Source organism: Lycorma delicatula, chromosome 3 (assembly GCF_047948215.1).
Source record: "Lycorma delicatula isolate Av1 chromosome 3, ASM4794821v1, whole genome shotgun sequence".
In the NCBI taxonomy this organism is placed as follows: domain Eukaryota; kingdom Metazoa; phylum Arthropoda; class Insecta; order Hemiptera; family Fulgoridae; genus Lycorma; species Lycorma delicatula.
Window position 1 is genome coordinate 61,421,838 of NC_134457.1, and position 65,987 is coordinate 61,487,824.

A 65,987-nucleotide genomic window follows, 5' to 3' on the forward strand; every position below is an offset into this window, starting at 1 on the left:
ATATAAAACAAGACAAAAAACATAATAATTTGAACAATTACAATTCAGAATGTACTAATTACTAAGAATCTTAATCTAATACCTAAGCTTATTACGCTTAAGGGCGGTTGCAGCACCAACCCTGGTAGAATTGGTATTCCTATTCCATAACTCCTTTGTCCTTTCCAACGTATTTCCCCAACTCTACGCCTCAGAGTGCTTCTTCCCTGCCTTTAGTCTGCAGTATCTGTGAGGCCAGTGACGCAACTTCAGCACATTGCCTCCAACCCTGGATCATGTATCCCACCAAAGTGTCTAGCGTCAACCAGCTAAGTCCCTTCAGCCCTTTGACCCCTTCCCATGTTCTACATTGAAATAATATATGCTCCACTGAATCCTCTTCCTCGCAATAGATACAAGTCCGAGTGTCCCTCTTGCTAAATCTTTGGGTCCCAAACCCTCCATGCCCGAGAGGAGCTGGGTCAGGGAGTAGTCCACTTCCCCAAATCCCCTTCGGAGCCGTGGTTCGAGGCGCGGTATGAGCTTCTTCGTCCAGGCACCGTTCGTTGACGCCTCCTAATCAGACTGCCATTCAGCTGTGCGTTATCGTCTGGCCTCCGCCTTTGATGTTCCATCAAACACTCTTTTCATCTCGGGGATAAATTGGTGGCATTCCTGCTATAACCTCCACCGCTACTCCCGATATGGTTCTATATATCGAGATAATCCTTATATTGGCCCGGCGTTGGATTGAGGAAAGCCTTCCGACGTTCCTCCTAACCTCCAACGCCTCATACCATACCGGGACCGCGTAGAACAATATCGAGGTTGCTACAGACAGCAACATCCTGCGCTTGCTGGTCCGTGGGCCTCCTTTGATCGACAGGATATTTCCCAAATCTACCAGAACTCGTTCCGCTCTCTTTCTATCACCTTTTGGATATGGACAGTGAAGCGGATCCATCTAGCTATACTCTTAGGTACCTAGCGTTTCTAATCTCCTGTACCGTATGGCCGTCGATCCGGATCATCATTTGTGTAACTGCCTGCGTTCAGTTAGAGTACCATCGTTGTCTTGTTCGGTGCCAACTTCAATCCCTGCTCAAGTAGCCAAGCGCTTACTCTTCCTACCCACTCGTTGGCAGTTAATTGCATCACCTGTATCGTAATAACTTTACTAATTTTGTATCATACTGGTCATCAGTTCATTTCTTACATCTAAGAAATTCTTCATTATATCAGTGAATAAACAATTATATTAAATATACACATATGTTTGGTTAGGGGACATAAACACAAACATTGATAATATATATGAAAAAACACGAATGAACAAGAATAATGTAGGACAAAAATACAAATCCGAATTGTAGGTCAAAAGTACAAATTACTCACCACGGAGAGAAGATGACAATGTCACATATAAAAAAAAAGTAATATTTATCTTGTAGTGGTTTTACAGCCGACGCTTGAAATATATCTAGGCTATAATTGGTACATTTACACAAATAAAAATCCTTCTGTTTGTGAAATCGTACCAATTTTGCTTCAGTTTCGTCAGTTTCCGTTTTTCTTTTGGAGCAAGTGATTTCATTTCACAATTAATTTTTATACGTTTCACTTTTTAACTCTTTCAAATGTTCAAGGAATATACAAACATACGAGTTTTTTAGTGTTATAATGATTTCAAACTCCGATGAAAAGTCTCAGCCCCGTTTTTTATTATCGGCAATGTCTCATCAGTTGGCTCAGTGGCCCATACATGAGGAGGAAAATTAATTGGAGGTATCAAATATGTGTATACAATGAAATCCAAGAAATTAGTAATACATTTGTAATTTTATGGAGCTATGCTATTTAGTTCTGTATAAATATACGGTACTTCTACAGGTGGCAGGAAAGGTAATTCAAGAATAATTTCAAGCAGATATTCGTTTCATTATAATGGCAGCAATTGAAATCGCGCAAACCTAGATTTTCTAATTTTCTATACCAAGATTGTCCGAAATGAAACCTATACTCACGAACTTGGGATATTGGGAAAACAGATTTAATTGCGCACTGAATTCAAAATCTAAAATCACAGTGTTAGGTTTTTATTGATTATAACAAAATTAATTAATAAGCGACTACATATTTTAGTAACTCTCGCGGGCTTCAGACGGTAAAAAAGGAAATATTATTTGAAAGTACCTTCCGCTTTTGTAAACGACATTACCATCGGCTAAAATTATTATTGATTGTTAAATTTTATTTTAGTATCACAATTAATATGCCAATATTTTATTTTATTCGTTGCAATGTTAAAGGATTTTAATCATCATTTTAAGATAAAATGAAATATTTTATTTACAGGGTTGCCAAATTTCTATCACTCTTTATCTTCCTTGTTCATCTCCATTTGAATATGCCCAAAAGCAAAAATCATTTGTGCATTTACCCTTTTACATATCTGAAAGAATTTTTATTTATGTCTGTCACAGACATTTATTTTCAAAAGTAAACTGGCTATTAGTTATACATTTAATCTTAAATACGAATAAATAAACCAATTCTCTACGATAAGAAATAATAATAATAATTTCTTTCTTTAAATCAATGTGATTATGATTTTCAGGAAATGATCAATGTGTGGGGAGTGGTTTCAGTGGTTATATTTTATCTTCTTATTTTGGGAGTCGGTATCTGGGCCGCACGTAAAAAACAAGCCGGAAATGACTCTGAAGAGGAAGTCATGTTGGCCGGCAGGTCGATCGGACTTTTCGTCGGGATATTTACTATGACAGGTAAATATGATGTACTGGTCTATAAAAAATCATTAGTTTGTGTGTTTTAATAAATTATTAAAAGTACATTCGATTATTTGAATGTGTTTAATTAGCATTTAGTGATCATTAACTGGTAAGAAAAAATGTATGAAAGAGATGAAGGAAATTAAGATCACGAAAAAGACAGTGCAAAAGAGATCAATAAGCATATAAAACAAATGCAATTACTAAAATGGTTAAAAGACTTGGATAGAATGAAATAGGTTGCCGAGAGATGTTGGAAAAAGCTTGATCTAGGTGTGCCAGTAACTAAAACCTGTGACTGACATCAGTCCATCCACTTCTTGTAGATGAATGATGCAGTAGGATTTAATTTATATATATTATTTTTATGGTAAAAAGAAGAATACTGTTTAGATTTAAATCTTTTCCTCGACTGGATTGTTTGGGGACACTCGAATCTCATTCATTCAACGTACGAACTAGCAGTGCATTTGAATGAAGAAATGAAAATTCTGCTCGACACATCATTGTTGTAATTTATAAAAAAACCAATATCAAGATGTTTGTTACATTTTGATTGACTGTTATAAGCAACTTGTATCACAGAGCATATATTTTTTATTAGATGGTTTAAAAACAGCGAAACAATTGTTATACTTTTATTTCAATCGATGAACTTAATGGCTTATGTGTTCTCTTACTGATGGCGATTATGACTCTTGAGTTGCTGTCGACTTATATTCTCTCATGTTCAAGCATGTTTATATGAGTTTGTTCGTGATTTATCTCTTATTGAGAATAAGGATTTATCATCAAGCCCTCTTTTCTGTTCGCCCTTCTTTAATACGTTGTAGTAAAAGCATTATGTATACACTACTATTTCTCACTGTAATTTCGTAAGAAAAACAAAGAAAATACTATGTTGAATTATATTATACTGTTATTTTTTAAAAAATGCAATAATAATTAAGCAATAATGCATAAACGATTACATAAGAGGTGGACTAAGCTTACTTTAGAGGCTTTTACCGTCTAAATATTAATTTAGCATGAACTTCACCTAAGAGAAAAAATCATATAATATGTTTGAATGCAACTGATTGAATTCAGCAGACAGACTCATACCTATCTAAACTAAAATCCAGGTTGTAGTGATTGTATCTGTAATCTTTAGTCAAATATTAATATACGCATTTATTAGATTTATAACGGTAAATACTAATTTATTAATTGCCTTGTTTTTATTTTATCAGCGCAATTCTATTTATTTTTTTTACAGCGACATGGGTCGGTGGTGGTTACATAAACGGATCAGCTGAGGCCATTTACACAACCGGCCTTGTTTGGTGTCAAGCGCCTTTTGGTTATGCACTCAGTCTCGTGTTCGGTAAGTTTATATGACAGACAATTTTTTACAGGGTTAAAATAATACCGAATCAGTGTTGAGGTTACCAACATTGAGATTAAATTCTGAGAATGTATAAACTTTGGTGAGACTTGTATTTGCTTCAACTGGATATGATTACAGAAAAATAAGATTAAAGTTGATGTCAATAAACAAATGGCAAAGCCAGGACAAAACCTTCGAGGAGTATGCTTATAAAGGAATCCTAGGGTTGAGAGTTTTTCTTTACGATTATTACTATAAGTTAAATACTAACGAATACAGTCTCCACTTAAAAAATAAGTAAATCTTTTTTTCTTAATTTGCAATTGTATGATACATAAATATATACATTTTATAACATATATAAAATGTATTGTCATTAAAATTTATATATATATATATATATATGAATCTAAATAAAAAAATATAATTATAGCTAATAAATTTTCATTAAATTTGTCCGCTATATCCCTAGTCCAAGTCTCAAAGAGGTAGCTCATATTCACAAAGCAATGAAGCTCCTGTAATTTGTAATTAACTCTTTCAGTCTCCGATAAATTTAGATAAAACTGTTAGCCACAAAATTACCAGTAATAATATCTACCACTTTACCACTTCGAGAAACATCGATCAATTTAGGTCTATATTTTCATAAAACAGCTCTATCATCTTTGAATCTATCTAGCTTCACTTAGCGAGATAAATAAATAAATTTTCTTCAAATCTACGATCGAAACTTTATGAAATCAAATTTTCTTCAAAACCTATAAAGACGACGAACAATAAAAAAATAACGCAATAGCAATTTCAGTTATTCTCTTATGTGATATCTGATATTTTCCTAACAATCTTAATCACTCTCAGTCAATTTGCATTGAGCATATGGATAGGAAAAACTGTTCGATTCATTTGACAAAGGAGTAGCAAAAGATGTATGTAATTTTCGATTAGTGTTCTGTCACAAAAATTAAGTAATGTGAATCATGAAAACATATATTTTCTCCCTTTTTATTATATATCCTTATCATTAACAGCAGATTAAAAAGTACTGAAATTGTTTTTACATGAATTGTATAGAGAACGAAGTAATGAAATATTCTTAATTTAAACGTTCAGTAAGCGGTTTTTTATATTAATTGTATTTGTAAATTTACAGGTGGTATATTTTTTGCCAATGAAATGCGTCGCCAAGGATATATCACGATGTTAGATCCATTACAAGACACGTTTGGTGGCAGAATGGGAGGGCTTTTATTTCTTCCGGCCTTGTGCGGAGAGGTGTTTTGGGCGGCTGGGATTTTTGCTGCTCTTGGTGAGTTGTATTTTTTGTGTTGATTACATTTGTAACAAAAATTAATTATTTATTAGTTGTTGCTTGTTTGTATCAGCGCAATTCCATCCCTTTGTTTTAGAGAGACATGGATTGGTTATGGTTAATTTTTAATTTTACAGTAATTTAAATTTACAGTATATTTGCAACTTTAAGCTGAGCGAAATTACAGTTTCTGTAATGTCTGATACATTTTAGTTTGTACACTTTGAAGCAACGGTATTAAGGTGAAATATTAAGCTTAAAATTAAAACGAGACTGCATTATGTAAAGCAATCGGCTTTAAAATTTTTGAATACTCAGTGTGCGCGTGCGCGCACGTGTCTTGTACCCACATCTTATTTTGGAAGCTAAATACTAAACAAAAAAATGTCTGGAAACTAACCTGTTCATGTTTGGTCTAGAAATTTAAATATCAGCGTATGTCATTAATTTCTACTCTTGGTGTACTAATGCTCATCATCTATTAACATATGTTTTGAAACATAATGTCGGTTTGTTCGGGCTGGCGTTGCTAGGAATTGCGCAAGTAACATCTTTTTGGATCGAAATTTTGGACTAGGTGAAAGAGTAAATTTATTGAAAGTTCCGACACCGTTACAGATTCAATATAGTGCACGCTTTAAGATTGTGAATTTTTTGCGTTGTGACATACACTTCTGTAAGTCCCGCATCGTTGTATTGGAGATTTCGTCCAATTCTGTCTCACGTTCCGGTCCTCCTTATTTGTTAGTAAAGTAAATGATGTGATTTTGATTTCCGTGGTCAAATTTGGCGATTTCTGCTTTTTGTTTGTAGATTCTTTTTGATGTTGTTCTCCAGTTTTTGTTTTGGTTTCTGTGGTGGATGATGAAGACCTATATTTTCCACTGTCTCTATCGTCTTTACTAGTTCCTGATTTTATTTCTGTTCCCCCGTCTGTTGTTATCTGTCCGTGTTCGTTTAATCTAGTGTGTGTGTTTCTGCGATTATTTGTTTTATGTTTGTGATTTGTTTTTCTGTTTTCGTTAATTGTAAGTAATTTTACTTTTTGTAAGTTCTGCTGAGTTACTTATTGTCTCGATGCAATATAAATTATTGTTCCGTTTCGGTTCGTTATTTTCGGATAATCCAGTTCTATTTTCTGATCCGGTCAGTACTACGGTTTTGGTAGTTCCACTAGATCTGTCATCGAAGAAATTTATATTCAACACAACAAAATAATATATAGAAATAATATCCTTGAAATTTAGTTTATTTAATTTAATTATTTTATTCTTTGATTTAGAGCTTAAATAAAATTTATTTATTCGTCTTCGAAATTTTTCTTACACAAAAATGTAAAAGCTTGATTTATATGTCATCTTGGTAGTCATCAGTAAACATAAAAATCACAGATCATTCATAATTTCTATGTATTTAGACGATACCAGAGCATTTCTAACCGAAGAAAATTATTTGCTATTTGACATAACTGAATTCTTAACCATTTATTCCTAAAATATATATATGTATATATATATATATATATATATATATATATATATATATATATATATATATATTATTCATGCAAAGCTGAAAATTTGTTCTGTTCTCGCGTTCCGGAATCGACTGCTTTAAAATTTGCGGGATACATTCGTGTTACCCCAGAGAAGGTTTTAAGCCATAGATTGAGACCCTAGCCCCCTTAGAAGTGAAATTATCTATTAAAGATATTCATAAAAAAAAAGGATAACCTTTTTACTTTATTGTTATATTTCTGTCATCATTACAAGAGAAATAAGTTGTGAAGTCTTCCTCGACAAAGGTTTGTGTACTTTGGTTACCGTAGTTACTGGATAATCTGTCAATTGTAATTTAGTTTATTTTCCAGGTTTCTATAAAGCCTGAATACTTTTATTATTATTTATTAGTTTTATTCTTACAACCATGAGGGTAACGAACACTGTACTAGTGTAGGGGCAGGCCTCTCTAGATAGACGGTCGGGTGAGCAAAGCGAGCCCCGCCGTATATGCATATATATATATATATACACATATATCTACTTTCACTATACAAAAGGAGTAAAATTTATGTGTTTTACAACACAAAGAAATATTTTTTGTTACGCATCATTAAGATCCAACTTACAAGAAAGAGCCTCATTTCTGTTTTTGTTTTCATTAAAGCATAAAAAATTTTATTACATTGAACGGTTTTAAAAAATATTACTAAGTTAAGCCTTCTTCATCTGTGTCCTTGCTTCATGTTTATTTAAATAATACACAAATATTTTTTCAATTAACACCCTTTATGACATTATTTTTTGTAATTTTCTCGTTTTCATTTAATAATTTCACGCATGTACTGTGATTTTTGCGATTTACATCTACGTATCTCGAGGTTTACGGTTAATCCTTCCAGACAAATATCGAAGCAATTTTATTTGTTGTAAATAAAGAACTTCATCACCCGTTCCTGACTCAATTTAAAATAATTATATATCAATCATACATCTGGGTGTGTATGTATATATATATATATATATATATATATATATATATATATATTATATACTGTATTTTTTCGTTCATTACTATAACTGTAGAAATATAACCAACCCCTGTCCACACTAAGTAAAGTAAAACTGAATTAACCAATTGAAAGGAAATAAAGAAGTGTTACAAGTGTTTCTTAAAATAAGTTAGAAAATAAGACAGAGAATTTTAGTTTAATCTAAACCGAGACGGCTGTTTTGATTGTTAAACAATTATAATAGGGAGACAATCCCGAAAAACTGCACATAAAAATATAAATGGTAAATCTAAACAAATAATAATTTAAAAAAATTAATTGATCACTTAACAGTAATTACGAAATTATAAAACAAAGAATTATTTTCAGTCGGGATTTTATGGAAAGAACAAGCTCTATCCGCCACGCTTCTCTGTGGCACATTGTGGTTGCATGGATGAGAAATTAGAAACAAAACAAAGCATACGTTTCATAGAAGTTTAATTTTGCAATACTTGTGGATGTACAATATTTTTTTTGTTTTTCCACTGTCTGCGTAGATATAAAGGCTATCTGGTTTGCCGACTCGGGAAAACGCAACATACAGTTGCCCATGTGAGAAGCAATCCGCATCTAAATCTAAACCACACAATTCTAAAGATTAACCTTGAGCTTTATTGATTGTGATTGCAAATGCCAATCGAATTGAGAATTGCAATCTTTTAAATTAAAATGGTGTATCGGTCGGGATTATGAGTATTCGAGGAATGAGGACATCTTCACCTTTGAAAGGCCCCGTTAAAATCGTTGCTTCCACTACGTTATTCATCAATTTCTTAACTGCAAGTCGCGTGCCGTTGCAGAGTTTTAGCCGATTAATATTCCGCAACAGGATAATTGTCATTTTTTGATCGAATCGTTGCTAGAATCAATCTAATGAGGAATCTTTTACCAGTTCCTCCTGGCGCATCCAAGAAGAAGGTCCCCCCAACTCCGTCATTTATCATTTGCATTATGCGATCATAAATGACTTTCTGTTCACGGGTTAATTTGGGAATGTTTGATTGGACAAATGACTGAAGATCACCAATGTTGTAACTCTGTTCACGGCGTAAATTCACATCAAATAAAGCAATCGCAGCTCGGGTGGGTGCTGGCATTCCCAATTGACTAAGAACTTTATTTGCAATAGCTAAGCACTTGCCTTCAATATTTATCAATGCTTCGTTGTAAATGCCTTCTGTAAATTCCATGGTCATATTGGTATTTTCTAGGCGTACTCTATGCAAAATATCCTCAGCCATATGCGATCGATATCTTTCCTATAACTCTGTGGGAGATGAAGGGAAGCAAGCGGTCAATATAATTGCGAATAATGCGCGAATTTGGTTTGGATGTGCAGTGCTGCACGCGTCATTAATACATATATCCCTCTGTTGGTCGTTTTCTAATAAATTCAGAGCTTGGTGAAAGGCGCAGCTCAATCACGACACGATCACACAAAAGTACCTCGATTAAAGTGAATATTTAATTCAGATTGTATAATAATCTGAATCAGATGCAAGTGGATACGTTTTTTTTTTTTTTGTTAATAAACAATGTAATTGAGAACAAGTATTGTTTCACATGTGACTGCGGTTGTCGTTAGCTAGTATGGCGAGTGTTCCCCTCGCTTCCGGCAGATGGCGCGGTCACTGGTACACAGCTGACTGTTAAAAAAAGCGTACACAAACGAACTTAACATTTTTATATATGAAGAAGATTTGTGGCCTGCGAAAAAAAGCCCTTAAGTCGTGCGAAAAAACACATCATTTTAAATGCTTACAAATTACAGAATAATCAAACGGCGTTGATTTCAGATGTTAATAAACTGCTAACGTAGTTGAAGTTGTGCTGCTTCAGTGTACAACGTGATTCTCGAGTATGAATCTACTAATGAATTACGGTCTCCAAAGAAAACAAAACCCCCAGGTCAATTGAGAAAAAGGTGAGATTTTGATAAAAACGCGATTCGTAAAAAAATTACACGAATTTGATTTATTTAGAAATAGTTTAGCGGTGTATTATGTCCTTTGGAAGAGAAATCGGTTATTGTCTTCGAAAACGCTTCTTATCATTAAACGAAAAGAATTCCAGCCGTGTTATAGAGAAACAATAATATCAAAATGTGGTTTAGTTCAAAAGGAATAATTTTTGAAGAGGTTTAAGTTAATGTTCAATCATTGCAAAGGGTTTCGCGTATTAAAAGTAATTATAGTCCGTATAAAATTGGTTTGACACACAACGCCATATTGGTAAGTTGTGTTTTTATTCCGCTCCTAACGAATATGTTTGCCGGCCTCCGTGGCGCGAGTGGTAACGTCTCGTACTTTAATCCGGTGGTTCCGAGTTGGAATCATGGTCAGGCATGGCATTTTCATACGCTAAAAATCATTCATATCATCATCTGAAGCAATGCATAACGGTGGTTTCGGAGGTTAGATAAAACAAAAAAAAAACGAATACTTAGTTGTGTGGTTTTGAGTGTTACTATTTGTGCATTTTGTTCTTTGTTTTTACATAGCAAAGAACGCTAAATGACCAAAAAACGATTGTTTGGTCATATATTATGACCAAACAATTATGTTATGGTCATTATGTAGGGATATTATTTTCTGGGTATTTGGTTATTTCGACTTTTTTTGTTTGCATAGTCTTAAGTCTATCTGGGCTATAAGAAAGTTGCGTGTTTTAATTTATTTACTGTAAGTCATCCTTCTTGTGGCTTTTGTTTTTGTTTTGGTGTTTTTTTTTTGTTTTTTTTTAATAAAATACAAATGTTTTAGCTGTTAAATATAATTCAAAGAAATTTGTCACTTAATCAGTTGTGATTTTGTTTACATTGGCAACGACCATACGGGCTCTTTGTGATTGGTCGTTGTTTGACAGCGGCCATCTTGCATTGTTCTGATTGGTTTTCCTTTGTTTACATTTCCAAATTAAAAATGTACAAATTAAAAATAGATAGATAGATTTATTAAAAATAGATGAAAACAATCTTTGATGCGGGTTATATATCGTGCTAAAATTTGAGCTCAATCGGCGCAGAACATTTTGAGTTTTTGAAGCTGTACCCAAACGAACATAACATTTTTATATATATAGATTAAGAATAAAAGATAAAATAAATTAATACTTTTAGGTGTTCCATTTTAGCCAATAAAAGCTTAAATTTAACTTTAGAAACTCTTGATTTTACATGTTTATTTTTAATTGTAAAATTCCAGAATTGAATACTACTTATTTTTATAGTGTTTGTCAATTAATAATATTTATTACTGCTTCTTTGTTCTATTTATTTGTTTTGCATATATTTCTTGCGCAGTGTCTTCTGTTGACGATTTTTTAGCAATCTAATTGCCTATCTACGTTTATATTTTAAACGAATTTTGGGGCGTAACTTGTTTTCTAATTTAACTGAAAAGGAAATAATTAAAAATACTCATTTCTGGGTGCGCGCGCGTGTGTGTACACACATAAGTAATTTATGTTTAAGGACAGGATTGTGAAACATAAAGAAAAACAGCATATACACTTCCTCCTCAATGTTTGGAGTTCGCGAAAGAGTTTCAAAATAGTGGAAAAATGAGTTCACATAATAATACACTATAAAGTCGCGTCAATTATTGTTATGTCTGGCCTTATTAGTCACTCGTAAAAGCTAAGGTACATTTTACAGGAATAGTCCCAGTCATCAACCAATATTTATTATCAGTTGACTATTAATATAAATAATGTGAGTGGATGACACGTTCTAAATATACCTTTACCTTAATTTGCAACATCATGATACGAATACATAAGTGGGTACCCGGCTTATAATTACGAACGATATTCTTTTTAAAATATTTACTTATTTTTTTAGTGTTTCCTAAAGTGTTTAAAAAGGAATAATTTGAAAAGTAATTTTAAAATTGGATTTAGCAACAAAAATAACAATAAATCTATTAACTACAAATCTAGTTCAAATCTACAAAATTTTAGTATCAGCAAATTACAGTTATAGAAAAAAAATTATATTAAAATTAAAAAAAAAAATCTGCTCGTGTATACTTTTGTACGCCTGTAAGGAGTTATACTTCTTTGGCGTGAATATAAAAGAGTTTTTTTTACTCATTCAAACAAATTTTAACCGAGTCAAACGATCGATAGACGATATTAAATACCATGAATAAAAGTTTGAAAAAATAATAAATTAAATTAAATAATATTTGTTTTTTACAGTTTAGAAAGTATGGAAGTATTCGTTGTATAAAACAAGGTTTATCGAATATATTTCGATTACTTTAGTTCCATTAATTCTTCGATGATGATTGAATAGGCATGATGGTTATCAGTGGCTTATGATATGAAAAATATAATGCAAATAGTTTTATTTTATAAGTGTATTTTATCAAAAATTTTGCTTTTGGTAAATTTAAAATTATTTATGCGAAATCAAGAATTTATCTGAAGTGTGTTATTTTTGTCTTTAAAAAATATAATTTTTCTCATAAAAAAATAATACTTAAATAAATATAACTTCAAATCTTGATACACAATTTTTACAATAAAAAAAAAAAATAAATATACGCTGCAATATAAATAAAGTTTTATGATTATGAACATTATTCAAGTTTTAAAATATCCGTCTTAGAAATCCGTGTATATAAATATATATTTATTAAGACTCAATATCTGTTATGTTTAAAACACGTGCTAATCAATTAATTGCATTGAACTGACTGAATTAGACACTACACTTATGTGCATGCAAACTGATCCACTTGGGCCTGCGCAAATCTTCATGGTGTGTTACAACGGCGCGCGCAACTTCCGTAACTTGCTGAAAATACACTCTGATCAGTTTCTCCTAACGCGCCAAAGGAAGTATAATTTCAAAAGTTAATCGCTTATAAAACATTACATTCATGTTATGTTTGTTGAACTGTTTTCCTATCATCTTCTTCAACTCCATTTTCTAAGTTGTGATGTGAGATCTAGAGAATTCTTTTACTTCGTTTGATGTTGAGAATTGAAAATTATTTTTGATTTGAAAATTCAGAATTTCATTGTTTAAAAAATACATTTTTTTTACTCTCCACTTTCAAGGTTTCTGCAGTTATTTTAAGAGTCGGTAAATTAAGATGCATTGTTTCCACAACCCTTTAAACCAGCAGTAAACTGAATTACAGGTTTTAATGATCCTCTTTTCTGATTTCGATTAATCTGTTATAATCCTCTTTTGGTTTCTTTATTGCGAGTAAAGGACAATTTTACTAAAGATTCAACTATCTTAAGCACCGCGAAGAAACCTTTCTAGCGTTGAGATTAAACTCACGAAAGCAAAACTGATTTTTAATAAGATAATCTTATAATTCATTTTGTGAAGTATGGATTTGCGTTGAGATATATTCTAAAAACTGTTAAATTAAGAATGATGTTATACGTGGTGTATATATATATATATATATATATATATATATATATATATATAAAATGTAAATATTAATCACACTTAGATTTAGCCATTCTAAAAAAAAATTTTAATTAAGCCTTAAAGTATTTAATTAATTACTTAAAAATTAACTTTAAGTATACGAAAAATTAAAAGTTACTGAACTTTTACTTTGACTTGAACCTAGATTTTGATTAATAAACCCCAAACGGTATAAAAATAAATACCTTATAAGTCATTTTTCTGTCTTTTTAGTAAGCCTAAGAAAATGCTATGATCTTCCATTTATTTAAAAGCTGCTACAACTATTTTCATTGCAGGAGCCACTCTCAGTGTAATTATTGACATGGATCAAAGAACCAGTGTGATATTAAGCTCCTGTATTGCTGTTTTCTACACACTATTTGGTGGTCTGTACAGCGTCGCCTACACAGATGTTATACAATTATTCAGCATATTCATCGGACTGGTAAGTAATGTGCCTTTATTTATACAATTACATGTAGATTTGTAATTGATAAAAAAATTAATTTGATCATTGTTAAATTAATGAAATAGTTTTCAATAAATACTACAAAGACATTAATTAGTAGTAATTAATCTACACTAATCTACTATATATTTTTTATGCAAGCTTAAACTATAAATAAATATTATTTTATTTTTATAAAAAAATTGTACGTAATCTATACATTAAAAGAATATTATCGAACAATTGTTTCGAATCTCTTAAAGGCAAGTTCGAATTTCTTTTACAGTGGATGTGCGTGCCATTTGCATGGATGAACGATAAAGTGCTTCCTCTTTCCAGTCAAGAGGTTGATTGGATAGGTCATGTTGATAGTAAAGATTACGGTGTTTATATAGACAACGGACTGCTTTTAATCTTTGGTGGAATACCGTGGCAGGTAATAAAAATATATTTATTTATATTTATGTTATTACTTTCTGTTACTCATTATTAGTAATTCCAAGAACGCGAAAGCGTTCGATAGGTACCGTAGTTTACATTTACTAGTATTTCATGACAGGATGGGAATTAAAGGGTTTAGCGTGCAGTTTTCAGAATAGTAAAAGGTTTATTAGTTTAACATGTAATTAAATTGAGAGATAACATAATTAACGTTCATTTAACTATCCATATATTAGCGAAAATAATATTAACAGATGAATTTAATTCCTTTTTTCGTCATTTATCTAGATGGATGTACGTCTCTATTCCTTTCTAATCTTTATTAATAATTTATTTTCAACACATCTATAAGTTAGAAATTGAGTTATATATTTTACATATTTTATTCTTCAATTTCAGTGAAGGTTCTCTGGAAACGTCAAATTAATTAACCTCATACACCCTAATATACGGTTCACCAATTTTATTTCTTTAATTAGTTATCGCGCACATTTAATTTTAGATCTTTTAGCTTCGTATTTTCCATTTGAACAAACTTAATTTCACATATCTCTTTCAATAGTAATTATTTTAACATCAACTTTGAAAATATTTGGAACAAATAAATATAAGCTGTAATAATAGAGGTTATTCAATTTGGTTTTAAGTTGTTACTTAATTATTTATTGCATTTAAAACTAAATTATCTCTACGTCGTATGAATAATAAAATTGAATTTGCTCCTGCTTAATCAGCACAGAATGATATTTTATAAAACTTATTAATTTATTACTTCCCAACAAACTTCTTATGAATACATTATTTCAAATTGTTAAAAAATATTATTGGGGATTGAGTGTAATTCTAACAACTGTTCTCTTGTATCGTTAGTAATAAAGATTATTTTTTCTAACGTATAGTAAAGGAATTTTCTGATTCAGGAGACACATCAAACTTTTCAATATTTCAACATATCAGTATAATAATTCTCCGTTATAAACGTTTGTTCTACTATACCACCTATTATTATTCCATAATATTTTACCTTTATTTTGAAACAGATTTGCTATTACCTTATAATTGACGTTTCCATTGTTTCCAAGGATTTGTAATTCTGTAAACGTTAATTCTGGTGAGCTTCAATCCATTCTTCGGTTGAATGACAAAACAAAATTTTTATAATTAAAAGAGATAATATTTAAATTATAATTCCCCATATAAGTGATTAACAATAAATATAATGTCGTAACGACTTTAAACGATTACTAAAAATTAAGTTTATTTAATAGTTTGAAAATTAAATTAAACTTTATTTAAATAAGTTCAAGCTAAGTCAACACAATCAGCTCTTGAGTTTCTTTACACACGATATACATTAATCAACCGTTGTTTCTTTGTTATTGTTATTGCGGTAACATATTCATTTGCAAGTTGTAACATATTTATGTATAGAACACGTTTCTGGTTTCAATTTAAATAGAATAAAATTTATTTCTGGAGTATGTCACATCTCTCTACCTCTATCCTTCTTTCATCATGGGTCGAATTACAGTTATACAGTAACGGTATTTAGTCTATTCAACACAGGTATAATAATAGATTCCTTATGTCAGAACCAGATCTGTTTATTCCCCGTACCTATTATATTATGATATGGATTATGTAATTACAGTACGGTTATATACCTCTATTTATGGAATTAGAGTAATGCATCTGGTGAAATGAAACAGGAGAAACAACGATTAATAGCTTATATTTAAATTATTTATAATTTTAATATAAATATTGAAGTAAAATAAAGTCTTAGAAAACTATTACGGTTTTATACTAAAAAACGTTTACTTATTAATTTCGAATAAAAAATAAATATTAATTTTTATAAAAATAATAAACAGCTAATACTGTGTAATACTAAACGTGAGAGGACAAGTTGTAATTTTAGAGGACTAGTGCCAATATTTTGCTGTTTTTTTTAGTGAATAATTTGGACTGGAAGGTCAAATAATGCTGAGGGTTTGAAGCTATCTTCAAGTGTTGTGATGCGAGTAGAATTTTTATTTATATTTTTCTATAATTATAATGAGATTTTATTGACTGACAAGGAGGGCAGACGGTTAACTTATTTTCTAGAGGTGTTACAGAACAGCTAGTTCTATTCGTGACGACGATCTTAAGGTGTTTTAAAACAACGTCTCTCAAAACGATAGGAATCCCGATTAGTACTTTGAACTAGTATCCACGGAAGGCTACACATCAGAGACGACTTTTTGTTGATGTTATCGACATCTCGGGCAGCCAAGGGAAATGCGAAATGAACTCCCAACCGCACAGCACACCATGGCAAACTGTGCCGACGACGCGTACGCCTAAGGTGTCACATGTTGTTTCTCAGTCTCCTGAACAGGTTTCTAACCAGTTTGATTATCTGCCCGTGGATAAGACCGCTGACCCATCTGATCAGAGAGAGAATGTGAAGTCACCTCCCACAGTTTTATAAGGTATCACGAATATAATGAAACTGTATGAGCTATTGGAGACAGTCATCACCAAGGGCCAACTTTGAAGTACATGTGATTAATGGTAAACAGCTCAGAATTAACCCGAAGGACACTGATTCCTATAAAAAAATAATTCAGCCAGTTAGAGGACAGAATCTCATGGGATATACCTTCACTAGAAAAGATTTGAGAGCATTTAGGGTGGTGTTACGAAATATGCACTACTCGATTGCTCTCGGTGTTATCAAAGAAGGGATTGAGAAATAAGACCGTGGAGTACGAGGCAATGTTAATGCTCGCCACCAAACAACTAAAGAGCCAATACCGTCTTTCATTATTAATTTGGAGCCAGCGGACAATAACAAGAAGATGTTCAACCTGAAATATTTAGGGTGGTCAGTGACGAAATTCAGAATTCGATTACATTGGATAAGCTTGATAAGTTTAAATGAACGTCGAGTTTTTAGTGAAACTAACTGGGAACCTCATTGGTCTGCTAACGAAGGTGATCACCAAAATATGCTGATGGCGAGGAGTCAGGGGGTTGCAACCGTGGGATAGAAATGGAATTTTAGACACAAAAATAAGAATAACTAGAGGCATTTGTCCTGATTGAGCAGCTCGATGTTATTTTTATTTATGAGACGCATTTCACCGACGGCCACTATTTCAGTATTCGCGGCTTTTCAATAAACTTGACCAACCACTCAAACGCCAGGGCGCAGGGAGGAACTGCGCTGCTAATTAGAAATGGGATCAAGAACATTCTACTCCCGGCATTTGGGACCAACCATATCCAAGCAACATGCGTGTGTTTTGAAGAGCTGTTCCTTCAAAGATTATGGCCAGTCTTAGAGAATGATAACGTTATCCCTGATCACCAGTTTGGTTTCAGAGGCGGCCATTCGTCCATCGAGCAGGCACACAGAATTGTTAGTGTGATCAGTGGATGCCTAGAAAGAAAGGAATACTGTTCGACTGCGTTCCATTGTGAATTTTTTCTTTTTATTTGAGTTGACAGATTGGTTTGGCTTACTACGATTTACTGCAACTGATCACAGGTGCGATCTGTGATCGCCACGTGATCAGAGATGAGATATTCTCCGAGTATTTACATTCATTGAGACTAATAACTACGCGTGGTAGAGTACTAAAAGACTGGGTTACAAAGTTACGGCTCAACACTTTCTCTGGCTTGGAACCGATCTTCTGGTTAAGGATGTAACCTAGTTTCTGGCCTTTTGGATTTCTTTTTTAGCTCGAGAGTTGGTTCTCTCTACTCTGACATTAGAAATATCGTTGACTCTTCTTCCGATAATTCTTCAGTGATGCTGACTCTGAGCATTACGGTCATGCGTAACAGGATGTTTCTCTCGGCCACAACGGTAGGAGTGACTGGGATTCTTATCGGAGATGGATTGAGGAGAGACTACCAGTTGGTGTCCTTTTGAAGTGTATAGATGAAGTCGACGACGCAATGTTACAACTAACATCAACCATGCGGGAGACAGCATGGCCCTCAATACAGGTGAAGATGGGTGATGGCAGAGAAGGAAGGATTATCCCAGGGAAGTGATGGAACTCGTTGCCGAAAAAAGGATAAATTGGAGGAAGTGAAATCCAAATTAAATTTTAATCAAAATAAAAAAATCCAGAAACAAAAATTAACGTAACGCATACAGTACTACAGGAATCCTGAGGGTAGAACTGCTCTTAACTGGGCTGCCCGCAAACTTAAGAGGTTATTGAGAACAGTCAGTAACCAAGCAGTAAGAGTCTATGTCGAAGAGTTATCCTCCTGGGTGAAGGTGAACATTCGTTGTGGAGGGCTACGAGGAGTCTCAAAAGGCCATTGGTGCCATCTCCACCTATGAGGTAGCCTAATCGATGAGTTTGCAGCGATAGCCAAACGACGAGAAGTTTGCGGCGCAGTTATGCAGTGTGTTCAAGCCACACGATTTGGAAGGTGTTGATGAAGATATCTTTGAGTCCAGTATAGGCCGATTTCTCTGTTGCGGAGAAATCCTCCGCAACATCCTCCTCAAAAATCTTTGACGTTGCGGCTGCGGAAGTATCGCGAGATATTGATAGACTTAAGTGCTCGAGGAATGCCTCAGTATCTGATTTGGTGACTGATAAAATGTGAGAACCACTATGGACAACATATCAAAGCTGGTCAAGTATGTGAATAATCTGACGTGAATTTAATTCAGAATGGTGAGAAAGTAAGGCGATTGAAAAGGCTAACTTACTGGACCTGGCTGATCTTTGAAAGCATGGATGATCATTGGAATGCGCGACCCGTAATTATACAGTATTTACTATGTTAAATATAGTTTACTTTTATCTATCTATCTGACCTTAATATTTGTAACTACTTGGATGACTAAAGTTTTGTCATTTTATTATTATTATCTCCTTTATCGGACTTCATTATTTGCTACCTGTTATCTTTATTATTTGTTATATTTGTTTTATTAAATAATTACTTCGTTTGTGTAATGAGAGGTGATGCATGTCATTAATATTTTATTTGAGGTGGACTATCTTCCGATGTCTCCTGACACGCTGCAATTTTATTTATGTTATAAAATATATACAAAATAATCTATATTATTTTACTTTATATTGATTAAAGTGTTGTAATTATTTCTATATTATAAAAAAAAATGTTGTTGTTTTGAAAACTTGATATCAATTTCGTAAAGATATATTTTTACAAAAATCTGATTTTACTGATAAAATATAGCATAGAAAAAAACATTTTTTACTTAGAATTTATTTATTTTTATTTTCACAGGTTTACTTCCAAAGAGTACTATCCAGTAAATCAGCAGCACGAGCGCAAATATTAAGCTATGTAGCAGCGTTCGGTTGCATAATAATGGCCATACCACCGGTATTAATCGGAGCTATAGCCAGATCCACAGGTTAATATCTCATTTAAAACAGTTACCAGTTTGTAAATTAAGCTAGACTTTATAGAGAGTATTGTGTACACATAATATACATACACTTGCATTCAGTCGCCTTATTATACTCTTGACACTTGTTGCTAATTTAATAACAGTCTTCAATTCATAAAAAAAGAGCACGTAATTATGCAAGTGAATTATTTTTATTAATCATAAAAAATCAATATATTATGTTAATTTATTAATTTAATTAGTGTACTAATTAAAAAATTTACTTAATTTTGCTAACTAGTATTAATTAATGAAAATTGTAGTTAAAATTAGAAATAAATTTTTATATGGTTGGGATTTCCAAAATAATTTTATTATAGAACTTATTAATAAAATATTATATATGAGAGCATTCTATAAAAAATAATTAATTTATTAGTGACAAAACCATAATATGAAGCAATCCTGCATAACAGAAATAACAAAGTAATATGAAGTAGACTACTATTGTAGTCTACTTCATATAGATAATTGGGATAACTTCCATGAATATTTAGAAAAAATGTTTGAAAGAATAAAGACGATATATAACAGCGATCATTTTATGTTTGATTATGATCTCTGTTTTCTTGAGTGATGGTGAATTTTTTCATCCATTTTTTTATGTTATAACACGTTTATTTAGTAGGTAAGGGATTATGTAAATAGTTAAAAATGCGATTATAAATGAATTTATGAAAAGAATTTCTTAATTTAAGATACACGGACATAGTTAGTTGTTAGATGATTTTTTTCTTTGTCCTGGAACAAGCAATTGTGAAAAAATCAGATAACAATTATTGTCAAGAGTGTGATATATATTAGCCATATTATATTCTTCATGATATAAAAGTAACCTATTTAATATATTTACAAGCAATGTAGGAATGTAGTAAATTATAGAAGAATTATATTTCAGAAACGAAATACAGAGAAGAGAAAGTAATAATCGTATATATTAAACTTAGTAAACATAAAGTCGACAATAAATATTTAAATATATTAATTGCATATTTGAATGCATTAATATTAACATACTAAACATTGCACTAAAGATTCATTCACCTTAGATAAAAAGAAACGATATAAGTTGAAAAAATTCAACTTAGGAATATCCCACAAAGCATTGGCCAAACTTAAAGGACCAATTCAGAATATCAAAATAAGCATAAAAGGTCTTATGGTCTTACGGTCCGCCGTTTTGTGTTTTTTTTTTCAATAAAAATTTGTAGTTCTTTAAGAACAGAGAGATATTTTAATTACAATTGTTCTACATTTACTTCTACAATATAAGTATAAAACAATATACGTTTCGCAATATAATCAATCCTTTTACAAAATAGACAAATTTTAGAATTTTACATATGAAAATTCTAAAATCCTAGTTATTTATTTATTTATTTTTTAATCATTAATAGTTAGTTTTATTAGATTTAATTTTTTAGCTTCATAAATATTAGTTTTATTGAACAGTTTTATAAGTTAAAATATGCTTTTTAACAGAATAACATATTTGTTCAAATTGGTGAAAAACCACTCGGATACAGATGAAATTGTTAAAATTTACCGCAAACCATATATAATCTGACAATTTTATCCCTGGTATTTCGTTACTAATTGATTTCTGTTTTTACAGTTGTTAATATACCAACCTACATCAAGATTTATAAATATATATGTTGACACAATTATCAGTTTTAAAAACAAACGTTAAAAATTTTGAACATTCATTTCTTTAAAATTTTTTTGGATTTTATTTTCTTTAACTTTTATCATTAATACAGTTTTTCCTTTCTCTTGCTAACGTACATTCTTTCTGAGTAATTACAAAAAAAAAAATCCACAAGACGGGATTCAGAACATTCACTAAAAATTGAAAAAACAACAACAAAAGTTATAAAAATTACATGGACTTTAATTTTGTCTTATTTTATTTTAAATGATATTGATTATGACTGTTTTTCTCAAAAGAGGATGGAACTGTGGTAACCAAGATTTCAGTTGATTGTAATTAATACGTTCTGCACACTTCATTCTTCATTAAAACAGCTCAAGTTGATGCGTGGATAGGCACAAATCAATAAATTGTGCTAATCTGTTTTCAAATTTATCTGAAAATCAAAATCATTAAACGTGATCAGTTGTTTCAAATAAGTTATGTATTAATTAACGACTAATGTGTGGCATACATTAGCACATTTCTTGTTTTTTATTATGTCATACGGTTTTCTTTAACTGAAACTGAAAATATTGTTCATTAAAGTCCCTATACCCTGGCTGATAATTGAACCTGGATCTTTTAGTTTTTATCTGGCAGAAGTATATTGGCTGAGATAATAAGTCAGTCTAGAGAATAATCGGATTTGCTTTGTAATAAAGATCTTTTTGAAAAGGAGGTATCACATCGTATTTAGCCTGATTTTCGTATTATATAGTCTCATGACTTATAAAAAAATATCTTATTTTCATTCATCGCTCATCAGAAATAACATTTTGGAACGAAAACATCTTAATACGTCGTTACGTAGGCGTAGAATTATATATACATTTTTTTAAAATAACCTTCCAAAGGTAGGTAGATTGGTAGGTACATATACTTTACGTAAACTTTTATCCCGGTGCCATAAATAAGGTTTGTTTGGTCAGTCGGTTAACATATTACTTGTTAGGTTAGTACATTGAATGGAACAAATATGATTAAACAGTTCTTTTATCCACAGAGGTGAAGGTGAAGGGATTGTGGGTGGAAGATGGCAAGGTTTACATTCGGTTTGACGTCATTAGTACGACGGGAGTATCGATCTCCTTACCACCCTGCCTCACCAGGTTACGACCCTGCTTGATACTCCCTTCACTGAAAGCTCTACTCGACACAAACGGCTTTACCTACCTGACTACCGTCCCGTCGAACAAACTGAATGCTTCTGAATTACGCATGACACCACAACTGCTGTCATTACACTGACCTACACTTCAGGCAATAAATACATTTTGATCATTATGTGTGCCCACACACACAAACTACCAGAATTTTTAATCCTATTCTCAGTTTTTCACTCATTTTGCTAAAAATTTCAGTAAATAAGACGTATATTACACACATTTTAAAATTTTTAATTTAACACACGCAATCTCGAATGTTGTAAAACACCATTTGAGAGAAGTTCCTTTAAATCTAACGGAACCACCACAAACCAACGATGACTTACATATAATCTTTATCAAATGGTACCCTAGTTGGACAATTTTATATCGAATACAAATCTAGACGAAAACAAAATATTCAAATCCAAATATTCCATTCAAATCCAGTTAGCCAGAATGTTTAGTGGTTAATAGTTGTTTTCGTTGGTAAATTCCTTAGTCGCTTTATTTGTTTTAAAGAATTTCAAGAAGACCACATGAAAATTTTCAGAATAATATCAGCTTCCTTCAAAAATTAAAATACAGTTTCATTAAAACAGTATTAATGTCAAATTAATTTAAATGTCAGGAAAAGATTTTTGAAAGTTTATGTTTGGAGTGTCGCTTTATATGGAAGTGAAACTTGGGCAATCGGAGTATCTGAGAAGAAAAGATTAGAAGCTTTTGAAATGTGGTGCTATAGGAGAATGTTAAAAATCAGATGGGTGGATAAAGTGACAAATGAAGAGGTATTGCGGCAAAAAATAATATAATTAGTTAGAAAAATATAGTTAAAAGAAGAGACAGACTTTTAGGCCACATACTAAGGCATCCTGGAATAGTCGCTTTAATATTGGAAGGACAGGTAGAAGGAAAAAATTGTGTAGGCAGGCCACGTTTGGAATATATAAAACAAATTGTATTTGTTTTATATTTTAAAAAAACAGTATTTTTAAAAATAAAGCTAATTACTATGAAAAAGAACCAGAGTCGTGTTGAGAGTTAAGAAGAATGCACATTTGGCTTGGATTTAAGTAAATCTTGCATAATGATCTTGTAACAAATAGCAGTAATTACAAGCACGATTCCTTATTGATAAGTAAATGCACAACTGTTTTTCTAATTAAACAAAGAATGGCTTTGAATCGATCAATTTTAATCTGTCTGGTGAAAATCAAACTGTCAGACACATCACAGAAGTTTGCCCTAGGACAGCTCATGAAGGGAATCCTGACGATTTCCTGATGGCGCTCCATAATCAGTAGCATATATTAGTTTGTTAAATCTTTGTTTGTAATTTTGACTGTAATTGGTGTTATGTTTTGGTGCCATACACTAAATAAATAAATAAATTCTGTCTGGTTAAAGTATCTAACTCATGGGTTCATATTTGTTTGCCAAGATAAAACTGGATAATAGAATACAGGGATTTGTAAGGAACAGAGAGTATCATCAGGCAGATAGGAAAATAGGAGGTGCAGTAAGGAAAGGAAAATATACTTATGCATTTTCTGTCCTTCTGCTCTTCTTCTAGATTATTACATGCTAGTAGAATCTACATGATTATCTTTGTATAAAAAAAGGCCTTAATTTTACCAAACGCACTGAAATCACCTCTTTTAAAATTTTTATAATTTTAATTAATAATCTATAATTTCAGTTTAACGTAATTCCATTCACATCTGACTTCGTGGTTATTATTTAAATTATTAAATAATACATTGCATGCATTTAAAGTACAAATAATTTACATAATGCATGAAGTACGTAAAAAGAAAGTACATAATTTTTCGATAACCTAACCGTTTCAAACATTTTTATTTGATACAAGTACGTAATAACTTTATTATTATATCTGAAGTCAGTATCTATAATTATTAAATTTAATATACAATTTATAAATATTTCTGAATATTTATTTTATACCAGCTCTATAATTTTTACTTTATTTTTTTTTCTTATGTTATTACAACTTTGTAATTATATTACCGGTAAAAAATTTTACAACTGTAAGATTTACTTATTGTTGAAAAAATAACGCAATAAATACTTTCTAGGACTGTATTTACCATTTTTTAAATCTAAATTTTTTAATAAATAAAATAATATTTTTAATATCTTCCTTTATTTTAACCTTTATTCCAGACAATTGTTACAAACTTTTGTTCCAGACAATTGGAATGAAAGATTTGTTATAAGTAGCTTTAAAAGTAATTTTTAATGTTCAGATTATATTAAAAATCAATGGTATTAGTTATTAACGTCTGTTTATTTCTCACTGACTGAAAATACTAAATTTAAAACGAATATTCTATTTCTCAGCGCATAACATTGGTACGTTGTAGCTTCCACTTAAGATAATGTTATTATATAAATCACACAAAAGAATCTTCGTTCTGGAATTTCTCATATTCTATTTTGCCAGATGTGACATGGTCTTTATGGCCATCAAAAATTATACCTAGAAAAAATTTTAACATTTGAATTTTGTAAAGTACTTTACATTGAGGAGAAGTGAAAAGAGCAAGGAAAGTCATATTTATTAGAAGTCCCAAGCTCCTAAGAAATACGAATGTGCAATCTATTGAAACAAATAGAACTAATTTCACGTGATGTTTTTCCTTCATGTCTTACTCATTCAGCTAATGATAACCTGGGATAGATTGAAAATAGAATGTTTGTCCTTATAAAGATATGTTTTCGTGATTATTTCCTCCTTAATATGAAAAACATCGTTACTAACATTAACAGTAATTTTTAAGCGATTTGTCACTTTATTGTTTTAGCATGGAATGAGACTGATTACAAAGGACCGTATCCATTAACAGCTGACGAGACCAGTATGATACTCCCTATGGTACTTCAGTACTTGACACCGGACTTCGTCTCATTTTTCGGACTTGGAGCAGTGTCAGCAGCAGTCATGTCTTCAGCCGATTCCAGTGTACTTTCTGCGAGTTCTATGTTTGCCAGAAATGTTTATAAACTCATCTTCCGTCAAAGGGTTCGTTTTCAATAAAAATATTTTTTTAAATAATTATCTTATCTAAAATAATAACAAAATTTAATAAAAATTAAAATAATTAGTTAAAAAATAAAATAAGCTGAAAATATTTTCTAGTAGGATATATGCAGATATTTAACATCACATTCAAGTTTTTTTTAATAAATTTGTTATTATTTGTATTTTTTATTTGTTATTCAATTTGTTTATTTATTTATTATTTTTTTCCCGATGAGTCTGAGGAACCCCATTTACGGGTGGAGTCTCGGACTCGTTGACAGGTTCTGCTAGTTGTTATTAAGAGAGTGCGTGTTACTGCGCCCTACCGACCAAACCTCATATTTCACCGATCCTCCCCTTCCGGGGTCGGATTCACAATTAACCATTGCCCGTCCCCGGGAGGTGCCTTTGGGCCAGAGGGATTCAGATTCTTTGTGTTTCATTACCGTCGCCCGCCCATGCAAGAACGGAAGAACGACGGCTCCGCAGAGAGCTGTCTTTCACACTCCGACCCTCCAGTCATGTTCTTCCTCCTCAGTCTGAGGACTTTGTATTGTATTTTGGTCCTTTCTAGAAGATCCACCTGGAAGCATCCATCAATTCCTCTCTTTGGACTTTGGTTTGCAGGACCCCTGCCACGAATCCTGTAACTGTTTCAAAGTGGTGCTGGCTTTCCAAAATGATGTTTATTATGTCATTTACCTTAATCTACTCCCTGCAACGCAGCGGTGACGTTCCTCCTCCCACCTTGAGCACTGAAAAATTACATTGTCAGGAGTGTCAAATTCTTGGCTGTATGGACACAGACGATCCTCCCCTCTTATCTTCTATACAGGTAGGAGCGGAAGGCTCTGTGTCCGGTAAGGAATTGGGTGAGCCAGAACCCAAGCTCACCAAAATCCCTCCCAGCCACGGCTCTATACATAGAATCAAGCGATGCGTCCACCTCCCCGTAGTCACACCTGGCCTCCCAGTCTCTGGCGATAGCCACTCTTATCTCTTCCTTAGGCTTCCCCTGATAATTCATCGTACTAACCTTTATTAAATGTTGCATTGGCGCCATGTCTGTAATCACTAGCACCGCCTCTGTAGACACCGAGGCGTACGCTGATGATACTATTAAGGCCATCCGACGCTGAACACTCTCCAAGCGCCTTTATTACGTTCCACCAATACTGCTCTTATTTATTTATATCTACTTAGTTGTAAGTTTCCAATTTTTTGAAAACTTTCTGGAAATTTAATAATTTTAATAGTTTCATACCTAATAATAATCATACACAAAATAGCGAAAAAGAAAAAGTATAAATTTCTAGCGTGTATGTGTATATATATACAAATGCACAAATGCCGAAGTCAGTGATGTCATATTTAGATATAAGCTTAAAAAAAAGTTTAATCTTTTAATAAGCTGTACGATGAATGATAATTCCATATTAAAGTAATTAGTGAAAAAAGAGTATGGAACTAAATACACACATAGCTTGTAGATATGTACTAAAACTGATATCTGTACATGTAATATAACATTAGGCTCTAAAACTATTAAAATTAGGAAAGTAAGTTTTCTGAAAATTATATATCTTTGAATTGTTTAATCAATCGTGTAAATATATGAAAATAAATAATCTTTTAATCAAGCAGTTATCCGGACTTCTAAATGTGAATATTCCTACGATGTGCATGTGAAAAAAATAATGAACACGAAAAAATATCTATCTATATCTTCCTACAAACTAAGATTACGAATAAATGAGATAAAAATTACACTTTATAAATGTATAAATAATTAAAATTAAAAAACCTGATGTGAATACCGCATGTCTTCCTTGTACGTCTATTAAATTAAATATACACATTTCTCGCTGCACTTCATTTAAACTTATTTCATTTGAAAGTGAGATACGATCCTCCAGTGCTTTAATAAAGTGGACAGTTACACAATTGCATTGCGGTGAACATCACATTGCATCAAATTTTTTTATGATGTCCGTATCAGCATTTTATATATGTTTATATATTATTTTTGTTTCACGTCGCTCATGTAGTTTTGTGGTGTAATGAGAACGGATCCTTAACCGTGTAAACATCGGTTTGAATCAGTCTTCATATACATTTTTTTAATTTTTTTTTTAAATTAAATAAATTGATTCATTAATAACTATTAATCTCTGTAAAATTTTTAGAATTAAAATGAAAAATACATAGTTTTTATTTCATTAATAAGTCTGATCTTTTAATATTTTTTTTATTGTTGTTATTGAATTATTATTTATTGTAACTTTTTTTTTACAATAAGAAGTATAATTATTAATAAATGAAGGTTTTTAAATTAAAAAAAAAAAAAAAGTTAAAAAATATATATGTATATGAAGTCGGATTCGAACCGATATGCCTTCCCATTGTAACATCCAAATATTTCATTAATTAAAATTTTATTTGTCTACAACTTTGGAATCAATGAAAATAAGCACCACTTATGGTATATGGTTGAAAAGCTTTCAATGAGGGCCTATTACTGCAGTTAAGAAAAAGCCAAAAATCTAATTTATTTTTGATTTTGGGTTTTTTTGGACATTTTTAATCAAGTCGATTGCAATCAAAAGAGTACGTGCACAACTAGATGTTACAACAGTCCTAATCCAAAATTTCAACATTCTATGGCTAATCTTTTTTGAGTTATGTGAGAAATATACGTACGTACGTATAGACGTCACGCCGAAATTAGACAAAATGGATTCAGGGATCTAAATGGATATATCCGTTGAAATCTGAAAACCGAAATTTTTCGCGATTACAGTACTTCCTTTACTTCGTACAAGGAACTGTGCTCTAGTAATGGTAATTTAATTTACTTTGTACAAGGAAGTAAAAAGCATTTTATTCATAAAGAAAAATGCACAGTAAAATAAATACATTCTGTTATAATAATTAATGGAAAAAACTTAATTAATTCGCATTTCAAACTTAATAAGTGACGTGGTAAAAATATCTTTTGAAAAAAAAGTTAACTATGTAAAAAATTCTTTGCAAATGAGAAAGTAAATAAACTACATCTTATTTTCAACTCAAAAGAACTTTTTTCTCATTGCTAAAAATGCTTACAAGAAAGACTATAGATATTTTGTGTAAGAAAGTGTATTTCTTAAAAGTTTATATCTTATAAACCACTTGACGAGAAAAAAGTTTAAGGTCGTAATAAAACTTATTTTAGCTGTTTTATTGTTATGACTTTAAATCTATTTCATGAAAGCTCCGTAACTTCCACGGAAGTTACATAAAAAGAATTAACCCGTTTTTCATCAAGTACAAAGTTTTTTCTAGATATGTACTATTATAATTAAAATAGATCATATTTCCAATTTTACGATTGACCTTTAATTGATAAATTTGCAATAATATCTGTAAACCCATATTTAAATAATTGCAAAAAAATTAAAGAAACGTTTAAAAAGATATTTATTTAGCATAAAGAATTCTTAATAAAGAATTTACTAAGATAAAAAAATTCATTGATATTTATCGAAATAAATGTAACTGTAGTTAACCGACTTAAAAATTGTTTTGTTTTTTTTTCAATTGCAGATAGACCATTGAATATAAAATGATGCAAATTTGAAAGAAAAATTAACTCTAAAGTTAAAAATGAAATTTCTAAATTTTGAGGTACTAATTTAGTTACAATATCTCGACTAAAACATTCTACAGAGAAACAAAAAAAAATAATAATATTTTCAAACACCAAGGATGTTTTAAACATTTGAAATTAAACAACATATTCCTTATGCTAAGAACATAATTATTTCACTTACATAATTATACATTAAAATAATTATATACATTATTCATACTACACGGCAGTATGCATAGGAAAAATAACAGTTGCCGTAGTTTTAGTGTAAAATATGTAACCAAAAATCAGAAGTTAAAAAATCAAAGAAATTATTTCACAATCTATTTGACGTACAAAAGAATATCTCATCTTAAAGCAATGGCGGTTATTTTTTCTCAGATTTTTCAAATTATATAGGAATTCAAATTATATTAGAATGATCCTTCAAAAAAATTTCCGAAATCATAATTTTCATTGAAAAATTCTTTCAAACATTTTCAAGATGGACTGAAATCTCAAATTTATTGTTGTTATAGATGCTTAATTAATTATAAAAAAATTGATAATCCCCGTGGCGCAATTGTAGTGTCTCGGTCTTTCATTCGGAGGTCCCATATTCGAATCTCGATCAGGCATGAAATTTTTCATACGCTATAAATTTTCATTCCCACGTACAAGCGAGCTTCGGTGGTGAATTAATACATCAAGCAAAAAAAATGTATGGATTAAGTACACTGGTTGTAATGTAGACTATCACCATTTTATCATTCTCAGTTGGCATATATATTTATCAAATGAACAACCAAATACCTACGCCAATTATTGTTTATCCATTTTTCATTAGGCTAAGCTTTGTCGATTTAGTGATAACTTGGCTGATTAAATTTGGTTTTCCATCCATTCATTAAAGTTTTGTTTAATTCTATTTATATAGTTCAAGTAATATATTTTCAACCTGAAATTTCGGTGTACTTTATCTTTTTACTAATTCTCTTACCGAATGCTAACGTGTAATTACGTTTAATCTACGAATTACACGTTAAATTTTGTTTTATTTTTAATTTTATGAATTATTAGTAAATCTTTCATTTTGAAACAAATTTGAAAACATTAATTATAGTAGATATGAAATTGAATAAATGCATAACAGAAAAATAAAATAATAAAAAAACTACAGGGTATGCGGTCCGACTGTTTTATACTCTGTCTTGCTAGTAGAAATAGGACCTTGTAATGTAATATTAGTAGCTTTTAATCGATATCTCGACGAAAAAAAGAAGAAATCGATAATAAGAAAATCAAACTTACCTGAAATAACATTATTTGCAATAGGCTGTTTCATATTAGATTGAAAAAAGACATTAACCACCAAGTTACTACGTCAACCGGATAATTTATTAATTCTATTTTTGGGTATCAATTCGATTTTTTACAATTTTTAAATATAGCCGGTAAACATTCTATTTTTACTTATAAACTTTCCTTTACAGGCATATAAAAAAATTAGCATGCCACAAAAATCTACAACGTAAACTATTAAAAATGATGTTATTTACTTATGTGAAAATTATACTGAATTTTCCATACAACATTTAATTAATTATTTAATGTTGAGTTTCATGTAGCCCTAAATTATTATTATTTATTTATTTATTTTTTTTTGTAAAATTACCTATATAAACAATTATTTATTTTCTTTAAGTTCTCTCTCCCCTGAAGCTATCATACACTTATGCCCACCCGCGTTTATACGCATTCACGCACGAACGCGTACACACACACACACACACACACACACACACACACACACACACACACACACTTTTATATATATATATATATATATATATATATGTGTGTGTGGGTGAATCGTTGAAATTAAAACATCTAAAAAAGAAAATTAGAATAGGTAAAGATAATTTTTAACAATACCACAATAATTATTTGATAATAAGGATTTATATAAATAGAAGAGATGTCCTATACATAAAAAAATTAATATAACGATTAAGTAAATACGAACACAGCTCGGCAAAATACTACTCATATAATAATAAAAGGGTAAAAGAAAAAAATTGTGTGAATGTAAATTCCAGATTTAAATCATTTATTTATTTTTCTTTTGCCGTACAAAACTAGGCTAAGCCATTATAAGCACAGAAATTGTCACTATGATACAAAAGATTGACATTACAATAGAGAATAAAAATAAAAAAATATAAACAATCAGTCAATAAAACACATATCATTTTCCTATGAATTGATTTGTACAAACACAAATACAATAGTTTATTATTATATTAAAAACTTTGACGTGTTTATCAAACCATTAAAACGTAATAATAAAAACCATATATATTGTACCTGTAAAGCAATTATAAATACAGATAGCGTTGCGAACTTAATGGTTGGTTAAATATACACTTTAATAATTTGTAAGTTTACACCCGATATTAAACAAAGAATTCTATAATGGAATGGTAAACCCTTTAATTTATTTTTAAATTTGACTGGATTAAGTGTCAAAAAAGAAATATTCACCCCATTATAAAAGTTTAATTAAATGGTAACGTGTCCTTATATCATGCAGAGTGTTAAATAATTGTAACTGGTAATACTCGGACATAAAAATACATTTTTGGACTTATTAATCGAAAAGCTTTATCCACAGTAAAAAAATTCAGTGTAAAGTTATGGTTCGCCAAAACCATGGACAAAATCATTAGTATTATGGAACAATATATAAAAGTGGACTATTCAATTTAATCTTATAATCAAATTAGTATAAAAATTCTAGTGGGATATGTTCATTTTTCTTCAGATTTTTTTCATGAGCATATTTCAGAAAAATTAACATTTGACTGTTTATTTAACCAAAATGAACAGAATAAATCTCGATCCATCTCGTAATTTATATCAATAACGTTTTATTTTTTTGTTTTTTGTTTGTTTTTTTTTTTTTTTTAGAATTGCACTAAGTGAGCTGAAGATTTGCCCCTGTCTTTGGCAACCAAACTGTTGGCTGACAGACGGGATGGGCGAGTGGGATTGCTATACTATCTAACTAGATGACATCATCCGATTACTAATAACATGACGCATTTGTGTATGTAAAATGTAAATACAACAGACTAGTGTAATACAATGACTAGTACACTCGACGCAGCAGTTAGCGAAGTGGCAAATTTTCAGCTCACGTACTGTATTTGCAGTTAAATAATTTCTAAAACGTTAAACAAACAAATTAACTTGAAATACGAAAGTTTAATTTTCGTGAATTTAATTAAAACATTCAATGCGATTTATAATCTGTAGCCTACATCTACCATAAACAAAAAAATGTCATGCGTAGACTATCTTGATAACCTAACTCAACTTTCTCTGATTTAGAGAAACATCAAATACGAAAATTACCTAAGCTACTAAGTAAAAAAAAAAATAATAATCCGATTAATTTTTTTTTAATACATTTATGTTTAGTCGCATCAACAGTGACTTATTAGTGTAATGTAACTGTACCGGTAAATATGTAGTCTTAAAAAAAATTAGGCCGACCATTCCTAAGATGTGTGGTTAATTGAAAACCAACCACCAAAAATACCTGTATCCACGATCTAGTATTCAAATCCGAATAAAAGCAACTTTATTAAGATTTCAACTTCAGAACTTCGACTTCGAAATCGATTAAATTTTAATACACGTATAAAACAAAGAGTTACTCAAAGACCAATTAAAAATAGGTTTAATTAAAACTAAAGAAGTATATCGGTAGTTGCAAAATAAGCATTAGTAGAAATGGAAAAAATTACATTAATATAATAATTAGTAAAAAATTAATCAATACTTATTTGTATAGTTTTAGATAATCGCAATTAAAAGCGGAAAATTATCTTAAAACACATTCAAACCCAAATTTCCAATCCAGATTGCCTACCAAGACTTGATACACGCCCCTATAATAATTTTTCTCAGGAAAAGCAACAATTTTAAGTGTTTGAAGTGCTATCCCTATTCATATTCAATTTTTTTTAACCTGCCTCCGGCAACCAGACCCCCCAGTTAAGCATGAACACGATTCCGGGAGGTGCCTTTGCCTCTAGCCGCCAGATAAGGGAAACGCCTGGCCCGGCTATGCCGTTCCCAGCCTCCATCACCCAGCAATCAGGACTCGATCCTTTGTGCTTCGCCTCTAACGAGGACATCCCAGAAGAGATGGCCCCGCCGGGACTCAGTCTTTTATCTCAGGGGCTCCAGAGTCTCCGAACTTCATCACCATCGCCCACATATTCAAAAATTTAGAGTAGCAATAACTGCACTCAATGTTCTTACGTTAAACAAAAATTTAACAGGAAGATTTTTGTTACATTTAAAATTTTAGTTGTTTGTAATATATCGGTCCGGATCGTTATTTAAATAAACTTTCTTCATCATTAATATTAAAGTAAATTTCCTAAGTAATTCCTATTTATAATGAATATATTTTTGTAAATTTGTTTTCTAATAAATTAATTTTATAATTTTAGTTTCCAGACAGTATTGCAACATGGCTAACTCCTTTGACATTCTGCAATTATAACTAATCAAATTCTCGTTTACCTTCGGTCTTTCTTTAGTTTGCCCTATATTCCAACTGTTGTTACACATCGATTTATATACCCGATTAGTTTTATCTTTAGCATTCTCACAAATAAAGGATAATTTTCAAGATGAAATAAGAGTTTGTAAAATATATTTTACCTTGCTTCAATACGAAGGGAATCGTGCAATTTTTTTCCTGGTTAAAGTAATTTTTCTCTGTAATTCCCCAGTAAGAATAGTTTATTTTCTTAATTTTTTTTTCATTCTTTTTCTGAAATCAACAATTTTTTTCTAATAAGCAGTTTTTTTCTAATAAATCTTGATTTTTTGCAATAAACTTTCAAATGTGTCCAGGTTTGCTCGGAAATTCATTGCATTAAAAAATGCAATATTGTGTTACGTAGAATAAAATGAATTGTTCATGATATATATGTAATAGTGTGCATATATGCTCTATAATAAAAAAAAATTATTAGCTTTAAAAATAAATTTGAAATCCATAAATTGTAATATCTACTCACTTTCATAGATAAATTTTATTTATTTATTATTTTAATTTTTCAACAAAAAGCGTCAAAAACTGCAGAAATAGCATTTATGAATTTTAACCAAATTCGCTGGACATACTGAAATTGTTTTTTTAATTTTCTTTCCAGATGAAAAATAATTTCTTTGTTTACGGATGTAAAATAATTAAAACGAAAACTAATGAAATTAGTAAATATACGAGCACCATTTTACCCTTTATTCCATTCCCAAAAAGTTTTCATGATTTAATTTATTACTTGTAATTTAATCTATTTACTTATTTGTAAATAACAAATAAAAATCAGAATTCGTTATAATAAGAAATAAAAGTTAGGAGAACCAACATTTAAGTTCTCTTACAACGCTGAATTTTTAGATTTTATTTTGAAATAAATAGCGATGAAGGTGATAAATTTTTATTAAGAGAAGACAAATTAATGATTTAATTTAAAATGTTTCATTTTTTCTAAAAAAAATATCAATCAGAAATATTTCATTTTTTATGATTATAATCTCTTGAATAGTTATCTCCTGCACAGTAAAGAGTGAAAAAAGATTAAATATAAAAGTAAATAATTAAAATTTTTTTGGGAACATACTAATATTTATATACACTTTTATTTAAATAGTGCCTGTTTCATGTGCTTTATGGTTTTCCTGTTGCAAGCATAATATGAATCAATATTAGTGTGTCATTTATCGGTAAATGATTATAAATGAAAAAGGTTTTTGAAATGTTTTATAACAGATGCAAGGAAAGTGAACGCACATTATGATGCAATAAATATTTCAAAGTGAGAGGAAAACAAAACCACATTCAAGTGACTGTTAGAGAATGCAAGTGACAACAAAATTCAACTGGTACACATGTGAATACTTGTATCAAGTCTCTACAAAACTCAAACGACAACTTTGAAATTTCTATCACGTAATACTTCTTTGGTTATTATGAAGCCGGAAAAATTCTGTTTTTTACTTAGTTAATTTCTAAAAATTAATATAAATAGTGATTCAGGAAGAATGTAAGAAACTTTCAGGACATGTTCTGCTAAGGAGGAAATAAAGAAAGCTCTACTAAATAGAAAAATAATACAAATAAAAAAAAGTTAATAAACACATAGGTTCGGAAACCCTTTGTTTAACGGCTGTCGGATAGCGAAAATTTGCCCTGATTTTTGAGCCTTCGGTAACGTTAACTCATGCTGTAATTCGTGGAACAAAATTAAGTAAATTTAGTGGTTATATATAAAATCTGACTTAAAAATTTTAAATATCATTGTTTTTTTTTATTAATAGCTATTTAAAATCTTCCACATTTTGATACTTTTTGTTTTCAATAAACTTCAAAATACTTACGTTTGTACAATTTAGTCTTTTACTCTGTGGAATTTCTTCATACCATTTTACTTAGAATCAAATTGTCTAAGTTTTGTTTTAAATGTCAACATGTTTAATACTCATTTAACAACGTTATTTTACTCCAAACATAAAGTAGTGTCTTTTTCGACCCCAATCTTTTCTTTCATCCCATATTTTTCGAAAAGTATGAAAAACTTAGTTCTGAGACTTACTATTTTTTTTCAATTTTTCCGGTCAGATTTCATATAAAACTACTAAATTTACCCCTGAATTTGAGTCACAACAATAATTACAGTTTGACTTAATTTCACTGAAGGTGCAGAAATCAGAGCGAAATTTTTCACCAGCCGACGCTCGCTAACGAAGAGTTTCCAAACCTATGTTTTAATTAACTTTCTTCTTTATTTTCACCTCAGAAAATATCCTGAAAATTTGTTACATTCTTCGTTAATCACTCTGTAAAAATAAATAAAGATACATATGCAAAGATGGAGGCGCCTTCCTTGGTAAAATATTCCGGAGGTAAACTGGTCCCCCGTTCGGATCTCCGGGTAGAGACTATAAGGAAGAAGTCACCAGAAAATTAAAAAATAGCATTTACGAGTCGGAGCGTGCATTGTTAGAAGTCTAAAAGAGATTGGTAGGACCTTCTTAAATTTTAAAGGTCCTACCTTTAAAATTTAAAGAGGGAAATGGATAGGATAAATGTAGATGTAGTAGGAATTAGCGAGGTTTGGTGGGAAGAGGAAAACGACTTTTGGTCAGATGATTTTAGAATAATTAACTCAGCTTCAAATAATGGCAGGCAGGAGTAGGTTTCGTAATGAACAAAAAGATAGGAAGAGTATTTCAAAATTTATAGCGAAAGAATCATTGTAATAACATTAAAATCAAAACCTAAACCGACAACGATTTTTAACGTCTGTATTCCTACGCGCCCATGACGATGATGAGGTAGAGTGTGTAAACGAAGAAATTGACGAAACAATTAAACCCATAAAAGGGGAAGAAAATTAAATAATAGTACGAGATTAGAATACAAGAATTGGAAAAGACAAGGAAGAAATATAACGGGTGAATACGGACTGGGCATCAGAAATGCAAAAGGGGACTGACTTATAGAGTTTTGCACGAAGTATAATTTAGTAATTGCCAACACCCAGTTAAAAAATCATAATAGAAGAATATACACACGGAAAAAGCCAGGTAATACTGCGAGGTATCAGATAGATTATATCATAGTTAAGCAAAGATTTAAAAATCAACTCGTCGACTGCAAAGATTACCCTGGAACAGACATTGATAGCGACCATAATTTAGTGATAATAAAATGTAGATTGGAGTTTAAATAATAATAATAATAAATGTAGATTGGAGTAGATAATGTAAAAAAATGGGAGAATGTTAAAAAGGAAATTCTTAAATCAGCAGAAGCGAACTTAGGCGGAACAAAGAGAACTGGTAGAAAACCTTAGATTTCAGACGGTATATTGCAACTGATGGATAAACGTAGAAAATATAAGAATGCTAATGATGAATATATACAATGATGAATATAGACAATTAAGAAATACTATAAACAGGAAGTGCAAACTAGCGAAAGAAGAGTGAATTAAAATAAAGTGTTCAGAAGTGTAAAAAGAAATGAACATTGGTAAAATAGATGGAGCATACAGGAAAGTTAAGGAAAATTTTGGGATACACAAATTAAAATGTAATAATGTGTTAAACAAAGATGGTACACAGATTTTTAGTACGAAAGGAAAAGTTGATAGGTGGGTGGAATATATTGAAGCGTTATACGGAGGAAATTAATTAAAAACTGGTGTTATAGAGAAAGTCGAAGAGGATGAAAGGGGAGAAATAATACTGAGATCTGAATTTAAGAGAGCATTAAAAGATTTGAATGGCAGAAAGGCTCCTGGAATAGACGGAATACCTGCAGAATTACTGTGCAGTGCAGGTGAGTAAGCAATTGATAGATTATACAAACTGGTGTGTAATATTTACGAAAAAGGGGAAGTTCCGTCAGACTTCAAAAAGAATATTATAGTCATTATTCCAAAGAAAGCAGGAGCAGATAAATGTGTAGAATACAGAATAGTTAGCTTAACTAGTTATACATAAAATATCTTAACTAGAATTTTGTACAGAAGAATTTAAAGGAGAGTGGAAGAAGTGTTAGGAGAAAACCAATTTGGTTTCAGGAAAACTATAGGGACAAGGGAAGCTATTTTAGCGCTCAGATTAATAGTAGACGGAAGATTAAAGAAAAACAAACCAATATATTTGGCGTTTATAGACCTAGATAAGGCATTAGATACGTAGAGTGGAATAAAATGTTCAACATTTAAAAAAAAATAGGGTTCAAATACAGAGATAGAAGAACTTCTGCTAACATTTACAGAAACCAAACAGCAACAGTAATAATTGAAGAACATAAGAAAGAAGCCGTAATAAGAAAGGGAGTCCGACAAGGATGTTCCCTATTCCCGTTACCTTTTAACCTGTACATAGAACTAGCAGTTAATGATGTTAAAGAACAATTTAGATCTGGAGTAACAGTGCAAGGTGAAAAAATAAAGATGCTACGATTTGCTGATGATATAGTAATTATGGCTTAGTAAAAAGATTTAGAAGGAACAATGAACGGCATGGATGAAGTCCTAGGCAGGAACTACCGCATGACAATAAACAAGAACAAAACGAAAGTAATGAAGAGTAGTAGAAATAACGAAAATGGACCACTGAACGTAAAAATAGGAAGAGAAAAGATTGCAGAGGTAGAAGAATTTTGTTATTTGGGAAGTAGAATTACTAAAGATGGACGAAGAAGGAGCAATATAAAATGCCGAATAGAACTGGCGAAACGAGCCTTCAGTCAGAAATATAATTTGTTTACATCAAAAATTAATTTAACTGTCAGGAAAAGATTTTTGAAAGTATGCATTTGGAGTGTCGCTTTATATGGAAGTGAAACTTGGACGATCGGAGTATCTGAAAAGAAAAGATTAGAAGATTTCAAAATGTGGAGCTATAGGAGAATGTTAAAAATCAAATGGGTGGATAAAGTGACAAATGAAGACGTGTTGCGGCAAATAGATGAAGAAAGAAGCATTTGGAAAAATATAGTTATAAGAAGAGACAGACTTATAGGCCACATATTAAGGCATCCTAGAATAGTCGCTTTGATATTGGAGGAACAGGTAGATGGGAAAAATTTTGCATGCAGGCAACATTTGGAATATGTAAAACAAATTGTTAGCAGTGTAGGATGTAGGGAATATACTAAAATGAAACGACTGGCGCTAGATAGGGAATCTTGGAGAGCTGCATCAAACCAGTTAAATGACTGAAGACAAAAAAAATATATATATAATGTATGTATGTTTTCCTGTATATATATATATATATATATATATATATGTATATATAATTTTAATTCTGAAAAAATGCTATGTAAGGAAATTAAACACCATGAGAAATCAGATCAAAGTTTTGAAAGTATGATTTTAAAGGGCAAATATGGAAATACTTTGGTTTTTATACAAACGAATAAAGAAAGAAAAATTAAAATGAAGACAGTACAGTAATATAAAGGAAACTACAAAATTGGCCTTGGCTGGTGAAGGCGCAAGATGATAAAAGAGCGACAAAAAATGATGAATGCGGTTTCCTAACTTTGTTGGAAGTCAAATTCGATTCTAAGAAATTCAAATACAGAATGTTTTATTTCGTAACAGTGCATAGAATAGTTTATAGTAGAATTCAAATTGCGTGTTTACTTCAACTGTGTAAAAATATAATAAAATGGGAATAAGAAGTTTGCGTATGTTACAAAAAAAAATTCTCACGCAGCTTAATGTGTTAAGTAAAACCTACCAGTTTTACTTACGTAAAGCTAAACAGAAAATAACACACATACTGTATATGTAAACTGTAAACACAACACACACACACACACACACTCGTACACATAGCAACTAAACAAATTTTTTAATATTTTAATGTTGAAATAGTGATAAAAGTGAAAGTCACTATTTTCACGAGTGTCATCGTTGCTAAAATAAGCATTATCTTTCCTGCATACCATTTTTATTACAAGACTGATTTTGCTAATCCAAGTTAAATACTGTTTCGTGTAACATTCAAGAAACATAATAAAAATCTGTTATACCGTATCTAAATACCTTCTAAGTTTCTACTTCGTATCTGATACCGTTTAAGTTAAATCTTACCTTCACCGTGATAAAAATGTGTTTATATAGCATCACATGAGTTATTTCCTATTAAACATCAAACCATAACTAATAAGTTATGGTTATACTTTAAAATTTTATGTGATATATAATATAACTGCACAGTAATAACGCTGCAGTCATATTAAATAAAAAAAAAATTTTTGGATTTGAATTGATCATAATAAAGAACCAACCCAATTTCTTTGATTAGTATTAATTTGTCAGTTTGTTTACTCATCATGCAAAATCAGTTGAAATATTGTTGTTTTTTTAACTACATTATGTATTTAAACAAAAAATAACTTGAACAAAACTCTTATAGATACACTATTTATATTTTTCAAATATATTATTTCGTCATTTGAAATCGAGATATTCGGTTTGTAGCTACTAAAACCATATTATTACCAATTACTTATATATATTCTTTTAAATACTATTCTGATTACAATGAGCATGAATAACAATTAATTTTTCATAAAAAATTAATGTAGACATCAAAAACTAAAATTTCGCCTAGTTTTTTTCATTCGATTTTTAGTACATTTAATTAATATAAGATACATAGGTAATATTTAAAAAAAAAATCAATATGACAACTGTGTTTCTATGCTTTTAGGCATCTGAGATGGAAATAATATGGGTAATGAGGATATCGATATTTGTAGTCGGTATACTATCGACTGTCATGGCGCTAACGATACCTTCAATATACGGCCTCTGGTAAGCATTTTTTTATGTTTGCTTAATTTTATTTGTAAAAACCTTCGATTTCCTCATAAGTATTGAGTAGAGTATATTAGAATTATATTACGGGAAAATACTTTCCACTTTTTTAACTGAAGGATGTGATCATAAAATTATAGCGTGATTTGAAATTGGAGGATAAATTTTTTATTAAAACTTTAATCGTGTGAACTTATTATCTGTTTATTTTTGTTAATTTGTGATTAATAATTATGTATGAACGAAATCAGTAAAGAAATAAATTAAATAAAGAAATTAATGTTATGAAGCAATATTAAATATTCTAAAAGAGTACATACTTGTTCCTGAATGCATGAAACAGGTGAGGACTGTGAAAAACTGACCCCGTAATAACAGGTCCCCATTGTATTACCCTGCGAACAAAAGAAGTTCACTCCTGACTTAAGTCCTTTCGTCCTAATTAGCTCTGGTTCAATTGCATAAAACTCAACATGGCTCGGTGTGTTTAATTATAACTTTACTATTATTACTTTTTTAAATTTTCTTACTTTATTTCATTGAAAATGTGAATTAATTATTATTTTGACTCACTCTGTTGTCTGGTCACGCTTTACAGTGTCTTTTTTTAATATGATTCCTCTAGAAACACTTGTTTTCAAGGGTAAAAACTTGAAACATTAATTAAAAAGCTTGAAAAAACGGTTAAACTTCGCTTTAAAATTTTGCATAAATTTTCGGTAGAAACAGAAATAATTTTTGAACAATATTTTTTATGTATACAGAAAAAAAATAGTAACAGGTTAGTAATTTAAATAATAATTTCTTTATTAATTTGACTATAAGTTACATAATATATAAGTTATAATGACTATTTAAGTTAATTATAAATATAAATTAGGCTGATAATAAAAGGTATACCCTCTAATTGAAAATGTAAGAATTATTTTTATCGATCGGGTGACAGTCGACAACCATTATTAACACATGACCTTAAAAGGTCAAAAGGCAGGCGCAATGAATGCCTGCTGCATAACATCGTTGGCATTCATCTACAGCAGAGATACAAAGCAAAAATGATAAACGAGAGGCAGAGGAAAGAGTAACAGTTTCATATATGAAACAAAAACTACTTGAAACGAAAATACCCTGCCGATGATAATTTCAATTAGAATTATACTAATACAACGAAATTTTTAAGTTTTCCTTCCAATAAAAATCCTTTCATTTAGTTTTTATTTTTTTATAAAGAGTAAAAGTAGTATTTTTAATTGGATAATTAAAAAAAAAAATTATTATAAAGCCTACAACAGACCTCATAGTTTTAGGACACAGTACTATTTTAATTACTAAACTTTTATATAAAAAAATTAGGGTAAAAAACAATTTTTTTATTAATATTAAGTAGAATTTATAATAAGTAAAGATCATCTAATATTCCTACGATTACTTCCTACAGGATTACTAATTGTTTTTTTCAGAAAATCCTTATCCAACTTGATCGTTATAGACAAATAGTTTATCTATAATTGGTAACTTTCCAAGCATTATGAAAACTAATAAGATTCACGTATTAGCGAAATTATTATTTCTTTACGTAACAACGAAAATCGTGATAATACTTCACGCGATCAGAATTATTCTATAAATCAATGTAATAAAAAAATATTTCACCTACGATCTCTGATTGTTTGAGCTAAATATTTTTTTTGTTTAGTAGACTATTTAATATAAATTTTTTATTTTTATTTATTTATTATATTTATATATATATTTTTTTTTTTAGGTCGATGTGTTCGGATTTAGTTTACGTAATACTGTTTCCGCAGCTACTGATGGTGGTACATTTTAAACACCATTGCAATACGTATGGTTCGCTAGCCGCTTATATTGTGGCATTTCTGGTAAGATTGTCGGGCGGTGAGCCTCTTATGGGTCTGCCGGCTTTAATTCACTACCCTGGATGGGATGAAGAAGAACAGAGACAGTTATTTCCTTTCCGAACGATGGCTATGCTGTTCTCATTAATAACGCTTGTCGGTGTATCTTGGGTAACAAAGTAAGTAATAAAAACTGTTATTATATAACATCTTTTAAATATAAGAAATACATTAACACACACACTCACAGTATAAATTCACGAATTCAATTTACAACAAAAAACAATGACAAATTAAAAAAAAGAATGCCTAAAATAAAAGAAAACAAAACTGAAAAGAAATTTATGAAATACAATTTTAAAAAAGCTGATAAATTGTTGTTTGACTTTCCCGGCTATTAATGATAAAAATTAAGAGACAAAAAACAAAAAAGCTCTTGCGCAGAACTGCGCAAGAATACCGATTTTTCATTTCCAACGTCCTCACAACTTCGCAAGCAGAAACACACTCATTTTCACAGTGCACTACATACCGTCGATTAACAAATAGACCCTACACACCACACACCAGCATCAAGTTTCAGCTCACTCACTACTATGACTCTTTTGATAAACGCGTATGAAAAATGCACCACTACATAGTCAGCAAAACCTTAACAACTTTTTGTAACTTAAATTTTACTTAACTCAAAAACGATTTAACCAATCTTCATAAAATTTTCACGTGCTAAACGTCAAATACACTATTTCAACTTATCTATATTTCAGTGAAATATATTTCATTGAAATATTTTTTGTTTTGAACATTTTTGAACGATAGAAAACTTTATTTTCAGGCCTATATTTATATATATATATATATAAAACAATATCTCGTGAGTAATTCATAATCAACACCCAGAAAAAAAACTACTGATGATAAATTGATGAAAATCTGTATGCAGTTATTATGGTGTAAGTACATTAAGATTTGTTGAAATTCCGTTTTTAAAGGGTTAAAATGAGTACCAAACAAATCGAATATGATTTTTTTTTAATTTCTCAGGTACAAATGAAATATAAACTTAATTTTTTGTGTGTGTAATCTTATGTAATATCTAAAAACCAGTTTCTAAATTTTTGAAATTCGACTTTGAAATGGGTAAAGAAAGGTAAAAACACTTTGAGCAATGATTGCAAATCTTTTTCATTTCTAGCTATACTAAAGAAAATATTCACGAGATTCGGGTTTGTAAATAATCTTCAGATAAATATCTAAAAACCAATTTCGGGTTTTTTGAATTGTGATTTTTTAAGGGGTGCAACGATGTACGTCGCGGCGGCTCAATCAACACAGCCACTGCCGCTTTTAGTATGTGTGCGACAAGAGTGGCAGCACTTGCCTCCGGTTACTTAACTAAAAAACATAATATAAAATTCGACCCCGACGGGAAATGCAAGTAATCAAATAGCAAGGCTTCATCCGTGCTACTGCCGTTAACTCAAATTATACTTGCATATATATATATATATATATATATATATATATATAAGGAAACCCCAAATTAAGTGAATAGTATTTTTGTACTTCTCATACCTCAAAACTTAAAGAAATTTAATTTTCAGCCCCACTACTACCATGCGACCGGTAGTAATACCGTATTTCTTTCGAAAAGTCGATAAAAACGGAATATATATATCGCCGTAGAGTCCCTCGAACTGTAAGCATATTGGAGAACCTGCTGCTGCTAGCTACTACTGTGTTTCACCATTTTCCGAGAGAAGAAGATCTCCAAACCAACTCTAACTTTAAAAACGGTTAGAGCACACAAAAACACGGAGTTTGACACTCCACACCCCTTAGAAAGGAGGGGGTTGCAAAAACTCAAAATCCCCGCAACCGCACGATAGAAATTCTTCTGCACCCTGATTGCGGAGGGTTGGGGGAAGGAAAAAGTATCCGTATAAAAGTAACTGCCTCTACTAGGATTTGAACCTTAGAACTCTAGACTTTGAAATCAGTTGATTTGCGATGACGAGTTAACCACTCGACCAGCCCGGTGGGCTATGATTTTTTGGTCTAGTTGAACTAATTGGACCCAAAAAAGTAAAGATTTGCAAAACACCCGATACCCCATTTTTGACATAATCAACATAGTTTCTCCTTTAATATAATAGCTATTCTACCCATAATCGCCTGGAGAGTAAAAATAAATAATTTAAAAAATGAATGGATATATCATTTAGTTAAATGAGTTGTTTTTTTGTCTCTTATTTTTTAGAATAATGAACTTGACACTGATCTGTAGTTATTGTATAAGACTTATTAAATTAACTATATAATTAGATGGCTTTTGTTTATTATTTGTTCCTACTGATTATTAAAATTAAAAGGGCTGATTATAAAAATAAAATTTTTTATAAAAACCATCTTTTTAAAGGATGCATAAAACAGTCAATCAATCTGTGGCCAATTGAGTTTGGATAATTATCCACATCTTTCTCAATTTTCTCAGAAGGACAATTTCTCTACAATTTTCTTTAGAAGGACTTTGTTATATTAACTACGAACACTCTTGGATTATTATTAGATAATCATATGTTATACGAAATTATAACAAAAAACCATTTTTGTTCAACAGATCTACATAGTTGATATATATCATACATAATTTCCATTGATATTATGGTAATAACTTATAACATTCAATCCATAAAATTTAGTTATTTAGTATAGACTAAAGTAAATTTTATCATTAAAGTCCAAGTATAACGTTCAGCATTATATTAAGTTATTTATTAATAATATCGCTAGAAGTTGTATAATTTTTGAATTCATACGTGTTGAAAAGAATATACAGAAAAAAATAATAAAACTGGAGAAAAGCACGTGAAAATGCAAAAGAATACTGGATTGACACGATACACGAAATAATAATAACTATATAATGAGCATAAATAAATTTGATTGTTATAGATGTTAGCGTGTTTGCTTCTAGAGCAACACATTTCTAGGTTCGTTCCCCTGTGTAACGATCTGGCATTTTTATTACGTAATTTCATTCACATTCTATTATTCTTTTACTTGCCACATGTTCTCTGGGACAATCTTCCAGAAAAAATCCTTACCTAAGAATTACGTAGCGTGATAATGATAAAGAGTGGTCCAATAATGACAGATACATTTTTATGATGATTAATCAATCATCATAAAAATAATTTTCAGTTTTTCAATCTTTTCTTATTACCTACTGCCAAATTTCTTTTTAAAGTTAAGTATGGCCATTACAAACGTTTTCTTGAATTCAAGTAAATATTTTTATTAAACTAATTTTTATTTTTTATTTTTCTGGTATAACTTAAGAGCTACGTTGAAGAAAAATATGGTAATAATAAAAAAATTGGGGGTGCAGTTTTTTATTTTGTTTCTCGAAGTTTCATGACTAGAAACCTCAAAAAACAAAAAAAACAAGAGCAAAAATAATATTTGTACGTACGTTTGTGTTAGCGTGTTTGAAGCTTAACAAATTTTGACTTGCTAAACTGATTTTGATGAAATTTTGTACAGAGACTCATGTATTGTTGGTAAAATATTGGGGATCAGTGTTTTCAGGAGGCGGGTTTTTGGGGATTAATTTTATAAACATTTTGCAAACTTAAATCCACCTCAGTGGATTTATTAAGCTCAGTACATGCGTGCATGCTTATCTTATCATTTTCTTTTAAATTTTCGCTTCCCTATAATTCGACAAAACTACCTTTTTATTTATTGCATATTTTTTAACCGAATTTTTTTAATATATTCCTAGGCAAACTAGTAGAGTAAGTGACTAAGAAAAAAATACTTTGGGTAAGTATGGGGTGGGCGGGGGAACTGATACAGTTTAAAAATACCGATTTTTTTAATGTTTCAACTTTTTTTTTTTTTGTTTATTTAAACTTTTAATGTCATTAAAAGTTATTTAGATTCTAATGCTATTAAAAATTTAAATAATAAATTTTTAGTAATAATATTAGAATAAAATTTATTTCATCATAATTCACCTCACACTTCCAAAAAATAAATTTAGGTAACTTTTGTAACAAACGTTGTACATTTTTTAGTGGATTTTTTTTTTTTACTTTCTTCCATTTAACATAGAAAAATCAAAAATTTTTCTTGGAAGGTATATTTGGAGATGGGAACCAGAAAAAAGAATGCCAATTTTTAACACTTTTTTTGGCTTATTTAAACGTATAATGACAAATTTATAATAAAATTCTTCTCAAATAATCTCCATTTCAAAACAAATTTTAGGTATCGTTTTTCATGTATAATTATTTTCCCACTATATAGGAATAAATAACCAATACCATGAATGTATTACAACTTTTTTTCAGCTTTTAAAAATTAGCTGATCGATATTGGATCATGTATCTTGCATTTTGATAAAATATATATAAATATATTTGTTGATACTCATGCGATATGGATATCTGATCTTACAGCTTAAATGTCAGTATATGTATATTATTCATAAAAGAAAATATATACCAGTACATACACTTACGTATTACAAGAATTTGCTCTTACATACACCGTTAGTTCAAATGAAACATTGCTCCTTGCTACTTTAATATTCATGACATGAAACACTAGTATTTACAAATTCCTGTGTTTTAATGGATAGCAAATGAAAATAAAAAAAAAAGATGCTTAGTATAATCGCATTTTAGTGCGTCAATCTCTAGCTGTATAAAAGTGAATTTTATAACAAGTTAACCTTCCGTAATGAAAATTTAAAGGAATTAAATTAACTTAATACTTCTTCCCGCTGTAAAATTATTAAATGTTTTTTTTCGTTCAGGTTGTGTCATGTAGTTCAGTCTTATTCTAGAATAAGTCATATTCTATATAAAGTAACACTTGAAAGATATCCAATATTACGTAAACGCTGGTATCAGTAAACCGTTTTACGACGTTGCTACTCGTATGCAAGACCGTATAGTGCCATAATGCCAAAGATTTAGATCATAATACCTAAGTTATATTTTGGATTGTTCGTAGATATCGTAGATATCTCAGACCTTTTTGGCATGAAAATTGAAAATGTTGAATGTAAAATCGTAATGTATCTGTTAATTCTTTTAGGGAAAAAACAAATGGCGTTTATAAATGACTAGGTAGTTTTTGCATTCTGTTTGTTAAATGGTAGGTGGTTGCAAATTTTAATACAAACGATGTACTTTGTAATTGATTTTATAAAACTAGCAGACCCGGCAATGCTCCCCTATTTCTAGATTTGAGTATATATATATATATATATATAGATTAAATGAACGCAATTGTAAGTTTGATAAAATATTAATAAAATAAACATGACGGGACTACACAAAATTTAACCTTTTCCTTTTACTCTTTTCCCATTTTACTTTCCCTCTTTCCTTTTTCTCTTTTCCTTTTTACTTTCCCTTTTCCCCCATTTTCCTTTTCCCGTTTTCATTTTTACCACACTCCCTTCCACGTTTTCCCCTTTTGATCGCCTTTCCCTTTAATTTCCCCATTTATCCTTCCCTTATTCCATTTTTCCTCCTTTCCATGTCCGTTCCCCCATTTTCCCCCTTTTTCTTTTCTCCATTTCCCCTTCTTCCCTTTTTCGATTTTTTCCTTTCTCCCTTTTTCTCCGCGCGTACATCGGCCTAGTAGTTATTTAGTCTATAGTGGACACATATATTGAAAACATTGAAATGGTATCGTTGTGTCAAAATTTCAAAGCGTCGGTGAAGACTTTCATAGATTTAAGATTTTTAACAAACGTACATTTACATTTTTATTTATATCGTTAATTCATTTAATTTTATTAAAAAATTCCTTCTAAGTTAAGGCTCTTTTGATTTGCTTATAAAAAGCCTTGTGATTTTCTGCATTAACTGTTTTTATAGAATCAAATATGGTTTGTCTTACACTTTATTGTAGACTTTTAACATTTTTTTAAATACTGTTGATGTTGACAAGTTGAACACCATTTCTCGATTTCTGTTACCATTACTTCCACTGCCTTTGAACAAGTGGTGGTGTTATCTTTTGTTATTTCTATAGTGAATTTTAAATTTAGCTGAAGAAAATAAAATAATTTTAATAGTTAATACATTTTTAAAAATATAATAGTTCCATTAATGGACCTCTTGTTTGTTTACTTTTAATTAGCAAAATAGATAGAGTTAATGAAATACATTTCCATAAATACATATTCACAAAATTTCAACATTAATATCACTTCAACAATATCACTGTAAGGAGCGACTACAAAGAAAGTAATCTGTATAAAAAATACGGTTGACTCAGTTAATATTAAATTGCTGAATACGTTTTAGGTAAAAGCCGTTCCTTTATTATTTGTAACGTGTTAATAATAATCCTTTTTATCTTAGAATATTTTACAAAATAATATAGTAATAAAAAATAAACTCAAATCTGAACAGTATACTGAGAATTACCCTCTTGCGTTTTATTTTAAAATGTCGGTCCGATTTCGTAAATTTAATACTTATTATCAATCGGTTGATCTTTATTTTAATGTCGCTGTGCCGGCGTTACGGTAAGACTCCTATTAATCTTTCTTTTTAATTGTAATGTTTCAGATGGGCCTTTGAAACCGGAAAATTAGCTCCTGGATATGACTGGTTCCGATGTGTCGTCAACATTCCAGAGGATGTTGTACGGGTAGGTGAACCAGCAGAAGGTGAACAGATGTCGATGACGTCAGGAGCCATGGGACGTATGTATGGAGCAGCAACAATGGTCGGCAAAGACGAGATGAATGGCCGAATAAATCCGGCTCTGGAGACTGATGATGACGACCCAGCACTGGACTTAGCTGAGATGAGGCAAAGGAACGTGGCCGGTGGTGGAGTCGCAACTGGTGGAGGAACGTCTACCGTAACGGGTGGTGGAGGTGGCGGTGGTGGTGGTGGTGGAGGAGGAGGAAGCGGTATAAATCCTGGTACGGTTCCGCTGCAAGGGAGCGCACTTCAAGGACAAACTTCTCTTTAAACCATAACCGAATATAAGTCGGTAATCGATAGTTAATGAATTAATAATTTATATATTAGAGTATATTCATACTATAGATGTTCGCTTCTTATTAACATAGCGGTAACCTCCGATCGCCCGAATAAATCAAGGTGTTACAGTCAGGCATCTTTTAATTTCATCGATCGATCAGTATTATTGCACATCATTTCATTCGACTTACAAATCTTTCTGTACATTAACTATTAATAATCATAGATGTATTACTAATATTTTTAATTTTTTTTTCCAAAACAATACAAATATCGAATAAATATATAGCATCAAAATCCTTATCAGTAAGTTTCATACCGGCGGACCGAATAAATCTACTATACGTTTTAATAAAATTTTGTTGCTTTCCTTGATCAATTTTTTCTCAATTGTATGTTAATTTTTATAACTGATACTTCTATTTTATTATTTAGTTGTTTATGAATTCTTTACCGAGATCTAAAATAATTTTTACGAAGTATTAACGACAATTATAGTGTAAAGGCTAAAACCTTTTGGTATTAAATCCTTAGGTGTACAAATAGAACCCATAGTTGGTTACATAGTGAATTGTTTCACCGATACCACATTAACGAAGCAATTCAGGAAGTTGTGCCTGTTATTATTAGGTGATTTTTCAGAAATTAAACCATTAAATCTTGTAAACTGTTATAATTTTCAATAAGAGAATATTCTGTAAGTATTAGTACTAATAGTCGTATATTTGTATTGTTAAAAAATTAAATAAATTAGCAGTAAAAATGTTTAATTATGCAGTTTATTGATCCATAAAATTAAATATTGCTTATTAATATGTGCGTAAGCCGTATACATATAAATTGTCAGTATTGTGAAATAAAAATATATAAATTCTTCAGAGACATCTTCAAACCAAAAATTTATAATGTGATTTAAAAAAAATCTCAAACAAATTTTCAGTAATTGCTCTTACTCTAGGGTGTTTAATCCAATATGATATTTTGTAATCAATATTGATAAATGGATCAATTAATTATCTTGGTCACTAAGACAAAGCGTGATAAAACTTTTGAAAATCAATTAACAGCTCCAGACATAGATCGCTTACAAAATTAGATATAAACTAGTTGTGCACCTTCACTGAAGAAGGAACTGTATAATCTTATGCAGAGGAAATATTTTATCTCTAAAAAGAATGCATAACCTTATCTCTAAAAAGATCATCTAAAAGTAAAATTTGAGTTCTAAACTATCAATATTCTTTATTTTATTCAATTTCCATATATGTTTTAAATGTGTAATGATAACTTTCTATAATTTGGGATCTCAGAGGTTTATAGTTTCAAATAATGGTCTCGTAACAAATTTGATTTTCTTTGGGCCTAAAACTGAAGTTTTTACAGTGATTCATTTACAGGCCTAGTTACTCATTTATTCAAGTACAATTATTTAGAATCGTCGTTTTAATACAGAAAATAACAATAATACTTTTACAATTTATACATAATCCATTTTGTCTTACCCATGAATGAACTGGCAATAATTTGTGATTTTAATTTATTTACTAAAAGCATTATCGGGATTCTCAGTGGCAACCTTGAATTTAGCCGCTAATTTTCTGAACATTAACCTAATAAGAGTTCTCCCTTTTCTCATATTATATGAATGTGTTTATAACATATTAAATACACTGTGAAATACGAGTGGTTTTTATCAAACCTTGTTATTCCTTATGTAAATCATTATATCTACTGAGACAGATTCACGATGATTTCAATGCATTCTTAAAATCCGCGAAATCGACACCGTAAAGTATGTACTTAATCGATCGATATGTAAGAGAAATTCTCTCTGTATATTATATTTAAAATCAAGTTCTTTTACATCTTGAGAAAAAACTGACATCTACTTTAATTTCATTTCGGCCGTTAACCGACATATGCTGTAAAAATACTAATATTTCTTAAGTTATAACGGTGGTGGCATATTTACCAAGGAATATTTCGAAACAAACTAAAATAGAATAGAATGTAAAATATTATCTACACAAAAATGTTTAAATTAAATAACAAATTTTTCTATAGGAGTTGATGTTTATTTTTTTTTTAATGTAAGTTATTGGAAAAATTTAGAATAAATTTTCTTTTAATTACATATATTTATTAAACAATATTAATTTTAATACTGAATATTTTATTTACCACTTGAAAGGTTTAGAGAAAAAGCAGTACATATGAAAAATGTTAAGTAATATATGTATATATATATTAGAAGGTAACTTAATCTACAAATGTTATATCATTATAACATTACACCCCATTTAACAAAAATTGAATACACGTTTATTCCATATTAAAACACACACACACACACACACACACACACAAAACGATAAATTACTAGACAAGGGTAAAAGTTATTTAAACATTTTTATTTTTATTTTAGTTATAAATTTATTCCATTTTAAATATTTCTGTATTGTAAGAATAGCTTACAACAATAACGTTTAAATTCCAATCAATTTGGTATTTGGATTTTGTTCTTATTATTTTTATTTTTTTAATGTCATTGTTATTTATCCAGTTTTATTATTTTATTGTTTTTTTAATCTTCAATATTAATTCATATTGGTCTTTTAATTTTTTATTATTTAAATATTGTTATTATAGGTTACCAGGTTTTTTTTATAATTGCTAAGAAATAGATTATTTTATATATTAAATAAAATAATTGCTAATTATTTAATAAATAAATAAGCTAATAAATAAAACATAAATGTTTCTTCTATAAATTTATAATGAACTTTAAGGATTTTTTTTTTTAAACTAAGTTCTGTGTTTTGATATTTAAACTTTATATAAGATATTCCAATAAAGAAAAAAAGTAATAATTATTACTTAAAGTATTTACTTAAAGTATTAATTATTAAAGTAATAATTATTAAAACTTTTATTCACTGTGGTCAGCCTATAGCTGTCAGTTAACTGGCTTTAAAATCAGATAATTTTTTATTGAATTAACTGTAAGAAAATTATACTTTTCTATATACTCATCTTTCAGGGTTTGTTTTAAGTTCAATGAAGATATTTATTTTTATATAATGATATTAAAAATTATGATCATTTATAATTTTATTGGAACTTGAATTGAAAAAAAATTCTACTTTAAACATATTTGTGTGTGATATTTATTCCCAAGAATCACTTGCTTGACTCTGGTACTGAGAATGAGAACAAATTGAAATTCTGGAACTCAATGCACTACTTCTCTGTCGTTAGTTTTTGCAAATTTTAACGTTTTAGAATATGAGTGTTAACGGTAATTCGGAGGTATAGTTTATTTTTTTTTTGGTATTAATGTACAAATTGCCACCATTGCGAATTCTGGTTTATTAATTTAACAGTTACAGGGTTGACTATAAACTGTTAAAAAAAATTAACTCATCAAAAATTCCTAAGCTAAAACATAAAACATAAAAAATTTTGTAAAAACCTAAAACAAAGTAATTTTTATTTTACATACATCAAATAATAATTGCAATATTTCTACAGTTTTTACTTTTTGGCATCATAGTTCTAGAGTTTTTCAGCGAGAGGGAAAGTATGGTATCAGTCAAAAAATGGATTATGGGTTTTTTGCGCTCTAGACGTCTCATGAACCAGGGAACCCTAAAAACAAAAACAGGGGTAATGTTCATATGTAGTGTGTTGACGTGTTTGAAGCTTAGTAACTTTTGACTAGATAAACCGATTTTGATGAAGTTTTGTACAGAGGCAATTTGTGTATGGAGCAATTTGTTGGTAAACTTTTGGGATCAATATCTCCAAGAGCGAGATAGATAGTTTTATGGGATCAATTTTTTCGAAAGTTTGCAAACATATTCCGACTTTATTTTAAGCTTAGTACATTCGTACATACTTATCTTACCATTTTTTTTTTCAATTTTGTCCCAGTATTTCCCCTTTCTTCAAAATCGACAAACCTATCTTTTTATTTATTGCATATTTTTAACCGATTTTTTTTTGTGTCTTATTAGGAATTGTAGTAGTGCAAATGATTTTATATTTTGGAGAAAAAAATACTTGGAGGCAATATTGGGGGTGGGAGAGCGGACCAAACTTTAAAAATATCTAGTGAATTTTTAACATTTTTTTTCTTCTTTATTTTCACGTTTCATTATTTTTTCACTATATAAGAACAAATAACCAATGCCAGGGAAGTATTATAACTTATTGTCAGCTTTATATTTATTTTTTTTTGTAATTAATGACCATTCTGACAATCAATTTTTAATTAACGATGATTATACACTGAGATCGTAAATCTGTTAAACGTAAAATAATACATATAAGTAAAAGGCAGGTTAATGATTTGTGGCAAACTGGGAAGACCGCACCAGCCATATTAGTTTAAATGTAATGGCATATTAAGGCAAGGTTTATGAGGTATACATAGTGTCACTTTCCACCTTCGGCTCATAGTCATAACAACTGACTGTTCTGATAAACATAGAGGTAAAATATCAATAGATAAATAAATTCTACAAAAGTGATATATTTCCACTACGAATTCACAAGTAAGAATTATTTATGAATTAAACAGTATTATTTAGCCGTGTTTGAGAGAGAAGAGTGCATTATTGTTCATAATTATTTATTACTGTTTTAAATTAAGAAAACTCCTCATTCTTATCAGAGACAAAAAAAGTGATATGTGTACATATATATATGTACAGATAATAATATATATTTTAATGTTTTGTGTTTTGTTGTTTCGGAAGGTTACCTACCATATATTAAGCAGATAAACATACGTAACCTGCATAACATTTCGCTTATATCTTAAGTTTATCCTAGTGCACACATAAACATACTACATAACCTAAGCTATTTAATGAACTGGACCTCAAACAATTTCTAACTAGGTTCAGTTCCTTGCGAAAACGATTTAGTATACTTTACAAAATCATAAAGACAATATTAAAATATATATTGTCTATTTCATAGTATTAATGTAAACAAAAAAAAGAAGAAAATGTCGCTATATAATTTATCGTGTAACACTATAAAAAAAATATATATATATATATGTATATACGTGCAGCCAATGTGTTGAGTGACTTAAAACAATATCTATTTAATCTAACTATGTAAACATAAATTTAGTTGTTAACATAAAAAAAAGAATGTTAAAATTGAACTATTAAAATTGAAGTATAATTTACTTAAACAAAATCATTTTAGAACAATATATATATATATATATATATATATATATATATTCGAGAATTTGTATGTATATAAAACTATTTATAAGAGAAGGAAAAGGATAGTGTTACAGATTTTTCCCACACCAGATAAATAATTATCATTAAGATGAAAGAATTAATATGAAAATAAATAAGATGTAGCAGATATATAAATAAAATAAAAATATTAAATATAATTGGAAACTCTGTAGGACATTTTAATTAAAAATTTTCATCTATGTCAGTGAATCAATTTAAAACATTTTCATCATAAACTTAATGCAAAATAGTAAGTTAAATAGAGTTATTAAACGGAGGATATCTAACCTGTATTGTATTTTTAATCTATAAAATATTAACAATAATAAAGACTATGTAGATGATTAGTTGCACCGTCGTGTTCCATATATTCTTGTGTAAATCTATTAATTTTTTGTTTGTGTTTTTTTATTATTATATTTTAGTTATAGCTAATAGTTGTCCTGATCTCTTATTTTTGGAAAAAATGATAAAAATAGGTATTTTACTACCTCCATCACTAACTTCCATCCTAATTCTTAATATCCATATATATATATATATATATGTCACAAGTGTGTGTGTATGTTGAATGAGTATTTATGTGTAATTCCGTGAATGCATGTAAATAAATTCGTAGTTAGATCTTTAATTACTATATCAATTAATTATAGTAATTGTTAACAGTTTGTATTATACGTTTATACATACATATATATACAGCTAGTAATTGTGTATTATGTAGGTACGTAAATTTTAGATTGTAAGTGTATTAGATAATAAATATGGTATATAGATAAATTAATAATTATTAATATATCTATGTAAATAAATAATTAATATTTTTTTATGTTTTTTTTCTAGAAAAGATTACATATAATCTTTTTAATCTTAAATTATTTTCTTTAAATAACAGTAGTAAAGCCTATGAGAGGGTAGAGGATTATTGATATACCTACAATTAAATATCGGAATTAATAGTTCATCTGATCGGTTGGAAAATGCAGTCAAATTCATAAAGGTTTAATCACTCGGTTACCCCTTATCATCTTCTTTTTACAAAAATTTTACCTTTCAACAAAATATTTTCCTTTAATATTTTTTTCTGTTTTGTCAACAATTTAGTAATAAATGAGCCAGTAACGGGATTAAAGTTCAAAAAACTATCCAAACGTAATTAAATCCAAAACTCAAAAGAAACAATAAAATAAAGAAATTTATTTTGTTTGTCACATTAAATAAAATAAATTCCTACAATAAAAAAAATTAGTTGGTAGAATAATTATTTAACATAATAAAAATAATAAACAACTTTTTTACTACAATATCCAAAGTATAACTTAGGATTTTCCTTTTTATACAATCAGCAGTAGAATGCAAGTGAAAATAGTCAACAAAAAAAAAGTATATTTATTTTGCTTCCATTTTTCAATTTTTTGCGGTACTTAACTTTTATCTTTTAGTTTTACATTGTAAATTACATATACTGTATATATATATATATACAGTACATATTGTACTACATACGTACCTATTTATTCAGCCATTATTAATTTTTTCAACGTATTCTTAAAATGTGTGGCATGTCCTCAGTGGTGGAGTATTAGTTTTTCTTACGGAAGGTACTGGGTTCAAATCCCAGTTAGGCTTGGCTTTTTCATACACTAAAAATACTAATAATTAATTCCCGTACACAAGCGTAGAGCTTATGTGATGACTTAATCATCTAAAAAAAAAAACCTAGCTTACAAAAGTATTACAGTACATTTGCTGTATATCTACTATAAGTTTGCCCATTAATAAATTGTTAGTAGAAAAATATGAGAAATACACTCTACTATAATGAATTAGCTAGCGCAACCTATGTCTTGTTGCAGTTATGTCACGTTATAACCAACAAAATAAAAGAGAAACACTCTGTTTTTAATTTAGTAAAGCTAAAGAAAGGTGCTTAAGTTTCTGTTACCATTTATAAGTACTAACAGGATTTCACTTCTTATATTTGTATCTTTATGAAAAATAAGTACTATAACAGACCATATGAAGTAACAAATTCAAAAACATATCTTATGTATTTCATATGTGAATAATATTTATTCATATAATAATAGCATATTAATAATATTGATTCGTATACGTCATGACCTATATTTATTCATATAGTTAGTTTAATCTGATTTCAAAACTTTACATATGGCTCAAAATAAGATCATATTAAACATTTAGGGTGTGATAAGTTTTAAAAAAATTCAAATTATAATAATTATCAAATTATTTATTTAAGTGTACTAACAAATTTTTATTACATTCTTTCTTTGCAGATAGATTTTAGAATAAATCATATTATCCCATTTATTCTCATTAATTGTCTCTGTTACCACTTACATCACACAAATTTAACATAATAGTAAATATACCTGCGGAAGAATTTTGCTAATATGAATATAACAATTAAGAATATGCTACTATAAGGAGCAGTAGAAATTTTGGAGTCTGTTAAGTAAAAGTACAAACATAGTACTGAAGCAGACTTACACAAATTATACATCTATATATTTATACATCAATGAATGAGTTGCTATGAATAAATCAGCATGTACCGAAAACTTCCATCGATGTAAACTAAGTTTTAATGTTCTAACGATGCTAAAATTGAAGAATAATATCGAACCGTTTCGAATTTGTCTGTTTATTTCCACATCACAAAAGAAGGGTAAATCTATATTAACAAAAATTAACGAATTAATTATTATCTAGTTTCCCTGCGATCATTACCGCTGCGTAGACCTATCTTAAAATAATCGACCTATCTGTAAAGAGAAGCGGTACGTTATCTTAACGGTAAATAAGTTTTTAACGTATAATTGTTCATGATAGATAATGAATCTCCAAATAAGTTTTCCGAGGCTATGTACTCCTTACTGTAAATAATAACGTTACTGTCAAAAGTTCTGATCTTACATAAATTTAATACGTACCGTGAACACTTTATATATTCGGTATAAATCATAGCCATTGCTCCTGATCTGCTCTATTGAAATCAACTAAGTCGTTGACTGAAAAAAGTCTTTTCAGTCTAGTCTGATTAGTTTCCACCGAATTGAACCCTTTTCTGGCAGAAAGTTGCGACCGAAGAGAGTGTAAACTCGCCGTAGATTTCTTTTATATAATGGACCATGTCAAAATACATATATATATATTTTTTAAATACTGGAATTTAGTTTGTAACATGTACAGTTTAAATATATATATGTTTATATTTTAGAATTATATGACTTTCTACAATATATTAATAATAGAATTTAAATTATATCTTACTTTTAATGAAACTTATTTACACTCATTTTTAAGTATTTCTCACAGGCTTTATTTAAAACCTATTTTTATGAAAGATAATTTTAACCTCATTTTCCTATTTTTAAATTAGTAAAGTCATTTACAAATACAGTATAAGTGGAAAATAAGTATTCTCATTAATTAATAATTATACCATCCGACCAACTGGATGATCGATAAAAATAATCTGATCTTGTTTGATTACACTGTATACAGTGACTTGTTTCATAAAATCTTTTAATTTGAATATATTCATTCTGATATTATTACTAAGTAGGAAATAAACTGTTCTTTAGCGAAATGTTAGAGGTGTTTCAATTATTCGAAGTGAAGTAGGATCTAAAACCCATCGTTGAGAATGTAGACGTAGATCTTCTTCTGCTCATGTTTATCCTCAATTAACATATAATTCCAAAGCTGGGATTAAAAATAAATAAATAAAATATTTTTATTAGATTGAAACCACACTAAAAATACAGAAATATCAGGTAACTACATAAGGTTAATAAATACCTAAGAAACTATTTTTTCCCGTGTATGAAAATGAATGGTCCCAAATAGTCCCAAGAGTGCACCATAAACGAAGAATAAAAACCGGTTCGACACATAAACCTTTTCTCAAATTTATTTTCATTGCAATGTTATTTATTAAAAAAAAGTTTAAATTTTACGAATTATTATTTTTTTTATTTATTGTATATTCGATCAGTGATACAGTTTGTAATTACTGTTACAATTGGCCTAAATTACAATACATTTATTCAAACTTTCATTTATGAAATATAATAAATACTCTTCATAAATAACAAAATAATTTAATATTTCAGAATTTTCAACAAAGAAATAAATTATGATATATGTATTTGCATATGTGAGTTTGGATGTGTATGTGTGCGTGGGTGTATATATGTCTGTGTATGTGTATGCGTGAAGTTTTAAATGAAGTGGCCAGATAAAGAAGAGTGAGATAAGTACAAAGTAATGTAGTATTTTGTAATATGGTTTGATCTTTCATTAGTCATTTCTTTTTTTTACTTTATTTAAAAAAAAAAAATTAAGGGAATAATGTAAATTGTCACCCAACTTACAAATTCAAGTAGGTGACTTATATGTGAGAATCATCGTAACTGAAATAACTCTCTTTTTTTTAAAAGTAAAAATATAACGTCAATTTTTCCCATCAATAAAAATTATTCTCGTTTAATTTTTTCTTCATGACATACGATCATTTCAGTAATATTCATATGCCATTACGAAGTTATAATAGTCAGCTGTCATCTGCTGAGTTATTTTGAAACGTCACTCCAGAATTCTTGTTATCCTACATATAAACTGGAACTGTGACATACGTTAAACGATACGTTTGGTATACAAGTTAACTCACTGAGAACGGGCTCATATTTAATAATAAAAGAGTATTCTTGCACTTTATATTAATAAATATTAATAAAGCTTTTAGTGAAGTGCTTATGGTTTAGTTAATGGTATAGTCTCTAAACTAATTCATGTAAAGCTGAACAAAATCGATTTTCAATTATAATCATACATAAAGCATGATATGGTGCTGTATCAGCTCGAGTTTAAAAACAATACAGATCTAATAACGTTAAATATAAATTATTTATTTGTTTAAAAGTATTGTTTTGCTTCATTGAAAAAATTATTTTTCTCTGGGATCTCGAGAGAAGAATAGCTGGAATTATTTATCTTAAATCCTTGTAAAGAATTTATAAAATTTATGTTTATATTGTTTGGATCTGGAATAATATAAAAACAATGGGCTTTTATTTTATTATTATAGATAAAACCATCTTCTTAAGATAATCTTAAGTAGTATCTTATGTAATTATCTTTTGATTACAGAACTGTGAAATTAATTATATTTAATACCTAACTGACAAATTTGTCTTAATGCCTGAAAATTTTTCAAATTATTTTTTTTAATTTTTTAAAGAGCAGTGTTATATCTAAACTTTCAAAACGCTTTAAATGTAACTGTTTACTACTTTAGGAGCTTCATTACATCAGGACTCAATGAGTAGTTCTTTCAAACAAAAAAAGAAATTGTTTAGGTATCACAAAGAATTTGTGCATCAACGAAATGATCTTCTGGGCAAAATTTCCATGTCATCGAAAAGTTTACTAATTTTCTTTTAACTTCATTTCTTCAGAACTTATAAAACAAAAACCACAAATAAATAGGAGTTTCTAATCATCGTGATTCCAATTATAGGGCTGTTACTGTGAAAATAACAGTATAGGAATATATATGGCTCTAATGAGAAATACAGTAAGATAAAATCCGTAGTCGGCGGGAATGACTGATGATGCAAGTTGTGTGTTATGGGAGGCTATCAACTGCAATACATATAAATAATAACAACTGGTAAAACTGTAGATGAGAATGTTAACTGGGTATATTCCAAGCTGAATTTATTTTTTTTAAACTAAGAACCGTTAGAATTTATTACAACAGACTTGATTAATTAAATTATTATTATTAGAGATCCCGGATTCAAATCCTGGTCAGGAAAGGCATTTTTACATACTACAAAATTGCCGTTTCATTTCATCCTCTGAAGCAATACCTAACGATGGTCTCGTAGGCTAAAAAAAAGATTATTGTTATTATTATTATCAAGCTATTCGACTTAAATAGAAAATTATTCTATATAAGGTAAAATATTAAAAAAATATTAATGATAGCTTAAGAAAAAACAGAATGAAAACTATAAATTAATTTGCTGTTTTTCACTGATTATCTCATGTTCATCAGACAGCTAGTTTTTATGGTGTATAGAGTGATTTCATTTGCAGAAATGAATATCCCTGCATTTCGGTGGGTTCGATAAGTCACCATCCTTTGCATATTCAGCCTAGTGAAGAAGGTAAAGGATAGCTAAATCACCATGATAAACCTGGCATGTGATGCTTATTTTTTGGGAGTACCACTTTTGGGAATATTTTGTGTCTTATGCCAGTTCACCTACGACGGTTTGGTTACAGAATATAATATAATGAAAATTATTATTATAATTGTAAGCAACACCAAAAAAGAGAGAATAAACCGGATTTGCATCGCATGCGTGTAAAATTAGTTAATTAGATAAAGCAGGTTCAAATAGTTGGAAGGGAATACAAAGGTAAGCTGTTTTTTTAACCTCCGGGACCGCCGCTAGGTTTGCTTCAGAGAATGATGTGAATGATTTGTAGCGTGTGTGAAAATACCATGCCTGACCGGGATTCAAACCCGGGATCTTCGGATGAAAGGCCGACGCTACCACTCGCTGTCAAAACAGGTAAACAAGTAAGCTGTTTCGCTTGGTTAAGCTTAAGCTTAACTTGTCACGCAAAAAAACGTTTCTTTTTGTAAACACTATATACTCGGAAATATAAGCATGGCACCTGTTTTCTGACAATTTGTAAATAATTTAAATTCAATGTAATCGACTTTGGACCAGTGGAATACCTTTTTGTGAAAACTTTTTGTTAGAAACATTCCGCAAGTAATTTTCAAGGGCAGGTGTAAAGATTTTTATTGAATTTTTAATTGAATTAAGGATTTTTTATTGATTTAATAGAAATAGCATAAAATTGAATTTACACAGAAGAATGAAGTAATTGAATTAAGACAATAAAATCAAACTGCATCAGTCGTCAAGAAACAAAAAAGTAGTCTTTGAATAATTATTTATGAACTACTTTATCAAAAAAAATTCATTTTTATATCACATAAAAATCATGTTTCATTCCTACTCTTGAAAGTCTCAGTTTATTTAAATAATCGAATTGAATTACGCTAAATTAATCGAGAAACCTAGCCCATTTTTCACATATTTGGTGGTTTTGCAACATTCTGTAACTTCGTCAATTGATAATAGAAAAATATATCCTTTAATATATTTAAGAAGAAAATTGTATCTCTAGTTTAAGGTTTTTCAACAATCTTTTTGGAAGGTTGATTTTAATATACGACGGTTAAAAATGAAAAGTAATTTTGTATGTCGGTAAAGCTAAGAATTTTTTTTAATGAACTATGTACGATTTACCAGCACTGTTACAAAAGTTTATAATTTCATAATTTTAATTAACGACCGGAATATAACTGGTTGGGAAGAAAAAAAATAATTTCCTTTAAAAATGATTACCACTCGATTTCCTGTTAGAGAAGAAATTAATCGCCTCATATTGTTTTAATCCCACCGAGCTGGTCTACTGGTTAACTCGTCGTTGCAAATCACTCGTTTAACTGCTGATTTTCAAAGTCGAAGGTTCTGAGGTTTAAATCCTACTAAAAATGAGTTGCTATTATACGGATTTGAATACTAGACACTGGATACTGGTGTACTTTGGTGGTTAGGGTTCATTTAAGCACACATCTCAGGAATGGTGGAACCTGAGTCTCTACAAGACTATACCTCATTTACATGACATAGGAACCTGAGTCTCTACAAGACTATACCTCATTTACATGACATACGTATCATCTTTACCTCACTGGTCAGTGGGGAGGGTTGCTTATTGTTCACTAATTGAACAGATTGCAGCGTACACATTAAAAATAATAATAAATATTGATCTAAAGCAAAACACAGCTATTCAGACAAGTAAAATTCCTGCACTGTAATTCATACTTACGTGAAACGACTTTGCGTTTCCCTTAACTTTTAATGGAAATTTCTCTTCTTTCTTTCATAACTTTTCAACATTCCTGCCCTTAATTTGTATTATGAAATTACCTAAATAAATTAATAGTGTTGTGTTATAAGTACATATATAATACTACAATAAAATTCCGTTCTTTAGCCGAAATAGTCCATTTTAAAGAGGCCACCATATTGAAACCAATGATTAGAATTTTTTTGTTAATCTTAAACGCCATATAAAACTGTTCTTACAATTATAGAACATAGAGATCGCACTCTCGATATATATATATGTCTCTAATATATGTAAAAACATATAAGATATATATATATATATCTAATATATGTAAAAACGGGGTCCTTTTTATCTACAGTTTGCCATAATTCTTATAAGCTTCTCTTTACGTAGATGAAAACGTTTCAAGAAAACACTGAATTAACAGGGACTATTAATATGATATAAAATACAATTTTTCTAATAAAAGATCCAAGATAAAGCTCAAAATTCAAGAGATAAAAGATAACCTTCATCTTTTGTGACGACTGCTTTTTTATAATTTAAATTTTTGCAGTGGTAGAATGGTGATGAAACTTCAGTTACATTGTTTGGCTGTTCCAGTAAATGAATACTATTTTGACTCTAACAGCTTAAATGATGATTACCATCTTTCTGTTTAATATTTGAATGGAGGAAAGCAGATTTTGATAAGAGCTTACATTACCAATACTCCCGCATATTGAGATATATCATGCATTCTGCATTTTCGGATGTTTAGGATATAAGTATATGATATGCAAATGAAGATATACCTGCGTGTACATACATATTATATAATCTTGATATATATAGACATAAGCGGCCTTCCAGTGAGGGTCGAAGTTTAAAAATGGGATATTTAACGCTGTAAATACGTATAAGAGTAGTACATGCCAATATGTGTTTGTAAAGGGGCTCAAGTTCTGTCGATTTGCACAACTTGAGAAGGAAAGAGCTGAGAGAGAAAGTGATCGTGAGGGAGTGAAAGAAAGTGTGTGAGAGAGGTAAAGAGAGAAATAAAAATACGCCCGTATTACATGATATATTACTCCAGCGCCCATACACGTTATTAATAAGAGGTTTTGATATTCGAGTTATCGGTAAAATTTTGTTATTGGATTCAAAAAATGCATTATATCAGAAATAATCGGCCTGGAATTTTAATAAAAATCTGAGTTCTGTAGCTAGGGTTACAGCACAATTTTAAGGTAAAGATATTCTTGAAACACAAATGAACAACTAAATGAGGACTCTTAGGAAAATCATAAAGTAAAAAAAAAACTACATCAATAAAATGTTATAAGTATTAACCCCAAATTATTATTATTATTATAAAAATACTTTTATTGAAATATTAAAACCATTATTAAAAATATAAATATTTTAATTATTTGTTATAATTTGTGATATGTTTTTACTATGTGTGTGCGTGCGGGTACATATTTGTGTGTGTCTAATGAGATGTTCTATACACTTGTTTATAAAAGTATAAATTATATTGTATAAATATTGAAGATTAACCCACCTGTTATCTATTATAATTATTTATATATGTAAAGGCTATATATATGTATATTTATTTATAAAAAATATTGTTGAATTTACTTGTTAATTCTTATATACTGTATAGTTGTAATAATATATAAAGAAATGGAATAATTTTACATATCACAGAAAATCTATACTGAATATATAACAATTTATGTATAAAAATGTGTTTTAAAATTTAGTTGTATATGTGTATAGATAATAATATAGTTACTATTAAGTAAAATTGTTTTACAATAAAATAATATTGCTGGTGACTAAATAATTAATTACCGTAATAAAAAAACTAAAAAAAAACTGATTAATGTATTATGTATTAAAATTATTATGTAATTGAGTTTTATAATTTATATAAATCTCTATTGTTGATGTTGTTGGTTGTTTTATCTATTAGTTGTTAATTAATGAATTACTAATTATAAAGCTTCTTTATGTAGTCGTTAAATGCAAATTAATAATATGTTATAATTGTAAAAATTAATTATTTTAATTGCTGCGGGCAGTGCTCGTTAAGATTATTAATGTTATAATTATTATTCCTTAATATGAGTATTGAGTTAAATACTATATATCAGTGTCAAGTGTTACTTAAATTTAAAAAGAAAATACATATATAACATTAAAAACAATATACTGAGATAAAATGAATTAAATTGCAGATAATATTGTAATAAAGTAATAAAAAAAAATATAGAATGTTCTTATAGAGCTGTTGTAATTAATTTATCGTAAACTTGTTAGAAATAAATTCCACTGACTGCTCTTTTCTACAAGAGCCAAATATAACTTATAATTAGTCATCTCGTTAAAAAAATGAGCTAGAGGTAGCAGTAGAGGTAGATAGAGTCAAGATAGGAATTAAAATAATGATGAGCCTAGAAATGAACAAAAATAAAAGAATGCTTTTGTTGGAATATACATATTATACAATTATACAATTATACAAAAATAGAATAAATAAATGTAAAGTAAACGATGGGCCCACTCCAAGTGGTATTTTAAAAAAAAAGATACGCAATAAAAATAATGTATTTGTTCAATGTGTAATAACTAATCTCTTTTATTTTTTCTGTAATTTTTCTTGAACCTATCCTTACCTTAAATGTCCTTAAATTTCATTTCGATTGCTTTAGCAAGGTCTCGGTTTCTATTTCAGGTTTCAGTTTGGGATTTTCTTTCCGATCCCAAATAACTTTTAACATCTTTATAAAATATAGGTAATTGGAGCTGAATTTTGGCAAAGGATCCTTTCAAAATCGAAATTATTGCCTTAATTTATTCAGACTACAGTTCTTGAAAACACAGTTAGAAAATGTGGTTTAATATAGCTCAGAATTAAGAGTATCATATAGATTTGCAATACAGTAAAGTATTGTTGGTTATTGATCAAAAAAAGTTTACATAAATTTCTACCACCAAAATATACAGCAGCGCGCGTACAAACAAATACACGCGCGCGCGCGCGCGCACACACACACACACACACACACATTATCTCTCTCTCATCCGATCTCCTTCATCTCTCTCTATCACTATCTCTCTCTTTAATACATTTTACTTCACAATTTGACTTTTTTTTTCACTTT

The 65,987-nt window shown here is 29.7% G+C and overlaps 1 protein-coding gene across 1 annotated transcript; it reads left to right on the plus strand.

Annotated features, from left to right (window-relative positions):
* Positions 1 to 2,599: 2,599 nt before the first annotated feature.
* ChT (choline transporter) lies at positions 2,600 to 49,577 on the plus strand. The gene is made up of 10 exons (XM_075359128.1): positions 2,600 to 2,765; positions 4,030 to 4,137; positions 5,294 to 5,449; positions 13,740 to 13,888; positions 14,178 to 14,327; positions 19,610 to 19,739; positions 25,445 to 25,662; positions 40,601 to 40,704; positions 42,473 to 42,745; positions 49,166 to 49,577. The coding sequence occupies exons 1-10, from the start codon at positions 2,600 to 2,602 to the stop codon at positions 49,575 to 49,577; spliced, it is 1,866 nt and encodes a 621-aa protein (XP_075215243.1).
* The last annotated feature ends 16,410 nt before the right edge of the window (positions 49,578 to 65,987 follow it).

Excerpts from the sequence above, each read along its gene's own strand:
- ChT (XM_075359128.1), top strand. The coding sequence starts at position 2,600 with ATGATCAATGTGTGGGGAGTGGTTTCAGTGGTTATATTTTATCTTCTT. Across the intron at positions 4,138-5,293 it reads TGCACTCAGTCTCGTGTTCG|GTGGTATATTTTTTGCCAAT; the intron begins GTAAGTTTATAT and ends GTAAATTTACAG. Across the intron at positions 5,450-13,739 it reads TGGGATTTTTGCTGCTCTTG|GAGCCACTCTCAGTGTAATT; the intron begins GTGAGTTGTATT and ends TTTTCATTGCAG.